This window comes from Bidens hawaiensis, unplaced genomic scaffold (assembly GCF_021521415.1).
Source record: "Bidens hawaiensis isolate Kalapana, Puna unplaced genomic scaffold, B.hawaiensis_p1.1 tig00028297_1, whole genome shotgun sequence".
Taxonomy (NCBI): domain Eukaryota; kingdom Viridiplantae; phylum Streptophyta; class Magnoliopsida; order Asterales; family Asteraceae; genus Bidens; species Bidens hawaiensis.
The window spans coordinates 37,970-110,058 of NW_027494618.1; the positions used below are offsets into that span (position 1 = coordinate 37,970).

The 72,089-nt window shown below is 37.2% G+C and overlaps 1 pseudogene; it reads right to left on the reverse strand.

Annotated features, from left to right (window-relative positions):
* Nucleotides 1–30,404: 30,404 nt before the first annotated feature.
* On the reverse strand, nt 30,405–32,931 carry LOC143576783 (organic cation/carnitine transporter 4 pseudogene; annotated as a pseudogene).
* Between the last annotated feature and the right edge of the window lie 39,158 nt (nt 32,932–72,089).

Sequence of the window (72,089 nt, forward strand, 5' to 3'; positions counted from 1 at the left end):
TTAACATCGAGTTACAGACCAATCAATAAACGAAAACGAATCTGTCAACCAACTGATCTCAACAAAACTCAAACCCTAACATTTTTGACATCTCTAGGTTTCTAATTAATCATGTTGAAAACCCCTGTTAGATTTGATCGCAGGATGGTTGATGAAGTTTGGAGAAAGAATCAAAGTGATGAAGAAGAGTAATGAGCTTCAATCGATATTTATGGATTAGGTTTGTAATTGGGAGGAGGTGAAGGTGATGGTACTTAGGAAAAATAAAGCGTTGTAGCCATATAAAACTAAACTACTCTTTGGTCACACAACCTCGTATAAGTGGCCATATATTTTAAGTCTTTTAACCACATTACTAATAAATACAATGGTTGTTCGTCATATTTCGCCACATTATTAAAAATGTGGCTAACAAATGTGACATTAGGCCACACAACGTAATATCAGTGGCTATATCTTTTACCTTTTAGACACATCTCTTATCAATACTGTAGCCGTTCGTCACATTTGGCCACACTATTAAAACATGTGGCTAGTTAAATGTCACAGTTTGTGGCTAATGCATGTGTTTTGGGTCACATGTATCAAGGATCAAACAAACTATGACTGTAGGTCACATTTCGCCACACATTTTTATAATGTGGCTAGATTTTGTCACCGTTTTTTTCAAAGTGTGGCGAAAAGTACCTGAGTAGGTATAGAATGGTCACATAAAGAATAACATGTGTTGCCAAAACATTCTGGAAGGTTTTCAAACATGGTCAAAGACCTTTTAGCCACACATTTAAGCCGAAGTGTGGCAAATCGCCCAGACCACATGTGTGGTAAAAATTCGATATTCACGTAGTGGCAATCGCTGATTATTCCGAGTGATTGCGATATACAATGACCCCTTATTATAGGTCATCGCAATACGCGGTGAAACCCGAACTTTTGGCTATAAAAGGGGTTATCGGCCTCTGCATTACAAACATCCTAAACATACCACAAAAACACACATTTAACCTCGGGTTTTATCACAGCCCCCGACCCTATACCCCATGCGTTATCTATGAATTCCAACAATGGTATCAATGTTTACTAAAATATTCGCAACGGAAATTTCATTAGGATCGTAATTAGGAAATTTATTCAGAGTTTAAAAGCCGTACTTTACATTTCATAAACTAGTATACATAAACCCACAATTATATGTATGAAAGTTTTATAGGGATAAACCTTATTTTATAAAACATGTTACTTTATTATGATGATAAGTGATATAATGCTAAATATTTATGTTTCCCGTGTATATTTTAATTAGTATTTTAATTGTTTTTGTTTGTTTTTAGCCAAGATTTGTATACTACTAACGTTTTTGTGTGTTGTAGGTTTCGGGAGTTGATCGTGATTAAAAAGGGCAAAAAACGAGCTAAAACGAGCAGAAACAGAGATCCGGAACGCGCGGAGGGGGAGGCCAGACCCGGCTGCGCGGAGCCTACACAACACTGGGCTAGAGTTATTTCGTTTTTGCTTCTTTTCGGGCCTTGTTTTCGCTATTTAAACACCTTTAACTTAAACCTGATATGAGCTGAAAACCCATGGCCGATTTTGGAGAGTTCTTGAAGCATCTTTCGCGTTGGTTTGTGATTTTTGAGGCGAGAGAAAATTCGATGAAGAGCCACACGTTCACGTTCGAGTTCACGGGTTTTATTAATCTTCGTTTCACCGTTTCTTTATTATTTCACCATGTTTTCATTATTATTCGTTTTGTTTGATTTAGACTTAAAGATGCTAGGCTAAATTCTATAAACTACCTAGGTCGTGATGAACTTTAGTTCGGTTTGATTTTATTTGGATTTCGTTTCGTTATGGATTTTATGTTCTAAGTAAACGGTTGAGTTTGATTTAATTGATGTGTTTGATTGCTTGGTTTTGTTTACTTGAATTTATTGTTTCACACTGCCCTTGTTGATTGTTTCATAGGATAGGGTTTTGTTAGGTCATGTACTGTGTGTTCTTGACTAGTTTGTGATTGAATTCGAATAAGATCATAGAAACAATAAAATCAATTATACAGATAAAAGTGAGCTGCTAGTTTAAAAAGCTGTAAGGTGATAGGCTATTAATAGATCTTTGCTTGTCGGGATTGCTAGATTTAGTTCGTCGTAAGGAGTCCGTCTAAGTTTTATTGTCAGCTTTGTCTATTAAGTTAATTGAGTTTGCTTTGCTATCTTTGAATTCCACGTTGTAAGGTAGGTTTACGTCATAAAAGATACTTAGACATAAGCGATTAAATAACCGTAAGGAAGTTTAATATAAAACTGGTGAGTCTTAAAACTTGTTAGAAATCCATAGGCGTCTTCTTGAAGTTCAAGGGTCCTGTTCGGGTTTTTTGTCAAGGGTCTATTTTACGATCATAGTTCCATAACTTGAGTTTTCCATTTAATTAATAACCGTAACTTTGGGGATTCTGGCCTGGGTAGTTATATTCATCATCTGAATTAATCAAAGTTTTCTAAATTGTTTATTAGTTTAAAGTAATTAGGGTTAAGGTTTATTAATTAATTAATTAGTTTAAGGTTATAATTATGTTTTATTATTATTATATTAATTAGGTTTAGGGTTAAGTATTTTATTATTAGTTTAATAGTTAAGTAATCATTAGTTAATTATTAGTAAGTTAATTAATTTTAGTTAATTATTATTTAGAGTTTTAATTATTAGTATTAAATTCCCCCACAAATATATTTAATAAATAATCGTGTCTTGTAGTTGAGTCTTATTTGCTAGTTTCGTAATTTAAAGAGTCTCCTGGGTTCGATATCCAGAATTACTTAGTTGTACTAGAGTCGACCGGTTCACTTGCCGGTTAGTAGTTTAAGTTAAGTTTAAGGGTCTAGAGTATTACTTAGCGTCTAGATTAGTATAATTTTAGTTAATAATTATTTGACTACTTCGAGCACATCAAGTTTTTGGCGCCGTTGCCGGGGATTCTTAGCGATTGCGTTATTTGCTTTATTTGGACTTAATGCTACATACGTGCTATTTGTTTTATTTTCGTTTGAGTCGTAGGAGTCTAAGTTAATTTTAGTTTATTCTCGTTTTTAGCTTTAAATTTTATTTATTTATTTTTATTTAGTCTACTTACTTGGTCTGTTGCTATTTCAGGTTTATGCCACATCTTCGTTCGCAATGACCACCGCTGGTAAATCTGGATGTTTCTCTGTTCAAGACCGAGACCAGCTCGTCAACAGAAAAACCACCATCAGAAGCTACTTCTTCACCAAAATCGTCACCGCACAGTTCACCACCAGAAAGTCCGAGAATTCAACCAGAAGTTCAATGGCTGACGATAGGACAATTGCTGCTCAAGCCTTCGATGGCTTATCCGGAAACCAGTCATGCATCGTCGTTCCCGCGATCGACAACCCCAATTGGTGGCAAATTCCATCATACGTCATGAACAACATCGTTCAAACTAATCAGTTTCATGGGAACGATGACGAGGATGCGCCGGCCCATATAAACCTACTTTACTGCGTTTTGAAAACTTTTAATTTGCAAGGTGCCACTGAAGATGCAATTTTTTTACATCTTTTCCCTTTTTCACTTACAGGTAAAGAAGCTACTTGGCTCGATACTCAGCCGCCTGGCACGTTCACCACTTGGGAAGCACTATGTTCAGCTTTTATCAAAAGATACTTCCCACCAGCTAAAGAGGCTATTCTTCATGATTAGATGCACTCGTTTCATATGGAGCCAGATGAACAATATTGCCATGCTTGGGAGCGTTTTCTGAATTTGCTTGCCCGTTGTTCACAGAATGGTCTCACACCATGGGCTCTCGTGGAAAAATTTTACAACGGGCTGACTTATGAAACCCAAGTTCGTTTTGACGCTCCTGCTGGAGGTAACTTAATGGCAAGGAAAAATTTCACCGAATGCAACGAGATGTTTGAAAGTTTTGCTCAATTGGACCTCGCCAAAGGGCCACGACACGGGAATTCCATCCCCGTTAACAGTACATCCTCATCTTCTCGAGGTGTACACCAGGTTAATCTGGATACTACTGTGGCCACCGCTTTGGAATCATTTACCCGAGAGGTGAAGGAACTTAAGACGAAGGTGGACAAGTGTGAGTTCTGTAGAGGTGGACATGGCACTTTGGAGTGCCCGGTAATGAATCAGCAAGTCGATTATGTTGGTGGTCAGAATAGGTTTCCTAACAACAACTTCAACAACAATAAGAATTGGAACACCTACAAGAACCCAAATCAGAATAACTCCACTGGCGTCCGACAGGTGCACCACCCGGCTAACAAAATTCTTACAATCAAGGACAAGGTCAGTACAATAATAATAATAACAATGGTACTAATGTTCAAAATAATGTGCAGGATTCTAATGGGAGCATGGGTCTAGAGGAGATGATGAAGCAAATCTTGGAGAGAGATCAAGTCACACGGAAAAAGTTGACCGAACACGATATGCTCTTCAAGAATCAACAATCTTCTATTCTCGATATTCAAAGTACCGTTGGTGATATTGCTCATCATCTCGATGAAAGGCCTCAAGGATAGTTTTCGGGTTCTATTCAGACGAATCCGGCCGCTCAACTGAAAGCAATTACTACTCGTAGCGGAAGGGTTTTAGGTCCCGAGGTTGAAAAAGAAAGGGTTGGAGTTGAAGAAGAGGAAGTAGTTGATGAAGAGATTGAGATGGAGGCTCCAGGTAAGTCAAAAGGTAAAACACCAATTATTGAGCCACAAGTTGAAAAAGAGTCGGTCGTATTTCGGCCACCACCAGAAATTAATATTGCCCATGTTCCTTATCCCGCTCGTCTCAAGAATTAAAAGTACACGAGGGAATACGGGCACTTTCTAGATATGTTCCGACAATTAAAGATTAATCTTCCATTTGTTGAAGCTCTCCAACACATGCCAAAGTATGCGAAATTTTTGAAAGATTTACTCAAGAGAAAAGATCGGTTGGGAGAGATTTCATCTATTCCACTTAGCGGGGATTGTTCAGCGATTGTGTTGAATTGGGTCCTGGAAAAGTTGTCGGATCCGGGTGTGTTTACAATCCCGTGCACGTTCGGAAGTGATATGATGAGTCAAGCGTTGGCGGATTTAGGTGCGAGTATTAATCTTATGCCATATTCGTTGTTTGAGAAATTGGAGTTGGGTGAGCATACACCGACTCGTATGTCGTTGTCGTTGGCAGACCATTCGATTAAGTATCCGCGAGGTATTATTGAGAATTTATTAGTAAAAGTTGACAAGTTTGTATTTCTGGTTGATTTTGTGGTACTTGACATGGAAGCCGACGAGAAGGTTCCCATTATTCTAGGTCAGCCATTTTTGAGAACGGCTAAGGCTTTTATTGATGTGTATGAGGGGCAGATCACACTTCGGGTTGGTGATGAGAATGTTACTTATGATATTGCAAAGTCGATGAAACACCCGGGTGATAGTGATGATGTTAGTGGTCCATGCCATTCGGTATATTTTCTTAATTCGTTTATTCTGGGTTTTGATAAGTGTCTTGATTATATTTGTGGAACCGATTTGGTTGGGATGGAGTTGGATGACGAGTTGACGGAAATTTTGGAGGACGGTGAGGAAGACGTGGTAGATAATATTTCTTGTTCGTTGGAGATTTTGGAGGTTAGTGAGATTATTTGTGGAAAAGAGGCGGAAAAACCCGCTCCGTTGGAATTAAAAGTTCTTCCATCACATTTAGAGTATGCGTATCTTGAAGAGGGCTCGCGGGTCAACAGTTTTATTGTTTTCTTGACGGGTTTTCAGGTTATTTTCAGATTCCTATCGCACCGGAAGAGCAAGAGAAGACGACTTTTACGTTGCCATATGGTACATATGCGTATCGTCGCATGCCGTTTGGGTTGTGTAATGCTCCGGCTACCTTTCAGCGTTGTATGATGGCAATTTTTCAGGATATGATAGAGACGTCCATGGAGGTTTTTATGGATGATTTTTCGGTTTACGGTAATTCTTTCGATCATTGTTTAGTTAATCTTGAGAAAATGTTGAAGAGGTGTATTGAGACGAAGTTGATGTTGAATTGGGAAAAGTTTCACTTTATGGTGACGGAAGGGATAGTCTTGGGTCATAAAATTTCAAGAGATGGTATAGAGGTGGATCGGGCGAAGATTGATACTATTAGTAGGCTTCCTCCACCGACAAATGTTAAGGCTATAAGAAGTTTTCTTGGTCATGCGGGTTTTTACCGGCGATTTATTAAAGACTTTTCAAAGATTACCTGCCCGATGACCCGGTTATTAGAGAAAGATTTCCCGTTTGTGTTCGATGAAGATTGTTTGAAGGCGTTCAAGTTTATGAAAAATCAACTTGTAAGTGCTCCTATTCTCGTGTCACCGGATTGGAATTTACCATTTGAGCTCATGTGTGATGCGAGTGATTATGCGGTTGGAGCGGTTTTGGGGAAAAGGCGTGGTAAACATTTTCACCCTATTTATTATGCTAGCAAGACTTTGAATGATGCCCAAGAGAACTACACCACCATCGATAAGGAACTTTTAGCCGTTGTGTTTGCATTTGACAAGTTCCAGTCTTATCTCGTACTTTCTAAGACCACCGTTTTTACCGATCATGCGGCGTTACGTTTTCTCTTTCACAAGAAAGACGCGAAGCCCCGTCTCATACGGTGGATTCTTTTACTTTCCGAGTTTGATATAGAGATTAAAGACAAGAAGGGGGCGGAAAATGTTGCGGCAGATCATCTTTCTCGTTTAGAAGATCCGAAGAGAGAATAGATTCGCGAAGAAGAAATTGGTGATAGATTTCTGCATGAGTCGATTGATTTTGTTACGACCGAAAAGCAAGGTTTGCCATGGTTCACCGATTTTGCTAATTTCTTATCTACGGGCCTTGTGTTGAAAGGGATGACTACTCAACAAAAGAAGAAATTTTTCCGGGATGTTAATCGGTATGTTTGGGATGATCCTTTTCTTTTCAAGATTGGTGGTGACCGAATTCTTAGAAGATGCGGTCGAAAGAAGAAGGGTTGAATATTCTAAAGCATGTTCATGAAGGTCTAACGGGAGGTCATCATGGAGCGCATGCCACGGCTCAAAAGGTATTTGATTGTGGTTTTTATTGGCCGTCGGTTGTAAAAGACGCGGTGGAATTTGTTAAGACTTGTGATGCTTGTCAACGCACCGGAAATATTTCATCGAAAAATGAGATGCCTCAAAACCCATACAAACTCTTGAAATATTTGATGTTTGGGGCATCGATTTTATGGGACCGTTTCCCGTTTCCGGTGGTAACAAGTACATTTTAGTGGCAATAGATTATGTTTCCAAGTGGGTTGAAGCCCAAGCATTGGACACAAATGATGCTAGAGTTGTTGTGAAGTTTTTAAAGAAGTTATTTACTCGGTTCGGAACTCCACGAGCGATTATTAGTGATCGTGGAACCCATTTTTGTAATTCCGTCATGGAGAAAGCATTAGCTCGTTATGGAGTCACACATCGCACTTCTACCGCTTACCATCCTCAAGCGAATTGTCAAGTCAAGAATGCTAATAGAGGGGTGGAGAGAAATTTAAAGAAGACGGTTGGGATAAGTCCGAAAGATTGGTCGGATAAGTTGGATGACGCGTTGTGGGCATTTAGAACCGCGTACAAGACACCGTTGGGTACTACATCGTTTATGTTAGTTTACGGTAAAGCATGTCATCTTCCCGTTGAGTTGGGGCATCGAGCGTTTTGGGTGTTGAAGACGGTAAATGTTGATCTTACTGAGGCCGCAAGGAAAAGGTATTTTCAAATTCATGGGTTAGAGGAGCTTCGTGATTCGGCGTATTCTCGATCGTTGGATATTAAGGAAAAGACGAAAGTGTTGCACGATCGACGTTTAAAGGATGGTAAAGACTTTAAGAAAGGTGATAAAGTTTTATTATATAATTATCGTTTGAAGTTATTTGCAGGTAAGCTGAGATCCAAGTGGACGCGACCATATTTGGTGAAAGAAGTATTCCCGTATGGAGCGGTGGAGTTAGGGAATCCGGACAATGGAACTTCGTGGAAAGTGAACGGTCATCGTCTAATGCATTATCTTGGAGGACCGGAGGAGTCAATAGAGGTGGAGGAAACTCCTCTCGATCCATCGAATTAAATCATCATACCAGGTTCTTGAGTACAAACTCAAGTGTAGTGTTTGTATAATTTCTTTTATTTTATTTTCGTTTCGTTGGGTCACTAACTTTCGTTTTTTGTAGTTTATTGCGTCGTCGAGTCATTGTAAGAGATCATCACCAATTAAACGAGAGGTTTTAAGAGGTTTCGAAAGATGCCAGATAAGTTTTGCACATAAACTTAACATACAATAGGCATAAGAATGAGTGAGTAATTTTCTAAAAATTTTTCCAAGGCAAAATGAGGTCCCAAAACTTAAAAACTTTCTGTTAAAACACCCCATCGTGCGCGCGACGGGGGTCTTTTTCTGGCTTGGCGCGCGCGGAGACAAAACAAACAAAAAAAATGTTCCAGCTCCGCCTAGGCGGCCCACGACCGCAAGAGGGCTTGCCCTCCGCGCGGCGCGGCGCCTCAAATCCCCTATTTCCGAAAAAAAAAATTTAAACCATATTATATCAATTTCTCATCTCTTTCAACTAACTTCCCCTTTCACCTCAAGAACCCTAGCCGATTTTTACCTCTTTCCCCACCATAATCCACCAATTTTTCACCATTATTAACCAAATTAAACCTCCAAATCACTTCCCTATCACCATAACCCACCATTAATTTCACCTAAAAACTCACTAAATCTCTCACTTGCGCACACTTTAGTTCTTTATTTTTTGCAAGTTTATCCGGGTTTCACACTTAAAAAGGTATGATTTCTTGTTTTTTTGTAATATTTGTATAATTTAATGTTAGTTTGAGCTTAGATTTTACAAACTTTGTTGTTAGGTTTTGTTTAAGTAACTTCTTTAGGTTAGATTATTGGGTGCGGGTTGAAGGGCTGACATTTTCGTTGAGATTTTGGGTGCGGATGGTTGGGTTGGATTTTGTTGAAACTTTATTTTTGGTTGCGGTCGGGTTGTCGGTTTGGGTTTAAACGAGTGTATCTAGCGTTGGATTTTGGTTTGAGATGTTGAACTTTGTTGTTTTAGTGGTTAAAAACGAGCCGGAAAACATTTTTTTTATGCAATATATATTTTACCAAAGTGTGGTTTTTCGCTCGTTTTCGACTAAATTTTTCAGGTTTTCGGCACTTGGGTTTAATTGGGACAACTAAAGTGCTGGGAGGAGGTGATGTTTGTTGAGTCGGTGTGATTATTTTCGGATTTATAAGCTAGTAAAAGTTTATAACAAGTTGGTTTTCCGTTAGCTTTAAGTAAATAATTAAACCACTCGCACTTACTTGTTTTTCATCTAAATGAGTCGGTTTAAAATATTTTGCAACCCGAACTTCCAAAGTTTATTTTATTTCCGGTTTTTATAAAAAAAAAAATTTTAAAAATCCAAAAATTAAAAAAATATTTTGCCTTTTTCCTTTTAGTTTTTATTTACCTACTCCCATGTTTGTTTGTTTGTTTAAATGTGTTTAGATGTCTAAAGAGACGGGAAAGAGGAAACGAGGTCCGACCGCGCGAAGACTAGGTCATCCGGAACCGGTTATTCCATTGGGCCCGAGGACTCGGGTGATTGAATATCAACCCGGACAGATTGTATTTAGAAGAGCTCCGACCGTAAAGAAAAGTGTGTTACTTAAGTTTGACGTTAATTCGCAAGAATATGATCAGTTATGCACGTTAGCTAATTCGGATCTTCTCACATTCAAAACGATAAATTGGGAATTAGTGGGTTCGATTGGTCCAAAAGAGCGCACTGAAGAGTTATTGGGCCCGAAGTTTAGGGAGATGTTAGATTTAAATGAACCACAGTACCTAGAGCTGAAACTTGAGTTTTTGAGCACGTTTAAATACAAAGACGGTAATTTTGCTCAGTCAGATGCGGTGTCATTTTCTTTGGGTCGACAATTGTACAATATGACTATCGAACAGTTTTTTGGTAGCAACCGGTTTTTACACGGTGGAGGAGGTGAGGGAGCCGGGGTTTGTGACGGGTATACGGGGTGCGTTTTTGAATAAGCACGATGTGAGTATCGGTTAGGATGAGTTGGCCACTTTTTGGAACAAAATTTCCATTTTCTCGTTTTCGCGAGCGAATGTGGCGTCGGATATTCGAGATCCCATGCTTTGTTTTTTCCACCGGGTTTTGGTTAATACTTTGATTGGTCGCGGTTCGGGAGACAATAAAGTCAATTGGTTGGATATTTTCTGTTTGATGGCGATGGTTGAGAAGGTTCCGATAAATTACGCGAGTCTTTTGGCGTGGTCGTTTCATCGAAAGAGACGTGGGGGAACAAAAAATAGGTCAAAGTTGGATATGGACCCGTACATTACACGGATTGCTAAATATTTGGGTGTGTTTGATAGGTTTAAACCGGCAATTTTGACAGAGCAACCCGTTAGAGAGTTTTTCAAGGTTAAGGATTTGAGGAATGCTGGAATTTTGAAGGTGTCTGACCCGTTAGAGTGGGAAGATGTCAAGATGGGCCCACAGATTCATCCACCGACGAAGACCGCGACAGCTGCGGCTATGAGAGACGGCTTATTGACACGTCACCAGAGGCCACTTCACAGGTCAGAGAGACCGGGTGTTCAGTTCCCGGTCAGAGAGCCTCGACCCGAGGATATTACTTTAGATTCGTTATATGACTGGATGGAGTCCGGTTTTGATCAGATTAGGGGTTATGTGACCGAGAGCCAGGACGAGTTGAGACAGATGATAGAGGCGAACCAGAGGAGGCAGGATAAGCACATGAGGCATATGATGATTGCACTGAGGATTGGGTTGCCTGCTTCTCTTTGACAGCCGGATGCTTCGGGTCCGAGCGGGTCGAGTGCCCCGGGTGGTTTGGGTTATGGTCATGGAGTACCTTTTAATAGGACGGGTCATCCAGAAATTGATAATGCTGAGCCATACCGTATTCTTGAGCAGGAGTCGGAGTCGTAGGAGGAAGAAGACGAGGATTGAGTTGACGAGCTGACATGGGAGTTTATGTTTTGTGATGTTTTTATTTTTTTTTTATTTTTTTATGATGTTTTTGTTTTTATTTGGTCTGTACGGATATTATTTTAGACTTTTTGGTTGGGTTGGCGGGTTGAAATTTGGTGGATGCTTGAAATTATAAGTAACCTTTATTTTCTAGATTTTATGTTTGATGTTACTTAGGTTTGTCGAGAGGAGAGGCCGTGTCCGTTCAGAAAGAGGGAATGAGTTACCAATTCATGTTGAGCGCTCGGTGAGGAGAGCACCCATGGAAATAGACTGGCACATTGACAGTCTCGTTACTCAGCTGCCTGCCACGTTCACCACTTGGGAAGCACTACGTTCAGCTTTTATCAAAAGATACTTCCCACCAGCTAAAGCGGCTATTCTTCGTGATTTGATTCACTCGTTTCATATGGAGCCAGATGAACAATATTGCCATGCTTGGGAGCGTTTTCAGAAAATGCTTGCCCGTTGTTCACATAATGGTCTTACACCATGGGCTCTCGTGGAAAAATTTTACAACGGGCTGACTTATGAAACCCAAGTTCGTTTTGACAATGCTGCTGGAGGTAACTTAATGGCAAGGAAAAATGTCGCCGAATGCAATGAGATGTTTGAAAGTTTCACTCAATCGGACCTCGCCAAAGGGCCATGACGCGGGAATTCCATCCCCGTTAACATTACATACTCATCTTCTCGATGTGTACACCAGGTTAATCTGGAAACTACTCTGGCCGCCGCTTTGGAATCATTAACCCGAGAGGTGAAGGAACTTAAGACGAAGGTGGACAAGTGTGAGTTCTGTAGAGGTGGACATGGCACTTTGGAGTGCCCGGTAATGAATCAGCAAGTCGATTATGTTGGTGGTCAGAATAGGTTTCCTAGCAACAACTTCAACAACAATCAGAATTGGAACACCTACAAGAACCCAAATCAGAATAACTCCAACTGGCGTCCGACAAGCGCACCACCCGGCTATCAAAATTCTTACAATCAAGGACAAGGTCAGTTAATAATAATAATAACAATGGTACAAATGTTCAAAATAATATGCAGGATTCTAATGGGAGCATGGGACGTCTAGATGAGATGATGAAGCATAACTTGGAGAGAGATCAAGTCACACATGGAAATAGACTGGCACATTGACAGTCTCGTATATTAACAGCTAAGTCTTTTCCATTTACTTTGTTTTTATGTTTATATTTTTATTTTTATGTCTTTGTTTTTATCTTTTTAGGTTTTTGCTTTTTATTTTTATATTTTTAGCTTTTGTTTTTAAATTTTTTTGAGTCGTGTTTCCCGTGCCCGCATTGAGGACAATGCAAAATTTAAGTATGGGGATGGGACACAATTGTTTTAACTAATTTTAGTTTTGTTTTCGTTTTCGTTTTCGTATTTGGTTATAAAAAAAATAAAAATAAAAAATTATAAAATTATAAAAAATAATAAAAAGTTAAAAAAAATGTTTTAAAAATGTCCATTGAGTCTAGTTTTTTTGCGTTAAAGTGGGAGATGATGAATTTATCGGAAATTGTTTTTCAAACTACTAATAATATGAGATAAATAATAGAAAGCGCACTTAACTTGGGATGTGTCGGTAGGCTCAGCCTTGAAAATGAAAGGGCAAATTTGATAAAATGGTTAAAACGGAAATCTTTTATGGGTAAAGCGTTTTGTCCGTGGAAAATAAGTAATGAAGGTCGGGCATACTCAAGCCTCAATTATTGTTATGAAAAGTGGAAATATTATGAATTTTAAAAATTTGAATACGTTATCATATGATGCTTGGGTAGGTTTAACGTTAGAGTATGCCGTGTAGCCTGTGATATAAATCTTAAACTGCTAGTTTAGTGTTTTACACCTCATCGGCGTATGGTTTTATAACCTTAAATCTTGTATTGATGGGATGCTTCGGGTCCGGAGACCATGGGTCTTTATGCAATTTATTCATCTGGGTATTCACAATTCATAAGTGGGGTTGTGAATATTTAAAATTAAGCCAAAAAGAGCAAACCCTTATAAGTCTATAAACATGATCACAAGAGTACAAAAGTACAAATTCACTACATACTTGATCATCCACGCTGTTAGCCATGTGGGGTCCCCTTGCTCGCGTCTCATTACCATTGAGAAACGGACCACAAGGGACACGCTACATGTAAGCCCTACAGATGAAATTTTGCATACTCACCTATGGTGAAGGGTTCGGGGTGTTGCTTGATAACGGGGTATGTCATGTTGTGGGGAACACTAGGTATCAAATAATTGAACCTTAATCGTATCTAATGGCTTCTTGGTAGACTTTGATGCTTAAGCTTAGGTAGATAAACAATACCCTTGATCGTCTTAACTATTCATGAAAAAATAGAGCAACAAAAGTTTTAAATCTGCAAATTTTGAGGCTTAAGTCAAGTTGGGGTGGTCTGTTCCGGTAAAAACTGAAAATAAGCGGGTCTTAATTGTGTAAACCACTGAGAACTATTAATGTCGGATCTTATTTGTCCAGATAAAGATTAAGGCATGGGTTTAAGTGGACAGCAATATCGGTGATCGCGGTTTTTGCATTTTGCTGAGCTTTAAAAATTAACCTATATGTTTGTTAAACTGTAATTTTCCGATTCTGATCCAACTGAATCAAACTTTTTCAGGGACGAAAAAAAGAATAAGTGTGGGGATATTTGATATAATGCTAAATATTTATGTTTCCCGTGTATATTTTAATTAGTATTTTAATTTTTTTTGTTGGTTTTTAGCCAAGATATGTGTACTACTAACGTTTTTGTGTGTCGTAGGTTCCGGGAGTTGATCGTGATTAAAAAGGGAGAAAAACGAGCTAAAACGAGCCGAAACGGAGATCTGGAACGCGCGGAGGGGGAGGCCAGACCCGGCCGCGCGGCGCCTAGGCAACACTGGGCTAGAGTTATTTCGTTTTTGCTTCTTGTCGGGCCTTGTTTTCGCTATTTAAACACCTTTTACTTAAACCTGACATGAGCTGAAAACCCTTGGCCGATTTTGGAGAGTTCTTGGAGCATCTTTCGCGTTGGTTGGTGATTTTTGAAGGCGAGAGAACATTCGGTGAAGAGCTACACGTTCACGTTCGAGTTCACGGGTTTTATCATCTTCGATTCCCCGTTTCATTATTATTTCACCTTGTTTTCATTATTATTCATTTTGTTTGATTTAGACTTAAAGATGCTTGGCTAAATTCCATAAACTACCTAGGTCGTGATGAATTTTAGTTCGGTTTGATTTTATTTGGATTTCGTTTTGTTATGGATTTTATGTTCCTAGTAAACGGTTGAGTTTGATTTAATTGACGCGTTTGATTGCTTGGTTTTGTTTACTTGAATTTATTGTTTCACACCGCCCTTGTTGATTGTTTCATAGGATAGGGTTTTGTTAGGTTATTTAGTGTGTGTTCTTGACTAGTTTGTGATTGAATTCGAATAAGATCAGAGAAACAAAAAAATCAATTAAACAGATAAAAGTGAGCTGCTAGTCTAAAACACTGTAAGGTGATAGGCTATTAATAGATCTTTGCTTGTAGGGATTGCTAGATTTAGTTTTTCGTAAGGAGTCTGTCTAGGTTTGATTGTCGGCTTAGTCTATTAAGTTAATTGAGTCTGCTTTGCTATATTTGAATTCCGCGCTGTAAGGTAGGTTTTTGTCATAAAATATACTTAGACATAAGCGATTAAATAACCGCAAGGAAGTTTAATATAAAACTGGTGAGTCTTAAAACTTGTTAGAAATCCATAGGCGTCTTCTTGAAGTTCAAGGGTCCTGTTCGGGTTTTCTGTCAAGGGTCTATTTTATGATCCCAGTTTCATAACTTGAGTTTTCCATTTAATTAATAACCGTAACTTTGGAGATTCTGGTCTGGGTAGTTATCTTCATCATCTGAATTAATCAAAGTTTTCTAAATTGTTTATTTGTTTAAAGTAGTTAGGGTTAAGGTTTATTAATTAATTAATTAGTTTAAGGTTATAATTATGTTTTATTATTATATTAATTAGGTTTAGGGTTAAGTATTTTATTATTAGTTTAATAGTAAAGTAATCATTAGTTAATTATTAGTAAGTTAATTAATTTTAGTTAATTATTATTTAGAGTTTTAATTATTAGTATTAAATTCCCCCTTAAATATATTTAATAAATAGTCGGGTCTTGTAGTTGAGTCTTATTTGCTATTTTCGTAATTTAAAGAGTCTCGTGGGTCCGATATCCGGACTTACTTAGCTGTACTAGAGTCGACCGGTTCACTTGCCGGTTATAGTTTAAGTTAAGTTTAAGAGTCTAGAGTATTACTTAGTATCTAGATTAGTATAATCTTAGTTGATAATTATTTGACTACTTCAAGCACATCAATAAGCCACTTAATTAAGCTGGAAGTCCCGCAAGCATCAATATTGTGTCTGTAACATGTTACCTGAAACATGTTTAAAAATATTTAAGAAAGAAATACTAGTGAATACATTTATTTGTAAATGACACACTTGTACAATTACACTATTAAGATGTTTTTATATTTGTCTGCTTGCAAATTACCGAAAGGTATTTGTCACTCGACCGTATCTGTGATTGTGGTCATATTACTTTTTGGATAAGTAACGTGTGATAAGGTAAGCCTTGTATACAAAGCCCCACATACCAGTAGTAATCATCCGGTATGTCTAAAAAGATTTAATCGCTGTAATGTTATGAAAATCATTTGAAAATATTTTAATTATCTCTGTCATGAGTTATATAGGTTTAAAATCTCAAGGACATGTAAGGCCCAGGACCGGGCACCCTACGTTAGTGTTGGATTTACTCTTGAACACAGTTATAAAATCAGAGTGAATTAAAACTTTTCGCATAATACTTAAACTTCAAACATATATTACATAATCTCAAATTTGAACGAACATTCTAACATGTCTTTGAAGTTCAATCGTCACAAAACATCATAACATTTTCCATCATAGATGACAGCCTCTTCAACCCATGTCATGTGTCTTTCTCAAGCCAGCTGCATTATCATATTTGCCTGCGTACGCTGAGTGAGTTCTAATTTAACAGGCTACATACCATAAATTTGCATACCTACACATACATATCCAGAGATACATTACTTACTTAACCTGTTTACTTTCCTTTCACACACACACGCATGCACGTACGCACGCATACTTTTTTACTTTCATACTTCCGTACTTTTTTATCTTTACTTACCTTAATACACATAAGCATTCTATGATTATAAAGGGCCTTTCGCCCTATAACATCACACATAAATTAGGGTATGTCACCCTACTTTCACATATATTATTAGGAATTGGCATCCTACTTTCAAACATATTATTAGGGCCTGCCACCCTAATTTTCAAGATATTATTAGGTCTCACACCCTACTTTCACAAATATTATTAGGGTCTGCTACCCAATTTTCACATATATTATTAAGGTCTGCCACCCTATTTTCACGGATATTGTTAGGGTCTACCACACTACTTTCACAAACATTATTTGGGCCTGACACCCTTCGTAACCATACAACCACACATTCATTCCTATACATACACACACACACACACATATATATATATGTATACAAATATAAACATATATTCTTAACCTTTCTGTACACATACGACATTCATATACCATACGCTTACTAGTTACAGTGAGTGTATCATATTATCAAATAGGAGTATGCACACAACCACAAAAACATAATCAGAGAAAATGAACTACAAACTCACCTAGATCCTATTTCTCTTTGAGCTAACAGTAACACCTCTCTCAGCTGGGCACAACTAATTGTTTAACAAGTATAAGTATTAATTAATTTCCTTTCAAATTAAACCACACTACCCAAGTTAGTGAACTAAATAGACTTAGTCAATGGGGGTTATTGTTTTCTTAGTTGCATTTGCAAATCCGACCCAATCGCAATCACATGGAAATCCAGAATCACAACCGCATGGAATCGCAATCGCATGGAAGTACCGAATCTCACACGCATGGAATCGCAATCCCAATTTTCGACTGAATCACAATCGCATATCAGAGGAGTCGCACTCGCAACTCATACCTGAATCGCAATCGCGACTCATGAATTGCAATCGCATTCAAGCCTGTGCGATTTGAACTCGGCTCATTTCCTCATTTTAGGCTTTTCTTTCAACCTTTTTTTATTATCCTTCGGTTCCTTGTAACTCGATTCGTTATTCTATCAAGTTTCGTATCAAACGATTTCATTTATACATCTTTCTCGAGTCCAAACGTTACCCTGTTAATCTCGTTTACACCTTAACACTCATTTATAGATAAGTTTGCGTTTTTACTACTTTTTGGAGTTCGATTTATCTTCCTACCAATTTCTATGGAGAACCGAAATCAACTACATAACCTTTTATTTAGAAACATACCTTAAATGAACTAATTCTGATTTGGCTTTGAATCAGTGCTTTATATTGCAATGTTTCTCGCTTGTTTAAGGTAATCGAATCCCAAATGAGCTTGGTCTCATTTCAGATCAATTCGAAATAGATGAGGAGTATTTGTGTGTGTGGAGGCAAAGAGGGAATGCATGGTTTAGGGTTTTAGGGAGGTTTAAGGAGTTTAAATACTCCAAGCCCATGGACCTTGGGCCTATGCATGCACCCCAAGTCCATAATAAACTCCAAGTACATCTTTACACCAAGCGCGACACTCATTTGTTATTATTTTATTTAATCATGAATAAATAATAACATAAAATTAAGTAATAAAAGTTTTCTTTATTTATTATTATTGAAAGTCGGATGTTACATGACAATGTTGAAAAACTTATTGTCTCACACAAATGTGAGTTGTACGAAAACTCGAATGTCTCACCTTGCAAGTTTACAATTTACAAGCCTCCTGGTATTAAGAACGTATTTTAATACAATGCAGTACGTATTAGTATAAACTGAAAAGCTTTAACGATAATCACGAGATTAAAACCTTTACACGATGACAAAAAATCTAACCTTCTTTAGACCGAGTTTTGGATTCGTGTACAAAAGTCTCCATAAATTAGACAGGGTACCATTGCGGCTACACGAGTCATAATCGCCAATACTTTAATATGAAAGAAAGTGTGAGAGAATGAAATATTTTGGAGAGAAATGTATGCCTTGATCACTCCCATTTTATAACTAATTGTGAAATTTGTCGCCTATCATGGCGGCCTAAAGAAGGGTCGCCACTTAGCACTATTGCCACGTAGGTTTGCAGAGTCAGCACTAGCTATGCCATGTGTCTTAACACGTGGCATGCAACGTGTCATGGTTGCGCAACCTACACGTCTCGTATCGCGATGGTTCAACAGAGAACTCGTCGCGTAGCACGATGACCACAAAAACTAGTACACAATTTCGCGTATCACGGCGAGCATTGTATATATCCATCACGTAGCACGACCACCAAAAATACTAAGGTGGCTCTCAAGCGACTCGCGATGATGCGATTGTGCAAAGTGCAAAATGCACCATCAATGCACCACATTGCGCCCATCGCATTTAACCCCAAGCCCGTGCAACAACCTCTATACGAACACTAAATGTGTCTTCTCATCGGACAGTTATTTAAGTTTAAAAAAAACCTCAATATTGTTGAGTTTTATCCGAATTTCAAGCTGAAGTTTGAATATTTTGATCAGAAGAAGCATACGAATTCTATAATATAAAACTTATCTCGAAACACTACTACAAATGATTTGATTTATGTTAATTGAAAGTTCAAACAATAGAATTGAAGCATCGTTTCGGAGCACCGTTTCATGATAAGTTTTACATCAATTGACTCGCATTTTTCTTTTAATCAAAATCTCTAAAACTTGAGTTTGTAATTCGGATAAAACGCAATGTCGTTAGGTTTTTTTTTTAACAGAGATCCAATGAAACAAAAATGTTTAAAAGATGGGACTTTCGATGGGAATATCGAGGTATGTCTATTACTAGCCAACCACACAAAGGTGTGATCATTAAAATCCAACTTCCTTTTTTATATAGTTTTTGGAAACACCCTCATACCCGGGTGTGTCTTCTTGAACCCGGATGTGCAATGTTCATACTATTTTTAACGCTCCATATCTGACTTACCCAAAACACCATCAATGAGAAATCCCACCACTGTGGTAAAATCCCCTTGAGTCATGTTTCGAACTTAAGACCTTAAGATTCCAAGTCTTAACCTCACCCCATGTTATTGGACTAGAAGGCCAACTGAATCAAGGTGAGGTAAGTTTAAGTTTTGAGAAGTTGGAGGATTTGTTTGGGGTTCGTGGGAAAAGGGCAATCTGGCGGGGATAAAATTTGTCTGTGTTGTGAAATCTGAATTTTAGGAGGAAAAGTGAAAACTAGGGGGGGTTGGGATTCTTATTTCCCTCATTTTATGACTTATGAATGATGAATTAGTTCTTTTTTATGTTTATTTAGTGTTTGGGAACCAGTAAGTCCTTATAACTTTCTCCTTATTGATAAGGCTAAAAATTGGGTTTTGAATAAGTTGGAATATGGTAACTTATCTCCTTATAGGTTTAAAATACTCTTTCCACCCTTTCTTTCCACCAGCTCCCTTTAACACATCAGCCTACTCCCAGCCATGGATCATTATTCCACCTAGATAGCTCTCTTTAACACCCAGCTCTCTTCAACCCTAATCCCTACTTTGATCATTGAATTCGCTCCACTAAAACACACCCAACTCATCGACTAATTGAATTCAAGTATGTGCCACTCTTAACTACCCCTGGTAACATTGAATTCACTCCTATAATCTTTTTAATAATATGAACCCTCCCCATCTCATTTATTCAAAAAATCACACGTTGGTGTCCAATTTGAAACACATGTCACTTGGTTTGTACAATTCGATTTTAAGTCCGTTTGATTCTCATGTAATCGGTGTTTAAATCCGTTTGCATGCTATTTAGTTGAAACATGTTTGGTGTTTTGGTGATTTTAGTAGTCCTGGATTTAAGTTAAGTAGCATTGGGGTTTATGTTTATATTTATGGAGTTTGACGAAGTTTGATGTTTTAATTACTACTCTTATTAAATTTTATGTTTATGGTGTGTTATTTTATTGCAAATAATATTATATGTGTTACACATGTTCATATGTAAAAAAGCTTAATTGTTCATGATCTATTTGCTATACTTAAGTTAAAACTTGATATTTTAATGAACCGGATGACACATGTTTAGTTGTTTGCTCATTCTTTGTTTCATCTCTAGTTTTTTCTCATATTCACTAATGTGTGTTCACCTTGTTATAATGTATGTGTTTGTTTATGAATCATGGATATAGTATGCTTAAGACTACGAAAAACAAAAAGTCTTGTGGGGTAATGATACGTTCAAGGAGTTTAACGACGCGTGCTTTTTGCTTGAACTAAGAAAATGGAATAGACCCGGTACTCACTTTAGTAAGATTGGGTGGAAGAATATAGTTCAAACTATTCACAAAAAAAACGGGCATAACCTTTGATGACAAACAAATTAAAAACAAATGGGACGTCATGAAAAAAGAATGGAAGGTTTATGTCCTCTTGATGAGGCATGAAACGCGGATTGGTGGGACGAGAAGCTTAATTGATGCATCGCTTGAGTGGTGAGATGAGAAAATAAAGGTAAGTCCTACACTCCTACTATTTTTTTAATCATTTGTAGTTAGGGGTGTTAATCGGGTCAACCCGATCGGGTTTCGGGTTAATCAGTTTGGGTTATTTGGTTTTTTAAAAACAAAAAACTAACCCGCAACCTGGCACTAACTTAACATCTTTATAACTCCTACTATCCTGCAAATTTCATCAACAGTAAGTTACTCGTGAGGTTCAAGATTACAGTTAAAAAAATTAGTTTTCTAATTTTTACATGATAACAAAAATAATGATTTTTTGTATAAACTTTGTCCAAAAGCACAGATCCACAGTTATATATACCAAACTGAAACAATACATGTTCACTAGACCTGCAATGCTTCTCTTTTTAACTTTATTTAAATGCCCATCTTTGTTTGAAAAAAAAAAACAGAAAAGAAAGTTAAATCACTAGCCCAAAGTTTGATCCAATTTTAATGGTATGGTTTTGTACATAACTAATATTACATGGTATAGTAATCAGTAAGAATATTCTCAAATGTATGGTTTTGCTAAAGACTTTTTCACTGTATTATACAGTTGGGCATAGTTTATGTTTGTTCATGTTTTCTAATTTATCTTGTAGGTAGATAAAGACTTTGCTAAATTTACAGATGCAAATTTAGAAATATTTGAAACGCATTAGGCTCCTTTGTTTCGGGATTCGGTTGTCGTACGAGATCAAGCTATGACTCTTTTACAATTTCAAAAGGATAGAAATATGACTGGTGTTTAATGTGAAGAAAATATAGAGGGCAAGGGAGGCAGTGATGAAATAAGTTTAGGTGTTGATGTGCCTTTGTTTCCTAGTTTTCCTGGAAGTAGTTCTGGTAAAAGGAAAATTCTAAGGATGTTGGCAACAAGCGTTCAACCAAGAGAAAAGCTTCATCTTTGGAGGAAAATATAGATGGCATAATTGAAGTCTTACCAACAAAATGCACACAAACTTTTCCACCAAATAACTCCTACCCAAAAATTGAAGATTGCATGAGCATTGTCATCACTTTTCCCGGTTTCGAAGAAGGTTTCGATGAGTATTTAAGTGCATTACATGTTTTAATCAAAAAGAAAAACCGTGATAATTTTATGTATTCAAAGACTCATGAATCCAAGATGGGGCTCCTTCAGTTACTTTTGAAGACTAATTAGTCGTTTTACGTTCTATCTTATGATTTGACGTTGTGTTGTTCTACGTTTTATGTTTGTATTATCGTTTGACATTATGTGTTATTTCTACTTCTTATATGTATGTTATCGTTTGACCTTTTGTGTTATTCTACTTATATTGTTTTATCGTTTGACATTATGTGTTACCTCTACTTCTTATACATGTGTTATCGTTTGACATTATGTGTTATTGTTTTACATATTATATTTGTGTTATGGTTTGACATTAATGTATTATTGTTTTGCATCTTTTATATTTATATAGGATGGATAGTGACAACTTTCATTTGCATGATGATGGTGAAGAATATTTGGTGGACGAGGATATAGAAATCACAAGGTTATGTGCATTAGTTGTCAAAGGGGTAATATTAGCTCGTCACTTGCGTAATGAACGAATGCTATGCCGTACGTCGGACCTCACATGGCACATGTTTATTAATGAAATATTAAATAGTCATCCTGGAAGGTGTTATGAAATATTTAGACTAGATGTACCAGTTTTTAGACAGTTATGCGTAGATCTTGATACTAGATACGCACTGACACAAACCCGTAATATTCTATTGAGGAGTCGGTCGAAATCTTCTTGATGACTTTGACTCATGGGTGTATGAATAGGTTTTGTTCAAGAATCTTTAATAATTCCAGGGAAACCATTCGTAGGCATTTCTATAAGGTTTTAGCGTATGTTCTTAAGATGAGTGCTGAAATAATCAAGTCAGCCGCAAACTATAATGATGATGTACCCGCACATATATTAAATAACCCTCGATATTATCCAATGTTCAAGGATAATCTAATGTTCATGGTTTTCAATGTTCCGGTTACTTTAACAAATGCTTTAATTATGTTATGTTTGTATTTGTAGGATTGTATTGGCACTATTGACGGGACACATGTGAGGGCATTGGTTTGATTAAACGACCAACCGAAGTACATTGGTCGAAAGGGATATGCCACACAAAATATAATGACGGCTTGTGATTTAATATGTGTTTTACATTTGTATGGGCCGGATGGGAGAGGACTGCACATGACACGAGAATCTTCAACAAAGACTCACAGAGGTCGGACCTTAAGTTTCCTCATCCAATGAGTGGTTAGTAATTTTAATAATGCTATATTTAGGGGTGTTCATTTCACACCCTGCCAATAGGGGCTGGGAGTTTCAAGACAAATTGATACCAAGTGTAAACATCGGAATATTATTGATAAAAATAAGTTACAATGTTTGCACTATGTATATATGACAATATCTCTTCTCTTCTTAAACACTACTAGAATCCCGTGGTTGGTTATACTAATCTTCTTAGCATCTAATCTTCATTGTTCATGTTCGGCATACGCCTCTATCCTTAAGCATTCTCATTACAAAGCTAATCCAAATTGCTATCCCCATAGTACCTGAATACATTCTAAAAAGTGTGAACTAAAAGGTTGGTGAGTTCGTGAGTTTAGCTCACAAACACATAAAACAATTTATTTATAAAAGCGCTCAAGTTTGCGTGTATGTGAGTATAAAGCATGGTGCACATCAATCAAGTCCACAATCAATCCTGAATTCGATCATAAGCCTCCCCTTGACTTACAACCGAATAGCACTCGTCCCCAATTATTGCTCTTCCAAGAAATAATCCAAACGTTTGGCCATATGCCCCAATGTCCGCAGACCTCAGTGTGGTTTAACCGACATAGGGTCACTGTGCGTGGGGTTCTCCCAAATAGTATTACCCATACGAGCCATAGGCTCACTCCCTGAGTTAATGATTGCGTAATTTAAAGCAGGACAAATATATGGCAGAAACAAGTCTTGATAAACATCACACCATAAGTAAAACCGGCATGTATCCAACCCAAAACATTTAAGTAAAAAGGGAAGCATGAAACTCACCTCAGTCCGTATGCAATATGTGTAAATGAAAGACAATCTATGAGCTTGCACTATGCTAGAAATCACCAAGTACGCCTAGTATATATATTAATCAACAACAAGTTATCGAAGAACAATGTAAAATTCACTATTGGTATTGTGTACTAGTTAATTCTAAGTATTTTCCAACGCATTTGGTTCTTGATGAATAAAGTTTCCTTTTATGAGAAGTTTGTACTTAAATAAATTAATAAGATTGATGTTTTGTGTTTAGGTATATAAATCAACTTCCAGGAGTTTTAGTTATCTTGGTTCATTTGTTGGGTTTAGATAAAGTTTCCATTTTTGGAACGTTCGGGTTTTCGGTTTGGTTTCGGGTTACCATCTGACCCTAGAAGCTATATAATTTATTCATATAAAAGGTTTAATGATTATTGGTTGAAACAACATGTCATGAGATTACGAAAGATAACAATGTTGGCTATCACCAGTGTTGTTCGTTTTCAACAATATGTCTTTAAATAAAATTGTACATAAATGAAGAGTAAAGTTAAAATATAAAGGGAGACAAAAATGAGAGGTGTGAGAGGAATTTTTGACCACACAAAAAACCCCTTAAAAATAAATTCAAAAAAAAATAATAAAAAAATGATAACACAAATTATAAATAAAAACGGAAAATTTTAAAAAACAAAAATGTTTCCGCCATCATTCCCGTTCAAAAAAAATACAAAAAATTGACGAAAATACATAATTCCGAGATCAAAGACACAATGACGAAAATAAACAGAAGACACAACTACAACTAAAAAAAGACACAATAGATCGTAAAATATAACACAATGCTGAACAAAATATGACACAATGTTGAGTAATATAACATATATAAAGAAAAAAATTATATTTTACTTTTTTCATTTTTTATTAAATTTTGAGTTATGATTTTTTATTTTTTATAAAAAAATTTTGGGGTTTTTTTGTGTGGCTACAAATCCTTCTCATTCTTCTCATATTTGTACCCCTTTGTAAAATAACTTGACCCTGTCAATGAATACTTGTTAATTGAAATATCTCATTTTCCATAAACATATATGTTATAAAAATGAGTTATGTGTAGGTCATTTCAGAAAGTTTGGGGATGTACGGTTTTTGTCCATGTACCTTCGTTAACCTTTATTTTGGCAAAAACGAGTTAAAGACTTAGATTTATAAAAAAAGTAAAACTAAAATTATGATTTTATTGACTCATACTTCCTGCTAAAAATCAAAAACTTCAAATCATAATTATATATTTTTCACAGCGCTTGTTCGGTTTAAGTCGGTTTTACCGTAACTAATGAAAACAATTTATAAAGTTATAATAGTATTTTAGATATCACTTATGGAAAAATATCCATTTTTTATTTTTGAAGCATTTTAGTCTTTTAAGGTCGGCTCGTTGTCGGTTTTAAACGAAACAATGAGTTTAAACTTGCAAACGGGCCTTTTTTCTAAGCCCACTTATCCTTTAATATTTTATAATAACTTATATTTGTCAATTAGCTCATAGGTTTCTTCTTTAAAAAACATACTTTTGCATTTTCAGTTTTTGAGAAATAACTGGCTTTTCTTTTGTTCTAAAAATACCCTTAGCCACGTTTATTGATTCAAAATCCAATTTTTCACCACAAGGCAGCTTTGGACCTGTTGTAATACCTATTAATGACTAATTCAAAGTATTATATTAATGTTAGGGTGCTGGAAACCCAAATAGTGGCTTCGGTTTCGACCCGTTAGCACAAGTATGTCATATTTTTAGTAAAACTCATTTTTCGTTAGCATATCTGTTAGGATTTGTTATAGTTCATAAATATAAGCTGTTTAAACAATTCATCGGGTTCTAAAAAGATGATTTAAGGAAACTGTTACAAGTACGAGCCCGGTTCGGCCCTTTCGGGTTCTAGTTCGTTTTAAAACGATGATTCGCATAAAATGGTTCTGGGTCAGATTATAGATCATAAAAATATTATCTTTAGGTCTACAAAAATATATCATAATATTACATTGGTTGCAGGGCTTTTTTTCTCACTTAATCAGGTTACAAAAATGATGGTTTGTAAGGTTTTTAACACACGGTTTTAATATTGTCTTTTCGGGAAGGTTTAAACCATATTTAATGACTTAAACAAGTATGTTCAACTTCTGAAAATTATGCTAAAAGTCCGGAAGTTAATAAGGCCTTGTGCTTGGTTTGTAATCATGTTAATATTTGTTCTTCTTTATATAATGATTAATTATAAGTTGACCTCATGGTTTTTATTAATTTTACATGTGAATATGGTGACTTTAGTGGTTCTGGGTTAGTTATAGTTACCACCAGTTCTGCTCATTTTCGGGTATAACAAACTGATCAGACCCTTAGAGTGTGTTCGTTTCACAGAATTCGTTGGAATTCAAAGGAATTGGAATTAAAATCCCATGACATGGCACGTTCGTTTCATTGGAATTGGAATCTTGATTCCATTTTGGTGTGTTCGGTTCTATCTCGAATGTTTAGTTTTCTAACTACGTTTATGAGTTAATTAAAGTCGGTTTCAAGGGGTTAAACATACGGTCACAGATTAGGATTTATGATTGATGTTACCGCCTGCACATGACTGTGTTTCTTCATGTGTAGGTCTAGTCGTTTATAGGATAAATGCAATGGTTCACAATACGAAGTGAAAACAAACATATGATAAATATATAAATGAAATACCTTATATGATTGTAGGGGTTTACACAGGTTAATCCTCCGCTTTACTAGAAGAAATCCGTGAGCAGCAGTTGTAGGTTTAGGCAGGATATCCGTACAAACAAATGGGATTATAATTGAATTGAGTAGAGACAAATTATAACAGATTGTTTTACCCGATTTACTTGTTCATGGCGCAGTTCACGTTCTTCAAAGGAGCAGCCAGGAAGAGTAATATGCAGGTGATTGTTTCAAGTGTTTAATACAGATATTTCAAAGGAATGAGTAGAGATTTGATTGCAAAAGATTTCTTGATTGAAGATGAATGCATGGAGCTTGATTGGGTGAATTGGCTGGAGAGAGCGTACGAACGCAGGAAGGGAGTGTACTGGCTTAAGTGCGAACAAAGGTGCGAACACTCGTTATCATATACCGGATTTTCGATGTAGACAGACTAGCGCTAAATGGTATCTTGCTCCATACAAAGGTGCGAACATTCTTTATCATATACCGGATTTTCGACTTGGACAGACTAGTGCTATGCGTGCTCCTCGCGGACCAAAAGAAACATGTAACTATTAACACCCATCATTGCAAAATATCATTGAACGAACTTTTGGAGTGTAGAAAGCTAGGTAGCCGTTATTCAGAGATATGCATGTTAATTACACATACGATCACCAAGTGAAAATTGTGTTAGCATCGATGGTTATTCATAAGTTTATTAGAAAGGCCGATCGGTTTGATGAAGCATTTGAAACGGCCCAACAAGAATCTTACAATCACACAGAAGATGGTCCTAGCGATGAATATCATGAAGAAGTTCTGGCTACAAATCAAATGGATAACGATGTTATGTTTATGGCAGCGATAAGAGATGCTATTGCGCAAGAAATAATGAAATCGCAGAGAGGAATGTAGTATGAGAATATTTTGTTATTATTGTGCATTTTTGGTGTTTTTGTAACATTATGTAGTAGTATTATTATGGTCTAATAAAGAAATTATAATTAATGTAAACAAATTTTATGATGTATATTTTGTAATTTCTTTTTCAGTAGAGATGAAGGAAAGTATAAAATGGTATAAATAAGTAGAAACAGGATCAAATACATTTTATTCTTAACATGAAAACAGTGAGAACCAATTTGATGTTATTATTAGGTTTATTTTGATAGGTGTTTGCTATTATTTTTTATTCGTTTTTGCTAATTTCGATTATGAGACGTTAAAAGTATTTGTTGATTTATATTTTGTTGTTATTATTAGATTTTTTTTTCTTTTGCTATTATAAGTATTTGCTGGTCTTTGTTGTTATTATTTTGTTCTTGATTTTGATTCTTTTATTGTAATTTTTAGGTGTTTTTATTATAAATAATTGTTTGTGTAGATTGTTGTTGTAGTTGGTATTGGTTCTTACGTTCTCATTTTTTTTAAATTGGTATTGGTTCCTACGTTCTCAAGTTAATATTAAAATGTCTCATATTAAATTGGTATTGGTTCCCAAACACTTTTTAAAAATAACTTACTCACTTATACAAAATGTCTTTTTTGATCATTTTAAATCAATAAGTTAAACCAAACACTTTTCAAAAAATAACTTATTGACTTATGTTAATCCAAACACTTTTTTTGAAAACTTCTTATTAAAAAGTCATAAGACTTTTTTAACCTATCACAAAAAGGCATGTTCACCTTAAATAAGGAATCCCAAACACACCCTAAGAAGAGTATTATTAATTTTTCTATGAAAAAACTATTATTATTATTATTAAAATAATTATATACACATAATTATAATAGTAGTTTTCACTTTTAAGGAAGGACTTAGACCCGTACAAGAAAATGCTTAAATATTTATTCGACTAAAAGAAGAAAGAAAACAAAGAAGGAAGTTGTGTGAAGTCAATGGTGATAGGTTGTTAAAGTGCAAACATTTTGAAGACATTGGGGTTAACATATAAAAGATTGAAGAGCTAAAGTTGGTACATCTTGATCTCAGTTGTACTAGTGTTGCGTTTCGTAATAGTGACAATGACGATAAGTGTTGCGTTTCAACAAGTTATAATATGAAAAGATTTATACACGAAAAATCAACCAACTCAGCAACCCACTAGCTATTTAGTCTAGTACAACATAAAATAAAGCTTGTAATAATCAAGATCACAATATATATAACTTTCACTTCTTTTGTCATGAAATAGAACACTTAATTTTCATTCTACAACTTTCTATATATCAATGATCAATAGTTTTACTTCATTCCAAGTTGTTTATGCAAGCATTGTCAACTTATTTGTTTCATCCTCCACTCCATACATTGTGTCATATAATGGCCGGTTTAATGTTTCTGGCAAGAAAAAGATAAGAATACCGCCCACAATTCCACATGCCCCAAAAACCATAAACGAAAGACTAGCATCCATAACTACCACGAAAGGTACTAGTATGGCTCCTATTTGTCCAACGTGCCTTGCAGATCCAAGCGCCACGGTTCTGACTACTGTCGGAAACAACTCCATCGTGTATACAAATATTAGCAAATATTGTCTACATGCACCAACCTATGGGCTTTAGAGATCAACGTTTCCCTAACTTTGTATGCAGGCTCAACAAATCGCTTTACGGTTTAAAACAGGCTCCACGAGCCTGGTATCAAAGGTTTACTGATTTTGTATTACTGCAGGGTTTCACACAGAGCAAGTCTGATACTTCTCTGTTTATCTATCACCATGGACAGGACACCGCCTACTTACTTCTATATGTAGATGACATCATCCTCACTACATCTTCTGAGGCCTTACGTACCCGCCTCTTGCGTTCTTTATCTGGAGAGTTTGCCATGAAGGATTTAGGACCATTGACTTACTTTCTCGGTGTTTCTGTTACTCGCAACGGGGATCACATGTTCTTGTCTCAGCAGTCTTACGCCCGGGACATTATCCATCGGGCTGCTATGGATTCTTGTAAACCTGTTGCAACCCCAGTTGACACCGGCTCCAAACTTGGGAACGCATCATCTTCTCCATTTCATGACCCCACTCTGTACCGCAGTCTGGCAGGTGCTCTGCAGTATCTTACCTTCATTCGTCCTGACATCTCTTATGCCGTCCAGCAGATTTGCATGCACATGCATTCACCATCTGATCATCATTGGGACGCACTTAAGCGTATAATCAGGTATTTACAGGGTACTACGGAGTACGGTCTCTCGCTGGCTCCTGCTCCCAATATATCTCTTCGGGCATACACTGATGCTGACTGGGCAGGTTGCCCCGACACTCGGCGGTCTACGTCCGGTTACTGTGTCTACCTTGGTGATAGTCTGCTCTCTTGGTCCTCCAAACGACAACCAACCGTCTCGCGTTCCAGTGCCGAAGCCGAGTATCGAGGCGTTGCCAATGTGGTTGCTGAAATTTGTTGGATCCGAAACTTGATGCTGGAATTAAATCAACCGCTAACAAAGGCCACCCTGGTTTACTGCGACAACGTCAGTGCTATTTACTTATCTGGTAACCCGGTTCAACACCAGCGCACCAAACACATTGAGTTGGACATCCACTTTGTTCGGGAGCAGGTACAACGGGGGTGCGTTCGCGTGTTGCATGTCCCCTCCCGGTACCAAATAGCAGACATCTTTACCAAGGGTTTGCCTCGTGTTTTGTTCGATGATTTTCGATCCAGTCTCAACGTCCGACAACCTCCCGATTCGACTGCGGGGGTGTATTAGCAAATATTGTGTGAATATTTGTAATTATAGTATTCAGCATATTCTTAGGCATAATATTGTAATTATAGTATTCAGCATATTCTTAGGCATAATAGTTACCATAGATTGGTTCCCTTCCAAAGTTATCGGATATCATTGTATTATAAATTGCAATCTCAATTAATAGAATATTCATTCAGTAAATTATTATCATTCTTATAACAAATAACAAGTTAAAACTCCCGGACATTCCAAATATTCCCAAAACTCCACACATTGTTCTCATTATCTTCCAATTCCCTCGCCTTCCCATGAAGGTACCTATAAGGCAAAATATCCCACTAAACCACTGTGTTCCAACTCCTAATGGTCTCCTTCCAAACCTATCTATTAATATTCCGGTCAAAAGATATGCTGGCATCTCTGCGGCGGAGTTGAGAAGCACACTAATGTAGATTTGGTTCCAAGGTTTGTGGCATTTAAATTTAGTCCGTAGTACACACTGGCGCTTACAAAGTAGATTCCCATAAGAAGAAGCAAACGGGTTCTTGTTAATGGTGACTTGATCACGTCTATTACTGAACTAGTGACAACTTCTTTGGTTTCTTCACTTTCTGTACTCTTGTGATCACAACTTTTGGCTTCCTTGTCTAGAACCAGGTATACATTTTCAGGAAGGTTTTTTCTATTGGTTTTAGCAATCTTGTGCATGATCTTCATGGCTTCATCGGGTTTTCCTCGAACGAGGTACCAACGAGGGGATTCGGAGATGAAAGGGAGCATGAAAACAAGAAAGATGATGGAGGGTATGGAAGAAGCAATATACAAAAAACGCCATGATTGAAACATGTAAGCTATTCCAGAGAGAAGAGCTATCCCAGTTGAATAAAAATAGAAGGTGGACATGCCGGCCATGCCACGCTTGGCGGGACCTATGGGTTCAACGGCAAGGACGAATGCGCACACACCAATCCCACCGGAGCAGAAGCCAGTGAGTAGACGAAGGATAGCATATATCCAATAGTTAGGAGAGATGGATGTCAATAAAGAAAAACTGATGCTCATGATGCATACAAGTGTGAGTGTCTTTTTCTTCCCAATTTCGTATCAGAGAGGTAACCAAATATGCCGCTACCTACAAAATAAATCACACATTTGAATCAATAAGCGTATGTTTATGAAAGTTTTGAATAAGATATTAGATGAATATAATAGTTTATGGTAATAAAAATTCAACCCTGGTTAAGGATGACAATAGGACAATATTAGTAACCTTGCTCTCATACAAAGTAGTAAAACCGTGTCCCATCAAAGCATAGAACCCTTGGGGACCAAATATACCCCTAGGGACAAACTAATGATGTTGTTCCTATTATTTGAGTACTTAAAACGCAAGTAAAGCTATAGACCAAACGCTATAACAAGTAACTTAAATACATACAAAATGATTTGTTGATCCCCAAACTATTAAGCTCAAATTACAAGTTTTGAATTAAAAAAACTCAACTTAAATATCAAAGTTGAAACTCAATATATAAAATTCTGAAGTAAGTTATAATCATGAAACAATAACTCTTAATTATTGAGTTGAAATATCAAAATAATATATTAAATCATAAATCGAAGATAAGTTACGAAGCTTTCCATTTTTACCAATCAACCCTTTTTATCTTTTACCATTTTCTTTTCAATAAACCCCTTTTTCTTATTTTTTGATCAACTCAGTTTCAGATATTGTCTTTTTATTATATTTTACTTCTTGTTAACCAATGTCCATATAAACCAAAAGAATCATCAATCACTGTCAATATTAAACATAAGAATTCACTTATCTTCGATTTATGATTTAATATATTATTTTGATATTTACCAAACCATGTGAAATGCGCTATATATCTATAAATAGAATAATTTAGTCTACTTGCCAAACCATGTGTAAAGCACTATACATTTTAAGTAATTAAACCATTTTCTTATGATGTATAATTTGCCAACAGATTGAGTAATATTTTATGCTTTAAAAAAAACTAAAACCTCAACTCGATCGATCGTCGATCGATCCTCAACTCGAGTAAAAGACGAGTCCAATATGAACTCAACTTCTCCTAGATTGGATATATAAAATCAAGCTGGCTTGACTCGACTCAACTTGTATTGTTAAGATTGAGCCAGAGTAAGTGTTGGCCAGTCTCCAGCTCTCTAAGTTTGAACTTTTAACGTTACCATAAGTCTATAACTATTGCATGCAACCACAAAATAACATAATTTAAAGATATAGAGGGTTGTTATATACCTATCATGGCACCAAAAAAGAACAAAGCCTGAACCAATCCAACCTTGTATTTTTGTCCACACACCAATCCCCACTCAGCCACGGTTGACCACCCTTCGCTATCGTCCCATCGCCATGAACCTGGCTCAAGCCCACAAACGCCCTTGTTGGAATCCCATACACATCCAGAACCAGGTTCACATGTCCAACTAGGTTCACGGTCAGCAAAGATCGTAACCATTGTGTTTATGGAATCAAGTGCCCATGCCATACACATGAGAACAAAATGCTTGAATTGCCAAAACCCAAACTCACCGCAATATTTGGTTAGCATTTGGTCGACAGAGAGCAGCTCAAGTGGTGTCTTCCCATGAACCGTAGTGGTGTGTGTTTCCACACGAGCGAGGAGAGGTGACCGGAGATCATCAGAATTCTTTTTATCGGATGACATTGTGAAGTTGGTGTTGAATGAGTTGGTGCAAAATACTCAATGTTATGTTAGTTATATAGGCGAAAGGACAGGTATAAGGGGCCTATTTGAAAACAAAGAATATGGAAAATTGGTTCACATTTAATTATGTAAATGTGAAAAAGTCTGGTGTCCAACCCAATACCCTACTTAGAGCATTCTAACTCATTCTATATAATTTTCCCTATAATTTAGCTAAAAAATATTATTCTATAAATTTATTATTTTTTTTAAAAAATCTTTTACACTCTATTCCCTATTTATGTCCATCATTTTTTTTATTATTTTTTACTCTTTTGTCTTATTTTATAATATATGGTGATTGGAAGATAATTGATATATTATATGGTATGGATTTTTTTAGAGCAACTGATAATTTTCAGATAATTATTAAAAAAATAAAAAGATCCAATTACAATAAAGAGGCAGGTAAGCGGGCTACAAGCTGCGCCGCCACCCCCCTTTTGAATGGCAAAACCGATCCTACTAAAAAACAAAGTTATCGTTCTTCGGCGTCGATGGGTTACTGTGCACGACCCGCTGAACTCTTTTTAGAAATGCAGCAGCATCGGGGGAAAGAGACTCAAATGTGTCAAAAGCAAAAGGAATGAAGGCGTGTTGATTCTCTACACACACCTTCTCGTGGTTAGCAATTTTTCCTGCTTCTGCCTTTAGCACGGCATGCCTAGCAACAAACCCGGTGTCCCTAAGCCCGACAAGAGGGGACACCCCCAGTAAGGTCCACACAAGCATGCTCCCCCCCCCCCCCCCGTCCAAACACAAGAATGTCCGCTGGTTGGAGAGTAGACCTTCCTTCACGTGGATCCGACAAGAAATTCACAGGAGCCTCTTTTCTTGCCGAGATTCCCACCCGTTTTAACACATCACAAAGGACATCCTGACCAAATCATATCTATATTTAAACCCGGGGAGTTCTTTGCAATGAACCGCGTGTTCACCAAAATTATCTAAACAAACCTTACGACAGACCAGGCATGGCTCATCAACTGGGAACATGGGGATCATTAAACGATATTTAGGTTTTTACTTTAGTTGGCATATAACTCACCCATATAATAAGGAATAGATTGTAGAGGTGATTTTGATGGTTTTTTCTCAAAATTTACCATAAATTTTATGGGTTTGACAACTTTAGAAAATGTGTTGGGAATGCTCCTATGTAAATTAAAATTTGTTCACATTTAACTTTGGTCCCAAATTTATCTTGGGATGGATTCCAACATTTGTTTATAAATATTACCATAGGTAATTTTCTTAAAAGTAAAGTATTCACGTTTTAATCCATAAATGTTTTACTGAATTTCTATGTATTCTATGTATTTATTTATTTTTTCTAAAATATTCAGTATAATGTTAACTTTTATAAGAATATGTTTTTCTTTTTATGTTATGTGAATAATGATAACTTTTTAAAATTTAGATTTAATATTTAATAATAGTAAACAGATTCACTGCAGCTACGAATAGTTAATATACATGCCCTCCATACTCCATGTTCCATTTGTAATGAAGTTGTATAATTGAGTCATGAAATAAATGCATATAATTGAGTCAATTGCCATTTTTGTTATGATTCTTCTGAAAACGCGTTTCATTTGTTTATCTTGTGTCCGATTGCAACTCATATTTGGCATTCAGTAAGTTTTTGGTGTAAAGCTCCTCTCAATTTTGCATTTTCGGTTCGTGATATTCTCACACTATATTTACAATATTTATAGGAGTGAAGTCATCTATGACAATATGGTGGTTTTTTAAGGTATTAGAAATTAAATAAACAAACAAAACAAATGATTGAACAAGGCTATTTGATTATCAGTGAATTCAAGCAAGATTGCATACATACTAATGAATAAGAAACTCTCTTAAATAGAGAGATACATAACAGATCTACCCTTAGGACTCGGACTCAATTAGAAGACTGAGTTTACAGTAGAATTATTCATTCAAATGAAAAACAAACTTAACGTTACAAAGCCTTGTAAAATAAAACGTGCATGGATCATTTTTCGTGTACCCTCCCTTGATCCATGATCCATTTTTCAAGCCAATGCCTAAAGTAGACAAATTTTTCTCGAGTCACGACCTTGGTTAGAACATCTGCTAACTTATCATTCATGTTACAATGTCTAGTCTCACTTGCCCTTGTTTGAAATTTCTCTTATAAAATGATTTTTAACTCAATATGCTTATAACGATTGTGCATGATAGGATTTTTACTTAGATTTATTGTAGACCTATTGTCACATAGCATCACAATTGCTTGTTCTTGAGGAAACCCTAGATCAGTTAGGACTCTTTTCAACCATATAGCCTGGAAAGTAGCAGTGGTAAAAGCAATGCACTCAACCTCTGTGCTTGATAAGGCTACAATTCATTGCTTCTTTGAACTCCACGATATTGTACCACTAACAAGTGTAAATACATTAGCAGATACAATTTTCCTATCATTTGCACATGCTGCCCAATCACTATCTGTATACCCAATCAACTCTATCTTGACTCCCTTCTCATACCACAGACCATAAGATAGAGTTCCTGCTACTTACCTTAGTATTCTCCGGGCAAAACAAGGTGAATTTTTTTGGGTGACTGCATGAATCTGGCTACCACACTTAGAGGGTGTTTGGGTGAGCTTCTAAAGCTTGCTTATTTGCTATTTGTTTGTTGAAAAGAAAAAGGTGTTGGTAAAGCAATTCCAAAAGCTTCAAAATGGAGCTTTTCAGAAGCTACTTTTGCTTTTCAAAAAGCAAATAAGCAAAAAAGCAAATCTAAAAGCTCACCCAAACACCCCCTTACAGCATAAGCAAGATCTGGTCTAGCTACCGCACTTACAGCATAATCAAAATCTGGTATGATGTGTGTTAGGTAGATTAGACCTCCCACAAGACTTCTATAGGTTACTTCATTCACTTTATATTCATTGGAGTTTCTTCAGTATTGCATGTGGTCATCTCAAACTTGTCAAGAAGACTTCTTACATATTTCTGTTGTCTTAGAAACACACCATTTTTGGATTGTTAAACCTCTAGACTCATGAAGAACTTTAACAGACCCAAATTAGTCATTTCAAACACACTTTTCATTCCATCTTTGAAATCTGCAATAAGTTTTGGGCATGGACTTGTGCAAATTATATCATCCACATGTAAGCAAACATAAATGACCTTGTGATTATCATTATTCTTAGACATATAATGTAGGCTCATTATCACTTCTATGATACCCATTTTTCTCAAAATAACCATCTATTTTGCCATTCCAAACCCTTGGGGCATGCTTGAGACCACATAGGGCCTTTTTTAGTCGGTATACATGATCCTCTTTTTCTGCTACTACAAACCTTGAGGTTGTTCAACATATATCTCCTTAGTCAAGTCACCATTTAAGAATGGTGACTTGACATCTAGTTGGTGTATGAACTAACCCATTTGAGCTGCAACACTTAATACAACTCTAATGGTTTCAAACCGAGAAATATGTGCAAATGTTTCCTGATAGTCTATTCCCTATTGTTAAGAGTACCCCTTTGCAACTAACCTTGCCTTATGGTGTAGTACAAACCCATCAACACCCTGTTTAATCTTGTATAGCCACTTCAGGCCTACTAGGTTCTTTCCAGGTGGAATTTTCACCAACTCCCAGGTCATATTCCATTTGATGGCTTCTAATTCTTCTATCATGGCATGTTGCTATTCTTCTTTACTGGCTGCTTCTTCAAAGTGTATGGGATCAGTGGCATTCAAAGCAAACTGAAAATTGTAGAAATCTTGATCAACATTAACTTCCATGGCATTGCCATATATTTCATTTAACCTTTTTGTTTTAGGAGGATAGAACGAGGTATAGGTGTTGTCTTGCTATGATTCTGGGACAGCAGGCTGATATGGTTTAAAAGATACATGTTATTATATAAATATTTCTTACATTTTCTAGTATTTTGAGCCCGGTTTATATTAAATATATTTCTATTTAGCTCATAATTAGATTTTAAAGGTTAAGTTTTTAAACGAGCTAAATTAAAGTATTTATGCTAAACTTGATACCACAATAGCATCAAAGTAATAATTGGTGGAATAAATGGCCACATATTTTGTTGAGTTTCATGTTCACATGCCTATTAAAAGATAAAATTCCACATTAACCATGCTTCAATTACTTATGAGTTTTATTTCTTTACAAAGTGTAGGAGAGCTCGTTGAAATATTTCTAATGGGCTGATGATAGAGTGGCTCACAAAATCAAGGAAGGTTGGGCTTATGTTTGGTCACATGGACTTTCAAAGTAAAAAGGAATACCGATTCAGGCCAAGAGATTAATGGTGAAAGCCCGTTGCTGTAAAGCTATTACTTGGATACAAAGATAAACAAAAAAAAACCTACAAATACACTAAGATAGATATAAAGAGACTGCAACATAGAATATATAATAACATTATTGTGGGATTCTTGAATTTGGTGGAGGAACTCACATGAGGGAAAGACAGAAAGCATAAAGAATAATATATTACATATTCTAGTGGTTGTGGAACAATTCGCAAAGGGAGCCAACTACTGTTCTACGACACAAGTCACAGGAAGAAAGCACAATCTATATTAATTTCTGTGAAAGGGGGGTTTTGGTGGTGGACGTACAAAAAGAAATAAGAAGAGGAATTATAAGTTTGGTGTGCTGCTACTGTTTGGAGCTCACGAGAAAAATAAAAAAAAACAAAAATAAAAAGAAAACACAAGCCGCTACTGTGCACCTCATAGTTTGCAAAGCCAAAAAGTCAAAAGGAAGAATCTCATATACAAAGAAAAGGTTAATATAATATAGATCAATTTTTCTTTGAACTTCTTTTTAATTACTAGTTTTCATGAACTCATTTATTTTATTTTGTACTTTGTTATGAGTAGCTAAATATTTTATACAACCTAGGTTTTGGTTGAGTACTAATTTAAATTAATGGTTTGATGAATCATTATTTGACGTTGGTTGATTTAGTATTTTGGTAAAAGTTTGGTCATAATATTATTGAGTAATTGAATCTAGTTTATTACTTAAATATTTATTCCACTTATGTTTAATAGTTTTTTTGGTGATTGTTAGACACATGATTAGGTTGTTTACTTTGTGTTTTCAACTTGTTTGCGGTTTATGGTCGAAACAACCGTAGGAGTAATTATTAAAAGGTTATTAGATTTTATTGTTCTTTCATTAGAGAGGCCGGGAGGCAATTTAGTGTTGTGTCATCTTTGTCTTTTGCAGGTTTGGGTAATAATTGCACGGGAGTGAGCTATCCTAGGTCCGTTAGATTAGTGTGTTACATGTTGTGTTCAAGTTAATTAAAAATACCCCCCTTTATATTAATATATATTGTATTCGAAGAGACCTGGAGGTGATTTGGATTTTGGGGTACCATAATATTATTAGGCAAGGTGAGACCGGGAGGTGATCCAAACCTTTAACAATTAAGCTTCATATGTCATTAGAGTTCTAGGGTGTCGTCGGTGAGGCCGGGAGGCGATCTAGCGTACTTTAGTGGTCTTTAGTATCATATTTATAAGATGGTGTTTTTCAACCAAGTCAAGTTCGTTAGCTATTAATTTAACTAGTAGGATTCCATTACCTAGGTAGTCGTTTCTCATATTTGTTTTAAACCCAATTTTTATAAAGAATTATTTTTAGTTTATTATAATTAGTTAAGTATTATTAGTTTAAGTAATATAAAAATAATTCTGAAAATCAAAAGAAAAGTCTAGGTTAGTAATCTTTTAGGTTTAATAATAAGAGTTTACCTATAGTGTCCTAGGTTCGATATCCGTTCTGACTTGCTAACTACATTGCGACCGGTACACTTGCGGATTGTGTGTTTTTTTAGGTGAATTTGGTAGAACTTGGTTTTTAATAAGATATACATTTTTCACACATCAAATTTTTGGCGCCGTTGTCGGGGACACAGGCAAATTCTTTGTTTAATCCGAGTTGATTATCTGATTTGTTTATTTGTTTATTTGTTTTTTAGTTAGTTGTTATGTTTCCTTTAGGTGCCTTTACTTGCTATCCGTGCCTTTAGGTTTAGTTTTTCCTAAAAAAATAATAATAAAAAATAAAAATAAAAAATAATAAAATAATTTTTATTTCAGTTTATGCATGATACCCGTTCTCAAGGCCCATCTTTATTCACTGCATCAAAAGAGCCTAAGAGAGAGTTTCAGGAGCGACTTAAGGAGACTACAGATAGCGAGAGCGATTAACCCGACATCCAGGTTAGCGTCTCTACTCCTAGAATAGATATGGATGACGCCATTCCACCGCCGAGACAGACCGTTCATGCTAGAGCCAGCGATGGCATCATGGGAGCCCGATCTGCAATTGTCCGACTTGCTGCGACTAATAACCAAAACTGGAAAATTCCTTCTCACATCATGAATTCTATCACTAATTCTGCTCAGTTCCACGGCTTGGATGACGAAGATGCCCCGGGACACCTGTCCCGATTTGTGCGGATCTGCGAAACTTTTAATATTAATAATATCTCATCCGACGTCATTCATCTTAAGTTATTCCCGTTCTCACTTTCCGGTCGTGCTGCTACATGGTTTGACTCTCTTCCAAATGCTTCAATCGCCACATGGGCTGACTTGCAATCCAAGTTCCTTAGGAAGTATTTCCCTCCATCAAAGGCCGGGCATCTACGCGAGCAAATCAGTTCTTTACATATGGACCCCGATGAGTCCTATTATTTCGTGTGGGAGCGTTTACAAACTCTTATAAGCTGTTGTACTCAACATGGCCTAAACGATTGGGCTGTGGTTGAAAAATTCTATAATGGTCTTACTCCCGAAACCCAACAGCGGTTCGATACCGCTGCTGGAGGAAACATGCTCGATAAACTCACCATAGAGGAGACTGAAGAGATGTTCGAGAGCATTGCATTAGGAGATCAGCATACACCGAGTAGAAGGTCCGTCTTGGCTGCCAAAGCCGCAACCATCTTAGCATCACGTGGAGTGCATCATGTTGATCAGAATACGAGTGTGTAGGCAGATATGGAGGCACTAAAGAGGGAGGTCAAAGAGCTTAAGTCGCAAGCTCGTAGGTGCGAGATATGTCGTGGAAATCACGAGACAGCCGATTGTCCCGTTGATTCTCAGGAGGAGGTATATTTTCTTGCTAATCAAAACCGTACCTTCAATTCAGGGTGGCGAAAAAATAATTCTAACTCTAATTGGCGAGCAGGTAACTCCGGTTATCAGCAACGCCAGAATCTGTTCCAAGAACCCGCCCCCGAACCTGCTCCTGTACCAAATAGTACTTTTAAGATCGAGGAGATGTTGGCTAACCAATCACAATTGTTAAATCAGCTCTTACAAAATGATGCCAACAACAAATCCACTCTTTTGCAGCATGAACGTTCATGAAGGGACAACAGGTCGCATTTCAGAATCTTGAGGCCAAGTTTGGTGAGTTGTCTGCAAAGATTTATCAACGACCCTCGGGGAGTCTTCCAAGTAACACCATCCCTAATCCCGACCCCACATATTCTAAACCATTTGAAAATGCTCAGGCCAAGGCAGTGACCACCCGAAGTGGGAGAGGTGGAGTTAAAGGTACACCAAGTGAGGAGGAAGTTGACGAGGAGTTGGAGATGGAGACACCACCTGACAATGTGAACCGGAGGCGAGGCCCAGCAAGTACCTCTCAGTCAGGCGGTGCGTTTGTTGAGAAGGAGAAGCAGGTTGCACAGGAACCGGTGTGCGTCTATAAGCCAAAATCGTCATATCCCGGCCGTCTGGTGAAGAAGAATGATCCAGAGCAGTACTCTAGATTTCTCGACATGCTTAAGAAGCTCCATGTTAACATTCTGTTTATTGAAGCTCTTGCGAACATGCCAAAACACGCCAAGTTTCTGAAAGATTTGCTCACTAATAAAAAGAAACTTGAGGAGCTTTCGACTGTTACTCTTAGTGAGGAGTGTTCTGCCGCCGTACAGAACAAGTTTCCTAGGAAGATGACAGATCCGGGCAGCTTTACCATTCCTTTCTTGCTTGGTAATCTTCATGTTAGCAATGCTTTGGCCGAACTCGGTGCAAGCATTAACCTCATGCCCTATTCTGTGTTTGCCAAACTTAACGTGGGAGAGCTGCTTCCCACCCGAATAAGTATCCAGTTGGCAGACTGATCTGTGAAGTTCCAAAGGGGCATTGTGGAGAACATGTTGGTGCAGGTGGACAAATTCATCTTTCCGGTCGACTTTGTTATTCTTGATATGGATGAGGACTCGAATGTTCCGCTCATCCTCGGTCGTCCTTTCTTAGCCACTGCATGCGCTCTCATCGATGTTGACAATGGCAAATTGACTCTTCGAGTTCATGATGACACGATCCCATTTGACATGCAGAAACATGAGGCATACTCAGCAGCAGGATGACACTCTCTATTTCATCGACAGTTTCATGATGCACATAGGCGACTATCTTACGAAGGTCTGCCAGAGAGACACGTCCGACACCCAGATCATCGATGTGGAAGATCAGTCATTCGAGATGACAGAATTTGATTTTGATTTGCAGGAGAAGGAGGAGGAGCAGCTACTTGAGACAAGAGGACACGAACCGATCATGAGTTCCCAAATATTTTCTAATGTCCTTGCGGTTGAAGAGCGAGAGTTTCCGATTGAAAAACCATCTGTTGAGAACCCCCATCTTTAGAGCTAAAAGATTTACCATCTCACCTCGAGTATGCGTTTGGAGACGGAGGAGACAGAGAAGTTGATGGTTGTTCTGAAATCTCATAGGCATGCCATCGCATGGAAGCTTATGGATATCAAAGGTATAAACCCGTCATTTTGCACGCATAAAATCTTTATGGAGGACGAGTTTAAACCTGTGGTACTGCCGCAGAGGAGGCTTAACCCAAACATGCAGGAGGTTTTCAAGAAGGAGGTTATTAAGTTTCTCGATCCTGGTTTGATTTTTCCGATCTCCGACTCCGCATGGGTTAGCCTAGTCTAGGTGGTCCCTAAAAAGGGCGGTATGACAGTTATCACGAATGAAAAAGAATGAGCTCATACCGACACGGACTGTAACAGGGTGGCGAGTTTGCATCGACTACCGTAGACTTAGCGAGGGCACACGAAAGGACCACTTCCCGCTTCCATTCATCGATCAGATGCTTAAGCGTTTTTCAGGAAAGCAGTTCTACTGTTTTCTTGATGGCTTTTCCGATTATTTCCAGATCCCCATGCCCCGGGTGATCAAGAGAAGACCAGATTTACATGTTCCTTTGGCACATTCGCGTACCGACGCATGCCATTCGGATTATGTAATGCTCCAGCTACATTTCAGCGGTGCATGGTGGCCATTTTCCATGAGTTAATCGAGGATTCCATGGAAGTCTTTATGGATGATTTTTCCGTCTTTGGGAATACCTTCAATGACTATCTGCGTAACTTAGATCAAGTGCTCGCTAGATGTGAAGAGACGAACCTTATGCTTAATTGGGAGAAATGTCACTTTATGGTTCGTGAGGGTATTATTTTAGGTCATAAGATTTCTAGTGCGGGGATTGAGGTAGATTGAGCTAAGGTAGACACCATTTCCAAACTTTCACCGCCCACTTCCCTGAAGTCTATACGTAGTTTCTTAGGTCATGCGAGATTCTACCATCGATTTATAAAGGATTTCTCAAAAATCTCTCGTCCGATGACCCAGCTTCTAGAAAAGATAGGCCGTTCGATTTTAGTAAGGAGTGTTTGAGGGCCTTTGAATTGATTAAGGAGAGATTAGTGAGTGCTCTTATTCTTGTTGCTCCCGATTGGACTCTTCCATTTGAGATCATGTGTGATGCGAGCGATTTTGCTGTTGGAGCCATGTTAGGGCAGCGCCGAGAGAAACATTTTCATCCCATCTATTATGCTAGCTAGACCCTTAACGATGCTCAGGAGAATTAAACTACAACAGAGAGGGAACTTCTTGCAGTTGTCTTCGCGTGCGATAAATTCTGTTCATATCTCGTGTTTTCTAAGACTATCATTTTTTTTATCATGCGACTCTGCGGTACTTGTTCTCTAAGAAAGATGCGAAGCCTCGACTCCTTCGTTGGATCCTTTTGCTTCAGGAGTTCAATATAGAAATTAAAGATAAAAGAGGAGCTGAAAATGTCGCCGCCGACCACTTGTCACGGCTAGAAAACTCCGACATGGACAAGACCCGGGAACTGGGAATTGGTGATGATTTCCTGGGTGAGACACTACTGTATGTAAAGGCGAGTGATGAGGGGTTTCCATGGTTTGCTGATCTTGCTAATTATCTATCCTCTGGTGAGTTAGTGTCCGGACTGACATATCAGCAAAAGAAGAAGTTCTTTACAGATATCAAGTTCTACATTTGGGAGGATCCGTACATATTCCGTATTGGCTCGGATCAGGTGATTCGCCAATGCGTTTTTCGTGATGAAGCTCGCAGTATTCTTCGACATTGTCATGAGGGCCCGACTGGTGGCCATTTCGGTGCATCTTATACCGCCAAACGTGTGTTTGATGCGGGATTCTGTTGGCCGACTATTTTTCGTGATGCACATGAGTTTGTTTGTTTGTGTGACGCCTGTCAGAGAGCCGGTAACATCTAATCCCGAAATGAGATGCCCCAAAACCCCATCCAGGTGGTTGAGATCTTCGATATATGGGGCATCGATTTTATGGGTCCGTTTCCCATGTCTAAAGGAAACAGATACATACTCGTTGCTGTCGACTACGTGTCCAAATGGGTGGAGGCTCAAGCCTTACCTAGAAATGACGCGCGAGTTGTAGTGGGATTCCTTTGAAAACTCTTTGCTCGATTCAGTACTCCTAGGGTCCTGATCAGTGATCGGGGTACCCACTTTTGTAATCCTCAGATGGATAAGGTTCTGAAACGTTATGGGGTCACCCATCGACTTTCTACGTCCTACTATCCTCAGACTAGCGGTCAAGTGGAAAACACCAGTCGTGGAATTAAGAGGATCTTAGAGAAAACAGTTGGGAACAGTCAAGGGGACTAGGCTGAAAAGCTAGATGATGCACCCTGGGCCTTTCGTACTGCATTTAAAACGTCTATTGGGACCACTCCCTTTCGGCTAGTTTATGGAAATGTGTGTCATCTCCCCGTTGAGTTAAAACATCGTGCGTATTGGGCTTTAAGAGCCGTAAATCTTGATTTATCTGCGGCAGGAAAGAGTCGTTTTCTTCAAATTCATGAGGTTGAGGAGTTGCGGAATGAGGCGTATGAAAGAAGTTGGGGGTATAAGGAGCGGACAAAGGAACGTCATGATAAACATATTAAGGGTCCCAAAGAGTTTAAGTATGGGGATAAGGTGCTTCTATATAATTCCCGGTTGAAGTTGTTTCCGGGTAAATTGAAATCCCGATGGGCTGGTCCGTTTGTAGTGAAAGAGGCATTTCCTTATGGAGCAGTTGAGATAGAGGTTGAAGATGGACATTCTTGGAAAGTGAATGGGCATAGACTGAAGCATTATGTTGGAGGTCCACTTGGTGATCGCGAGGAGGAGGCGGTCTACCGTGATCCGCCTGGAGAGTAGAGGAGGAGAGCATACTCGGGACCTTGCTCGAGTTGTAGAGTGTGTATAAAACTTTAGTTGCATTATTTTATTTTTATTCTTTTTTTTAGTCTTTTTAGTCCATAGAGTCTATTTGATGTCTGCTTTGGGTTGTTTTGAGTTTTATTTTGCAGGATTGGATTTCCTCGTTCGTACTCAATCTCCATTCGGATGGGGATTTTCTGAGCCTATCATATTGTAGAGGACACCCAGAAGCTGCGGCCACGAATGAAATGCTATACGGTCGCCTTTGAACGAGACTTTTGAAGATAACTGCATTATTACCATAGGAGTCTGTTCCACTTTATTGTTTTATTTGCCTTAAATATTTTTTTATTCTGCTTTATTTTCTGTCTTTTTCTATTCCTACATTGGGGACAATGTAGATTTTAATTGTGGTGATGGGAACTGACGTTTTCTTTTTATTAAAAAAACAATTTCAAATTTTATAAAAAAAGAAAAAAATATATAAAACATAAAATCCAAAAATAATAATAAATAAATAAATAAAATGTCTCGAAATTTTAACGAAATTTTTTGTAAATAGTGGAAAATGATAGAAACTTTTTGTGCAAATAGTGGAAATTTTAACGAAATTTTTCTCGAAATAACCATCTATATTGCCATGCCAAACCCTTAAGGCATGCTTGAGAACACATAGGGCCTTTTTTAGTCTGTATACATGATCCTCTTTTTCTGCTACTACAAAACCTTGAGATTGTTCAACATATATCTACTTAGTCAAGTCACCATTTAAGAAGGCTGACTTGACATCTAGTTGGTGTATGAACCAACCCATTTGAGCTGCAACACTTAATACAACTCTAATGGTTTCAAACCGAGCAATATGTGCAAATGTTTCCTGATAGTCTATTCCCTATTGTTGAGAGTACCCCTTTGCAACTAACCTTGCCTTATAGTGTAGTACAAACCCATCAACACCCTGTTTAATCTTGTATAGCCACTTCAGGCCTACTAGGTTCTTTCCAGGTGGAATTTTCACCAACTCCCAGGTCATATTCCTTTTGATGGCTTCTAATTCTTCTATCATGGCATGTTGCTATTCTTCTTTACTGGCGGCTTCTTCAAAGTGTATGGGATCAGTGGCATTCAAAGCAAACAGAAAATTGTAGAAATCTTGATCAACATTAACTTCCATGGCATTGCCATATATTTCATTTAACCTTTTTGTTTTAGGAGGATAGGACGAGGTATATGTGTTGTCTTGCTATGATTCTGGGACAGCAAGCTGATATTGTTTAAAAGATACATGTTATTATATAAATATTTCCTACATTTTCTAGTATTTTGAGCCCGGTTTATATTATATATATTTCTATTTAGATCATAATTAGATTTTAAAGTTTAAGTTTTTAAACGAGCTAAACTTAAAGTATTTATGCTAAACTTGAGACCACAATGACATCAAAGTAATAATTGGTGGAATAAATGGCCACATATTTTGTTGAGTTTCATGTTCACATGCCTATTAAAAGATAAAATTCCACGTTAACCATGCTTCAATTACTTATGAGTTTTATTTCTTTTACAAAGTTTAGGAGAGCTCGTTGAAATATTTTTAATGGGCTGATAAACAAAACAAAAAAAAACATAAAAAAACCCTACAAATACACTAAGATAGATATAAAGAGACTGCAGCATAGAATATATAATAACATTATTGTGGGATTCTTGAATTTGGTGGAGGAACTCACATGAGGGAAAGACAGAAAGCATAAAGAATAATATATTATATATTCTAGTGGTTGTGGAACAATTCGCAAAGGGGGGCCAACTACTGTTCTACGACACAAGTCACAGGAAGAAAGCACAATCTATATTAATTTTTATGAAAGGGGGGTTTTGGTGTTGGACGTACAAAAAGAAATAAGAAGAGGAATTATAAGTTTGGTGTGCTACAACTGTTTGGAGCTCACGAGAAAAATCAAAAAAAAAAAAAAAAAACAAGCCGACTAATGTGCACCTCATAGTTTGCAAGCCAAAAAGTCAAAAGGAAGAATCCCATATAGAAAGAAAAGGTTAATATAATATTGGTCAATTTTTCGTTGAACTTCTTTTTATATACTACATTTCATGAACTCATTTATTTTTATTTTGTATTTTGTTATGAGTAGCTAAATATTTTATACTATCTAGGTTTTGGTTGAGTACTAGTTTAGATTAATGGTTTGACGAATCATTATTTGACGTTGGTTGATTTAGTATTTCGGTAAAAGTTTTTAATTGGTTTGGTCATAATATTATTGAGTAATTAAATCTTGTTTATTACATTAATATTTATTCCACTTGTGTTTAATAGTTTTTTTGGTGATTGTTAGACACATGATTAGGTTGTTTACTTTGTGTTTTCAACTTGTTTGCGGTTTATGGTCGAAACAACCGTAGGAGTAATTATTAAAAGTTTATTAGATTTTATTGTTCTCTCATTAGAGTGGCCGGGAGGCAATTTAGTGTTGTGTCATCTTTGTCTTTTGCGGGTTTGGGTAATAATTGCACGGGAGTGAGTTATCCTAGGTCCGTTAGATTATTGTGTTACATGTTGTGTTCAAGTTAATTAAAAATACCCCCTTTATATTAATATATATTGTATTCGAAGAGACCGGGAGGTGATTTGGATTTTGTGGTACCATAATATTATTAGGCAAGGTGTGACCGGGAGGTGATCCAAACCTTTAACAATTAAGCTTCATATGTCATTAGAGTTCTAGGGTGTCGTCGGTGAGGCCGGGAGGCGATCTAGCGTACTTTAGTGGTCTTTTGTGTCATATTTATAAGATGTTGTTTTTCAACAAAGTCAAGTTCGTTAACTATTAATTTAACTAGTAGGATTCCATTACCTAGGTAGTCGTTTCTCATATTTGTTTTAAACCCAATTTTTATAAAGATTTATTTTTAGTTTATTATAATTAGTTAAGTATTATTAGTTTAAGTAATATAAAAAAATTCTAAAAATCAAAAGAAAAGTCTAGGTTAGTAATCTTTTAGGTTTAATAATAAGATTTTACCTATAGTGTCCTAGGTTCGATATCCGTTCTTACTTGCTAACTACATTGCGACCGGTACACTTGCGGATTGTGTGTTTTTTTAGGTGAATTCTGTAAAACTTGGTTTTTAATATTATATACATTTTTCACACATCAAGTTTTGGCCTCGTTGCCGGGAACACTGGCAAATTCTTTGTTTAAACCGAATTGATTATCTGATCTGTTTATTTGTTTATTTGTTTTTTAGTTAGTTGTTATTTTTTCCTTCAGGTGCCTTTACTTGCTATTTGTGCCTTTAGGTTTAGTTTTTCCTAAAAAATAATAATAATAAATAAAAATAAAAAAATAATTTTTATTTCAGTTTATGCATAATACCCGTTCTCAAGGCCCACCTTTATTCACTGCATCAAAACAGCCTAAGAGAGAGTTTCAGGAGCGACTTAAGGAAACTACAGATAGCGAGAGCGATTCACCTGACATCCAGGTTAGCGACTCTACTCCTAGAATAGATATGGACGACGTCGTTCCACCGCCGAGACAGACCGTTCATGCTAGAGCCAGCGATGGCATCATGGGAGCCCGATCTGCAATTGTCCGACCTGCTGCGACTAATAACCAAAACTGGCAAATTCCCTGTCATGTCATGAATTCTATCACTAATTCTGCTCAGTTCCACGGCTTGGATGATGAAGATGGCCCGGGACACCTGTCCCGATTCGTGCGGATCTGCGAAACTTTTAATATTAATAATATCTCATCCGACGTCATTCATCTTAAGTTATTCCAGTTCTCACTTTCCGGTCGTGCTGCTACATGGTTTGACTCTCTTCCAAATGCTTCAATCGACATTTTTCTCAAAATAATTATCTATTTTTCCATGCCAAACCCTTGGGGCATGCTTGAGACCACAGAGGGCCTTTTTTAGTTGGTATACATGATCCTCTTTTTCTGCTACTACAAAACCTTGAGGTTGTTCAACATATATATCCTTAGTCAAGTCACCATTTAAGAAGGCTGACTTGACATCTAGTTGGTGTATGAACCAACCCATTTGAGCTGCAACACTTAATACAACTCTAATGGTTTCAAACCGAGCAATATGTGCAAATGTTTCCTGATAGTCTATTCCCTGTTGTTGAGAGTACCCCTTTGCAACTAACCTTGCCTTATGGTGTAGTACAAACCCATCAACACCCTGTTTAATCTTGTATAGCCACTTCAGGCCTACTAGGTTCTTTCCAGGTGGAATTTTCACCAACTCCCAGGTCATATTCCTTTTTATGGCTTCTAATTCTTCTATCATGGCATGTTGCTATTCTTCTTTACTGGCTCCTTCTTCTAAGTGTATGGGATCAGTGGCATTCAAAGCAAACTGAAAATTGTAGAAATCTTGATCAACATTAACTTCCATGGCATTGCCATATATTTCATTTAACCTTTTGGTTTTAGGAGGATAGGACGAGGTATAGGTGTTGTCTTGCTATGATTCTGGGACAGCAGGCTGATATGGTTTAAAAGATACATGTTATTATATAAATATTTCCTACATTTTCTAGTATTTTGAGCCCGATTTATATTAAATATATTTCTATTTGGCTCATAATTGGATTTTAAATGTTAAGTTTTTGTTTCGTACTTTGTTATGAGTAGCTAAATATTTTATACTACCTAAGTTTTGGTTGAGTACTAGTTTAGATTAATGGTTTGACGAATCATTATTTGACGTTGGTTGATTTAGTATTTTTGTAAAAGTTTTTAATTAGTTTGGTCATAATATTATTGAGTAATTGAATCTAGTTTATTACTTTAATATTTATTCCAATTGTGTTTAATAGTGTTTTGGTGATTGTTAGACAAATGATTAGGCAGTTTACTTTGTGTTTTCAACTTGTTTGCGGTTTATGGTCGAAACAACCGTAGGAGTAATTATTAAAAGTTTATTAGATTTTATTGTTCTTTTACTAGAGAGGCCGGGAGGCAATTTAGTGTTGTGTCATCTTTGTCTTTTGCGGGTTTGGGTAATAATTGCACGGGAGTGAGTTATCCTAGGTCCGTTAGATTATTGTGTTACATGTTGTGTTCAAGTTAATTAAAAATACCCCCCTTAATATTAATATATATTGTATTCGAAGAGACCGGGAGGTGATTTGGATTTTGGGGTACCATAATATTATTAGGCAAGGTGTGACCGGGAGGTGATCCAAACCTTTAACAATTAAGCTTCACATGTCATTAGAGTTCTAGGATGTCGTCGGTGAGGCCGGGAGGCGATCTAGCGTACTTTAGTGGTCTTTGGTGTCATATTTTTAAGTTGTTATTTTTCAACCAAGTCAAGTTCGTTAGCTATTAATTTAACTAGTAGGATTCCATTACCTAGGTAGTCGTTTCTCATATTTGTTTTCAACCCAATTTTTATATAGATTTATTTTTAGTTAATTATAATTAGTTAAGTATTATTAGTTTAAGTAATATACAAAAAATTCTAAAAATCAAAAGAAAAGTCTAGGTTAGTAATCTTTTAGGTTTAATAATAAGTGGTTACCCATAGTGTCCTAGGTTCGATATCCGTTCTTACTTGCTAACTACATTGCGACCGGTACACTTGCCGATTATGTGTTTTTTTAGGTGAATTCGGTAAAACTTGGTTTTTAATATTATATATATTTTTCACACATCACAGGCAAAGTTGATGAAGCATTAGTGTTTGTTGGTGAGTTTATTGAGTTGTGAGTAATTGTAGGTGAAGAGTTATTGTTTGGTCTGACTGGATTTGGGTTATTGTGAGGCATAAGTGAATTTGGTGTAGGGTTGTCATGTTTGTTGAGTTTGAGCAAGATCATCAACGAGTATTGGAAATGGATCAATGAAGTTAGCTACCAAGGTTTTGGATTCAGGTTGATCGTTCCATTGCCACTTTTATTTTTCAAAAAACTTCACGTCTCTCATGGTTATAAACTTTTGAGTAGCAGGATTATACAATCTATAACCTTTACTTTGGGTTGAATAGCCTATGAAGATACACTTCTCTGATTTATCATCAAGTTTTCTTCTTAACTGAGAGGTTATTAGGGCGTAGGTCACACTAAAAACACCTTGAGGTGGTTAATCGAAGGTTTTCTATTATTCCATGCCTTATGTGGTGTTTTGTTCCTCACTTCTTTTGTAGTAGCTTGATTGGTGAGGTACACGGAAGTGGCAACACTTTCGGCCCAAAAGTAATTAGGAACACTCATACTCTCGAGCATGCTTCTTGACATTTCCATAATTGTGCAATTTTTTCTTTCAAAAACACCATTGTGCTCAGGCGTGTAAGACACAGTGAGCTCCCTCTTTATACCATGTCCTTCAATAAACTTATTGAACTCATTAGAGGTGTATTCCCCACCCCTATCATACCGTAAAACCTTTATAGGACAATCACTTTCCTTTTCAACCATAAGTTTGAAGAGTTTGAATTTTGAAAATGCTTCTGATTTGTTGGAGATAACGTACACCCAACACATCCTTGTGTAGTCATCAATAAAAAGAACATAGAAATGACTACAACCTAGATTTGGGACTTGCATTGGTGCACATGCATCTGAGTGAACCAATTCAAGTCTTTTAGTAGCTCTCCATGATTTGAGTGGAAAGGATTCCTTATATTGTTTGCCTATCACACACCCTTCACACTTTTCTGCTAATTGAATATTTGGCAGCCCAAACACCATTTGTTTATCATGTAAAAGATTTAGGCTTTGAAAGTGATAATGCTCATATCTCATGTGCCATAACTTTGAGATTTCATCAATGGGAGTGTCGGTGTTATTATAGTGGTTAGTTCCTTCCTTGGACGTGTCCAAAAGAAACATATTGTTGTTCAACACCGGTACTCTCATTAATATACATCTCGTGGTTTTGTTAGTAATAAAACACTGATCATCATCAAACAATAATAATATCCCATTCTCATTTATTGTCCTACACTTAACAGATTATAACCCACTTGAGGTGCAAAATAGACATCATCAAGGAATTTAGTGTTACCATTTGGAGTTGTGATCTTGGTTGTTCCTTTTCCTTGAATGACTAATTCCTTTTTGTCACCCAGCTTCACGCTGACTTTGAAGTTTTCATCAAGTTGAGAGAAGCAATATTTGGCTCTTGTCATGTGATTAGATGGCCCCGAGTCCAAGAACCAAAGGTGAACATCATCACCACGTGATTCAGCATCTGTTGTGGCCATAAAAAGTTTTTCATCATCTTCTTGGTTACCCTCACAAACTGCAGCAATCGTGGCAGCTGGCTCATCATTGTACCCGCAGTCCCTTTTATTGTGGCTATACTTGTTGCAGTGAGTGCACTATGGGATCTTAGAGTAATCTTGGTTTCTTCCACGACCCCTTCCTCTCATGGACATACGACCCCTGCCTCTATAGGAATTGTTTCTTGATTTGTTTGAATAATGCATAGTTTGTAGAGCATGTTCATCATTCTCCTTTGGATTTCTCTGGATTCTGTTGTTTATCCTTTCTTCTTGAGACTGTAAACATCCCATAAGATTGACAGTAGTGAGGGTGGCAAGATCATTGTTGATTTCAATGGAAGGTACTACATAATCATACTTGGGAGTAAGACTACATAGTATCTTTTCGACAACAACTTGATCAGGGATGATCTCTCCATAGACCCTCTTTTGGCTCACAAGTGCCATAACCCATCCAAAGTGGTCTCCAATGACCTCTACTTCTTTCATAGAGAGGTTTTCAAAATCACATCTAAGGCCTTGAAGTTTAACAGCCTTGACTTGTGAATCTCCTTGAAATTCCATTTTTAAAATCTCCCATGTTTCTTTAGCCGTTGAGGCAGCAACAATACGTGAGAATAGAGAGTCATGCACAGCTTGATGTATTATCGAAATAGCATGTGCATCTTTCTTTTGAGCATTCTTCAATTTTCCTTGATCTTTCTCTGATACATCACAGCCTTTTTGTACCAGGTCCCATAGTGTAAGGCCCCGATCCCGGTTCCCTACTTGGACGTTAGATTTACTCATAAACACAGTTCTATATATTGGAGTGAATTAAAACTTTTCGCGGAATAGATAATTGTCAACCATTCATTACATAAGTCTTAAAATTTAAACAATATAAAACATGTCTTTAAGTTCAAACATAGTTAACTAAGTCTTCAGATGTCAACTTATTTATTCTTCTGCCATGTACCCTTCTTCAAGTCAGCTGTCTCTTCTTACTCACCTGCGTGTATACTAAAAGTCAGCTACGCTGAGTGAGTTCTAGTTAATCAGGAAATATATATTACATTCACATACTTACTTATACGTTTCCAAAGATGCATATTACTTACTTAACATGTTTATATTTCTTTCATACATACATAAGTATATACCTTCATTCTTACTTTCATTATTTCTTTCTTTCATACTTTCATATTTATCTTACTTTACATACATACTTATATGTTTTAAAGAGTCTTTCACCCTATAACCTCACAGATATTATTAGGGTGTGCCACCCTCCTTAACAGATATTAAAAAGGGCCTGTCACCCTCCTTCACATATATTTATTAGGGTCTTCCACCGTTTTACCATACAACCATACATACTTTTCTTTATATATATATATATACTTTTACACATACTCTTAATCTTTTCAATATCATTCATAAAACAATCAAATATCATACACTTACCATATAAGGTAATTGTATTAACTAATCACATCGAGTATGCACACAACCCTGAAAACATAACAAGGAAGTGGGGCTAGAAACTCACCTAAGCTCGGTTCCTTTCAGAGTTAATGGTAACCCATTTCCTTAACTGGGCGCGGCTAACTGTATAAAAATTACACGTATCAATTAACTATCCCTACCCATATCATATTTCTAGTTTAATATAACCCTCAATGAACGGGGGTCCAGGGGTAGCACCCTTGGCAGTGGGGTCTAGGGGCAGCAGCACCTAGCAGGGTCCAAGGGGCAGAGCCCTGGCTGGTTAAATTATAATTTACTCTTGGTAAAATTTCATCAAAAACCAAATTTTCATTAAATAATTAAATGATAATTTACTCTTGGTAAGCATCATTCGCTATCCCATTCGTTATGACGAATGATTCCATTCGTTATAACGAATGGCTTGATCTGAGTGTTATTGAGGCGAATGAGTGAATAACGAATGACTAAGGCCATCATGATTTCTTTCAGACGAATAAGAGAATTATTCGTTACAAGAGCACACGAATGTATCTTATAACGAATGGTTTGATTCGCTGTCTCATCATGACGAATGAATGAATAACGAATAAGTAAGATCATTCGTGACTTCTGTTAGACGAATGAGAAGTTTATTCATTAAGAGAGTGCACGTATGTATCTTATTCGTTATGGCGGATTCAACGAATAACCAACCATTCGCTTATCATTACAAATAAGCGTATGAAATTATACAACCTTGACTCCAGTTGTCAAAGTCAAAATTGTCAAGAACACAAACGGTCAACCATACACCAGATTTGCAATTAACCCAAGAATCATGCATGATGAAACACACAAAAATTGCATCAGTAGGCTCGCATAGACAGCGCTTATGAACCCCAATCAACCAAACATCTAAACAACATGTATTAAGGGTGCATTTGATCGATATGTATATACGGTTCATTATTCATTTAATTATCAAATGTTAATGAATTTCAACGATAATCATTGCGGTTGATTCGCCTTTACCATTTATATAGATCTAGGAATACTAAACGAGCCGAGCATAAACGAACAAGTTTTTTGTTATAAAATGTACCTCAGACGAATCGGTTTTACGAACACAATCTAGTCTTGGTGTATGTCTTTCTTTTCAAGATGCTCTAACACCCACGAGCTCGGGTCTTTTCCTTTGAATCTTGGTTCGAGATAAAGAAGGGTGTTTGTGTGTGTTTTTGGGAGTGTATGGCGGCTAGAGGATAAGAATGAGAGTTTTAGGAGACTCCCTTGAAGTGGCTAAAGCCTTGGAAATTATTATATCCAAGGGGCCAAGTTTGGGGCTTCATCTTAATATAACAAAGACCGAAGTATTTTGGCCGTCGTGCAATGGGGTAAAGGCAAAGTAGGATTATTTCTTATCCGGATTGGGAGTCCGGAATTAGGGGTAAAACTCCTTGGAGGTGCGGTTAGCCGGGATGCTGGGTTTATCACTAGTTTGACCATTACTAGAGCTTCAAGAGATGTGGAACTATTGAGATGTCTTACTCGCCTGCGTGACCCTCAATGTGAGCTTCAAGAGATGTGGAACACAATCTAGTCTTGGTGTATGTCTTGCTTGTCAAGATGCTCTAACACCCACGATATTGGGTCTTTTCCTTTGGATCTTGGTTCGAGGTAAATGAGGGTGTTTGTGTGTGTTTTTGAGAGTGTATGGAGGCTAGAGGATAAGAATGAGGGTTTTAGGAGACGCCATTGAAGTAGCTAAAGCCTTGGAAATTATTAGATCCAAGGGGCCAAGTTTGGGGCTTGAGCTTAATATTACAAAGACCGAAGTATTTTTGCCGTCGTTCAATGGGGTAAAGGCAAAATAGGTTTATTTCTTATCCGGATTGGGAGTCCGGAATTAGGGGTAAACTCCTTGGAGGTGCGGTTAGCCGGGATGCTGGGTTTATCAGTAGTTTGACCATTACCAGAGCTTCAAGAGATGTGGAACTATTGAGATGTCTTACTCGCCTGCGTGACCCTCAATGTGAGCTTCAAGAGATGTGGAACACAATCTAGTCTTGGTGTATGTCTTGCTTGTCAAGATGCTCTAACACCCACGAGCTCGGGTCTTTTTTTTTGGATCTTGGTTCGAGATAAAGGAGGGTGTCTGTGTGTGTTTTTGAGAGTGTATGGCGGCTAGAGGATAAGAATGAGGGTTTTAGGAGACGCCATTGAAGTGGCTAAAGGCTTGGAAATTATTAGATCCAAGGGGCCAAGTATGGGGCTTGAGCTTAATATTACAAAGACCGAAGTATTTTGGCCGTCGTGCAATGGGGTAAAGGCAAAATAGGTTTATTTCTTATCGGGATTGGGAGTCCGGAATTAGGGGTAAAACTCCTTGGAGGTGCGGTTAGCCGAGATGCTGGGTTTATCTGTAGTTTGACCATTACCAGAGCTTCAAGAGATATGGAACTATTGAGATGTCTTACTCGCCTGCGTGACCCTCAATGTAAGCTTCTCTTGCTTCGTTCATGTATGGGGGTGGCTAAGTTGTTCTTCGGACTCCGAACATGTCAGCCTATGTTTGTTAAGGAAGTTGTCTCTGTTTTTTGACAAAGGGCTTCGAGCGACGATTGAGGATATTGTGGTATGCGGGGGTCCGGTTTTTGGGGCTTTTCAATGGAGACTAGCCTCCCTCCCTATCCATTTCGGTGGTTTAGGGTTATATTCAGCTGAGGATGTTTCCACCTATGCTTTCGTAACCTCGAGAGCACAATCTTGGAAATTACAGGACCACATTTTGCGTGATTGTGGTGTTGATGGGTTAGATTCCGATTTTGGGTGTGTGATGGATTATTGCACAACTCTATTCCCGATCTCTATCTTGGCGGGTTCGCTAATAAGGACACCGCCCCCTCTAAAGCCCAAAATTCTTTGACGAGTGCCCTTTATAGTAATATCGTCCAAATTTTGGGGGAAAAGTTTGGCATGTCCTCTCGTCAGAAAGCGGTATTAGAATGTCTTTAGGCTCCTCATGCTCAAGAATTTTTTACTGTCACCCCATCGAAGGGTTAGGCCAGCACATGTCAGCAGTGGAGTACCAAGCAATTCTTAGATATCGTTTAATGATCCTCTTGTTTCCAGTTGATGAGCCTTGCCTAGTCTGCGGTAAGGTTTGTTTAGATAATTTTCGTGAACACATGTTTCATTGCAAAGAACTCTCGGGGTTTAAATATAAACATGATTTGGCCAAGTATGTTCTTTGTGATGTGTTAAAATGGGCGGGGATCTCGGAAAGAAAAGAGGCTTTGTGAATTTCTTTTCGGATCCGCATGAAGGAAGGTCTACTCTCCGACCAGCGGACATTCTTGTGTTTCGATGGGCGGGGGAAGCATGCTTGTGCAGACCTTACTGGGGTGTCCCCTCTTGTTAGGCTTAGGGACACCCGGTTTGTTCCTGGGCAGGCGGTGCTAAAGGCACAAGTAGGAAAAATTTCTAAGCATGAGAAGGCGTGTGTGGAGAATCAGCACGCCTTCATTCCTTTTGCTTTTGATACATTTGGGTCTCTTGCCCCCGATGCTGCTACGTTTTTAAAAAGAGTTCAGCGGGTCGTGCACAGTAACTCAACGACACCGAAGAACGTTAATGTGTTTTCAGTATGATCGGTTTTGCCATTTAAAAGCGGGTGGCGGCGCAGCTTGTTGCCCGCTTACCTGCCTCTTTATTATAATTGGATCCTTTTATTTGAAATGAAATATCTGGAAAATTTATCCTATTTTAGGTTTTTAGGGAGGTTTAAGGGATTTATATACCATTAAGCCCATGGACCTAAGGCCCATTACCATCTATTATTCCATCTTTTAAATGTCCAAGAACACACTCTAATTGTTTATTTATCTAAACTTAATAACGACACATTATTAAATAACGAAATTTCTTTTATTATCATGATTCTCAAAAGTAGGATGTTACACATAGATCCAATGATCATAGTACCGTCTTCATACGGATGATCCAGTACTCATATCCCTCTCCTTTGAACACAGGGATTGGAGTTGGAGCTGTGGTCTGGATATTGGTTTCAAAGTAGGATGTTACACATAGATCCCGTGATCGTAGTACCGTTTTCATACAGATGCTCCAGTACTCATATCCCTCTCCTTTGAACACAAGGATTGGCGTTGAAGCTGTGGACTGGATATTGGTTTGTTCGGCCATGAAGAGAATTAGGGTTTATGCGAATTATGGTTTGAAGAAAAAAGGATTAGGGTTACAGATGATGACGATTGATAGAGCTCTGGTGGTTCACCGATACCAATCTGAAGGTATTAGAAATTGAATAAACAAACAAACCAAGCGATTGAACAAGGCTATTTGATTATCAGTGAACTGAAGCAAGATTGCATACATACTAATGAATAGGAAACTCTCTTAAATGGAAAGATACATAACAGATCTACCCTTACGACTCATACTCAACTAGAAGACGGATCATTTTTCATCAGTTTTGAAAAAAACAAGAACATAATAAAACGCCTTGTAAAATAAAGCGTGCATGGATCATTTTTCATCAGTTTTGACGTTTCTTTAGAAAATAATAAAAAATAAAAAAACAAGAACATGTTTTGTGTCCGGAGCGAGAACCGCTGAAAAAGAAAAAAAAATAAACCCGTTTATTTATTACTAGCTTATATCCCGTGTGACACACGGGTTGAAAAAAAAAGATTTTTAAAAATAATAAATATGATTTATGAAATTTCAAAAATTAAAACATGTAACCAAGTAAATTAAATCAAAATGTTTTCACATGTGTCGGTTCCATTTTCCATCATAAATTTTGTAAACACTAGCTTCAATTTACTATAATGTTAACCAAATAGAAGTCCATGTCTCCATTTTTACGAATGTCCTTATGATATGTTTAAAATTGTCATAAATATTTCTTTGGAAGCTTTATTACAAAACCCATATACCGAATTTTGAAATCATATGTAATATTAAAAACACTAAATACGTATAAAACATACCCTGCCTTCAATTAGGTGAGATTAAACTTTCAAATAAATTCTCGTTAACCAAACTAACTAATGATTATGTTTAACAAATATTTAAAAGAGAAATATTAAGGCGCTAAAGAAAAAATATTTTTAAACATATGAAGCTGGTTTTTAAATATAATTTCCTTTTTATTGAGCAAGTTTGAACCATAGCTACGTTCGAATTCCTCAACACTCTTCATTTATTTTCCCAAAATTTAAACCCTATTGTTTTGTTGACAATCTGCACAAATTTTTAAATCACGTTATCAATCAGAATTGTAATAATCAAAAGTTTATTTGATTAATTTATGACACAGAGTTAGATAAAGAGGATAAATTTTGATGAATTGAAACTATTGGATCATTGTATCGACTGAGTCAAACTTAGGCCATGTTGTACAAAGTTATATAGAAATCTGAATAGAACTCTTTAATTTCAAACCAAGATTATAAAATTTGAGAAGTCCCATTTCATAAATTGGATTTAATCAAAGAACAAAGGATATAATTAATTTATCGAAACCCATGTTTTTACCAACGAAACTCATATGAATGTTTTAATTTTGTGTTGCATTCAATAAATCAATACCCATGTTGATGAATATCGATTGATACACATGTTGTAAGTCCCCCCGGGGCGTCGCTGATCGATACGAGATCCGCACGAGGTCTAGGAGTGCGGAATCCTCCTAGACTCGTTTATGGTGTAGAAGACGAAGAACACGATTACACATAAACAAACACACGAACAAACACACGAACGAGATAAACAAATCTGCAGATCTTTTATATAAAACCTAACCACGTTACAAACCGAACACCAAAAAAGACACGGCCGACCCGAGGTGAGCTCTACCTCGGGTCGTCCCACACTACTCTCCCTCTTGGTTTCTCTCTAGACAATTAAACTGAACACCAAATACTCTAACTTTCTGGATTCTTAACCCTAAACAAGACACACATATATATAGAAAACCAATTTCGCGGGCTTGGGCTTGGGCCAGTAGGCGAAGTTGTTCCAACTTCGCCTATGGCGAAGTTGTTCTAACTTCGCCACTTGGCGAAGTTGTTCTAACTTCGCCTATGGCGAAGTTGTTCTAACTTCGCCTATGGCGTCTCCGCTGGTCAGAATTGCATAGCGACGGTCACAAAATGCACCAACAGACTCCCCTTTGACCGTTGCTCTCAATTCTAACAAACACAAAAGATCATCTGTTACAAAACATGCACCAACAGACTCCCTCTTAACTGATGATCTTCTGTTTGCTTCTTCTTATAGGACTCGATTGCACTGTGATCTTCAAACTTGAACTTCACACATACATGCAACACCCATCCTGTCTTCAACCAGCGGTGTCTGAAACTGTCTTGTAGCTTCACAAATCTACCAATCACCCGGCGTCTTCCATATCAGATCTCCCCTTCAGTGTAAGCTTCTCCGACTATAATGATTGAGGTCTTTGACATGCATGCATCCCCGTGCCTAATTGATCATCTCAACCAATCACGTGAAGTACTTCTAACTTCACCAACACGTGAAGTTCTTCTAATTTCACCAACACGTGAAGTTGTGCTCCCTCCAGAACTTCACCAACACGTCGGAATTGTATAGTAAGATAAGGTTCAATCTTCAACTACTCAAAATCAAGTGATCAATTTCATCACAAAACCACCTTGACAGAATCTAACACACATGACCATTAATTAATCCGAAGCATCTTCGATCACCAGGGATAACGATCAAGAACATTAACACTTTAATTCCTGATTAAATCCAACTTGTTCCAAAATCATAACAGGATCCAATTCTCGAACGCCTTGAAAATAACATAATTAATATGCTCTGACCGCAATCCAGTAATGACGAAAACCTTCAGTTCAATTTGACTTTCTTCAGTTGGTCAACCTCGAACAACAACAATTTCTTTGCCCAAAAACACCCAAATATGTGTCAACATCCAGTTTCAATCAATATCCCATTCACAACCTCAACTCGATATCCAGAGTTGACCCGTATTTGTTCTCACGTAAGACCAAGAGATACCAAGTTTCACTCGTTGTCGAAACAACACTTTCGGTCTCACAATAATCGTGTACACCTGGCCATACAGACGAAAACTCCAAACAATTTTTTTTTTTTAACTTTGCTTGAAAGTCAAATTCGCCTAAAGTCAACTTCGCCTAAAAGTCAACTTCGCCCCTCATTAACTTCGTCTGGCCATAACTTCGCCTGGTCATAACTTCGCCTGGCCATAACTTCGCCTGGTCATAACTTCGTCTGGCTTCTAACTTCGCCTAAACCCTAAAATTTAAGCGACAACTTCGCCTGAACCCCAATAACTTCGCCTACGGCGGCTGTTCGGCCAAAAACGCATCAGAAACGTGCCAGAAACACCAAAACGCAGATCTCGAACCATAGCATAAGAGCCTAAGGCTCTGATACCACTTGTAAGTCCCCTCGGGTCGTCGCTGATTGATACAAGATCCGCACGAGGTCTAGGAGTGCGGAATCCTCCTAGACTCGTTTATGGTGTAGAAGACGAAGAACACGATTACACATAAACAAACACACGAACAAACACACGAACGGGATAAACAAATCTGCAGATCTTTTATATAAAACCAAACCACGTTACAAACCGAACACAAACAAAGATACGGCCGACCCGAGGTGAGCTCTACCTCGGGTCGTCCCACACTACTCTCCCTCTCGGTTTCTCTCTAGACAATTAAACTGAACACCAAATACTCTAACTTTCTGGATTCTTAACCCTAAACAAGACACACATATATATAGAAAACCAACTTCGCGGGCTTGGGCTTGGGCTTGGGCCAGTAGGCGAAGTTGTTCCAACTTCGCCTATGGCGAAGTTGTTCTAACTTCGCCACTTGGTGAAGTTGTTCTAACTTCGCCTATGGCGAAGTTGTTCTAACTTCGCCTATGGCGTCTCCGCTGGTCAGAATTGCATAGCGACGGTCACAAAATGCACCAACAGACTCCCCTTTGACCGTTGCTCTCAATTCTAACAAACACAAAAGATCATCTGTTACATAGCATAACCAACAGACTCCCTCTTAACTGATGATCTTCTGTTGGCTTCTTCTTGTAGGACTCGATTGCACTGTGATCTTCAAACTTGAACTTCACATATACATGCAACATCCATCCTGTCTTCAACCAGCCGTGTCTGAAACTGTCTTGTAACTCCTCAAATCTACCAATCACCCAACGTCTTCCATATCAGATCTCCCCTTCAGTGTAAGCTTCTTCGACTATATCGATTGAGGTCTTTGACATGCATGCATCCCCGTGCCTAATTGATCATCTCAACCAATCACGTGAAGTTCTTCTAACTTCACCAACACGTGAAGTTGGGCTCCCTCCACAACTTCACCAACACGTCGGAATTGTATAGTAAGATAAGGTTCAATCTTCAACTACTCAACATCAAGTGATCAATTTCATCCTAAAACCACCTTGACAGAATCTAACACGCATGACCATTAATTAATCCGAAGCATCTTCAATCACCATGGATAACGATCAAGAACATAAACAAATTAATTCCCGATTAAATCCAACTTGTTTCAAAATCGTAACAGGGTCCAATTCTCGAACGCCTTGAAAATAACATAAATAATATGCTCTGACCGCAATCCAGTAATGACGAAAACCTTCAGTTCGATTTGACTTTCTTCAGTTGGTCAACCTCGAACAACAACAATTTCTTTGCCCACAAACACCCAAATATATGTCAATATCCAGTTTCAATCAATATCCCATTCACAACTTCAACTCCATATCCACAGTTGACCCGTATTTGTTCTCACGTAAGACCAAGAGATACCAAGTTTCACTCGTTGTCGGAACAACACTTTCGGTCTCACAATAATCGTGTACACCTGGCCATACAGACGAAAACTCCAAACAATTTTTTTTTTAATTTTTTTTTAACTTCGCCTGAAAGTCAACTTCGCCTAAAGTCAACTTCGCCTAAAAGTCAACTTCGCCTAAAAGTCAACTTCGCCCCTCATTAACTTCGCCTGGCTGCTAACTTCGCCTGAACCCTAAAATTTAAGCGACAACTTCGCCTGAACCCCAATATCTTCGCCTACGGCGGCTGTTCGGCCAAAAACGCATCAGTAACGTGCCAGAAACACCAAAACGCAGATCTCGAACCATAGCATAAGAGCCTAAGGCTCTGATACCACTTGTTTAATTATAAGTTGTCATTAAGCGAAGTTGTCATCAAGCGAAGTTGTTATCAAGCGAAGTTAAGAGTTTCAGCGAAGTTAAGCTTAAGCGAAGTTAAGCATAACTTCGCCTACTGATCAAAGAAAAGAAATTAAACAAACCTTATAATTCTAATGTAGAAGACGAATGCAAAAGCAGACGACGATCATTAATTGAATATGTGCATTTATACTTTGAATTAGGGTATAATCATTATAGAATGAGAGTTGAGGATTACATATGAATATGTATATTCCAATAGAATCTGTAAATAGAACCTCTATGTGAATTCAATTTTAATTTTAATGAAAATGAAAAAATAAAAAAAATGCCAAAATGCCATGTGACAATTTAAAAAGACTTAATTAATGAAAATAGAAAAAATAAAACAAATGTCAAAATGTCATGTGACATTTTAAAGAAATCTGATAAAAAAATTTTAATAAAGATGAAAAAATAAAAAATGACGTCAAAATGTCATGTAACAATTTAAAGAGATTTGATGAAAAGTATTTTAATAAAGAGGAAAACAAATAAAAAAAATATCAAATGCCATGTGACAATTTATATAGATTTGATGAAAAATATTTTAATGAAATAAATAAAAATAAAAAAATACCAAAATGTCATGTGTCAATTTAAAGAGATTTGATGAAAAATAGGAAAATATGATTACATGAAAATCTACTCTTTTATTATATAGGTAGATTTTATTCACACCATTAAAAAGCATTTTGTGCAAAATGCCGATATTAAATTAATTTTGTTTAATAGAAACTTTGCTGGATAGATTTTAAGGATCTTTACCTGCCGATATTATTTTGATGGAAGTCATGACTCACGTGGAAAGTTGATGGATGAGAGTCATTGACTTCTTTGATCGCATCGTTCAGGATTAATTTAATAATAATTTCAGGTGGTCAAATTCCGTCCATTGTTTCAAATTCGAATTACCGTCTTCAATTATGTCCAGTTTAAAACAATAGATTTTCCCTTTAAATGTTGATATAAATATTAGTTTGTTATTTCATTTTTTTTTCTCACCTTTTAATAGTAAACATATAAGTCCAAGGTTCAATCCGTCTAACCAAATAACTTAATACGGTCCTATGGGAGTCAAATGCGCCGAATGACAAGTGTTGACTACATAACCCAAATCAACAAATTTTACGCCCATGGTTTAAACCTAAGATTATACACACCCAGTTAAAACTACACGAGCCGTGTGATGGCATACGGGTCATATTACCACCCATAATCTATATTTATTCAGCCATTCAAACCTTGACTAGACCTTCATATACAACCAACCAGGCCAATATTTGTCCATTAACCCCTTATAAACCACAACCATCAGTTAAAGCCTCACTTTTGGTCATTTTGTTAGGAATCAAGTGGCGAAGCAACACACAATCGCACAAACAAATTAACACGTAGAAATAAAACCGAAAATAATTAAGCAATAAACAAGACACGATATTTACGTGGTTCGGTCAATGGGGCCTACATTCACGGGTTGTAACTAGTGTATTATTTATTAATTGGCACAGTACCAAAGATTACAATGCATGACTATGATAATTAGGTTAAACACTTTAGGGCCCAGGAAAACTTCAAAGATGTTTAGCACTATAAATTTTACCATACATAATTTTTAATAATAAATATTCTACATTTTAATACTTACTGCTTTAGTGATTCTTTTATTTTTACTTTCTTTGCATGATATATATGTTTTTTACACAACGTTAACTTTTATATCAGCTTAACATTAAGGGTCTGTTTGGTATGGAGTAATGAAATGAGCGATTGAATGAAATTAACGAGGTAATGGAATGGATCATTATCATCCCATTGACATGTTTGGTTACCATGTGCGAATGCCATGAATTATTAGTTTTTATTTTTGGTAAGCTAGAAAAAGTCAGAACAAAATAAAATTGGTAGTGAGTGACTATGGTATGGTGGATGGTGGGTGGCGGGAGCGATTGTTGGTCGTGGCACGTGGTGGTGATAGTGGGTGATGGTGGCAGTGGCGGGTGATGGTGGTGATGGCTGGGAGCGATGGTTGGTGGTGGGCGGCGATGGTAGGTGGTGGTGGGTGGTTGGTGGCGGCGGTGGAGGCGGGCGGTGGTGGTGGTGATGGCAGGGAGCGATGGTTTGTGGTGGCGGTGATGGGCGGCGATGGTTGGTGGTGATGGGTGGTTGGTGGCGACGACGAAGGCGGAGGCAGGTGGTGGTGGCGGCGGGTGACGGAGGCGGTTGGTGGTGGCGGCAGGCGACGAAGATGGATGGTAGCGGCGTGCGGCGGAGGCTGGTAGTGGTGGCAGCGGGCGGTGGATGCGGGTGTTGGTGTCGGCGGTTGGCGGAGGGCAATGGGTAGTAGTGATGGTGGTGGTGGTTAGAGGGCAATGGGTAGTAGTGGTGGGAGGGTGGTGGAGGTGATATAGTGTGAAAGGGAGATGGAATGGGAAAAAAAACAAGGGGTGGATGGAATAAATTCGAGATGTTTTAGAGGGAATGAAATGGACATGGTAATGGGTGATTCCATTCCATTGACTAGTCACACACATTTTTTCATTCTATCATAATGGTCCATTCCTTTCCGCATCTCATTCATGCATATAAACGCTACCTAATAGGAGAGATATTGACCCGAATTCCCTCCAGAGCAATCCGGGTGTTCTCTCACTTGTTTGTTCGTAGATTTATTATTAGGTGTATAAGATTTGAATATGACTTGATCATTAAAATATTGTTTTAGATGAGCAATTAAAATATACTATTTAATTACCGTTATTTTGAACAGCGAGAGTCCCGAAGTACATATCCCTTGGTTCCTAACAAGTCCTCCTAGCTTCCCTGAAGGAACCTTCTCCCCTAATGCAGCTAGACACTAGTTGCGCCACCAAAAGACTCGAAACCCTATTGCGTAAATGAAGAATAAACCCCTGATTTAGCTCAGATTCGGACCACCGACATTCTTGAAAGAAGCCTAGTTATTATATTCATTACAATAACCAACTGCTCTGAAGGTTATTTAATTACATATAAAGTTACAGGGTTTGGATCTAATACAAATGAAATTAACGTGCTAAACTTGAGAATCAAATAGAGTAATTATATATACAAGTAGGATAATTATGTAATTACATCATAGAGTAATTATGTAATTACTTTATGATGTAATTACATAATTACTCTACTTGTATATATAATTACTCTACTTAATTCTCACGTTTAGCATGTTCATTTCATTGTATGTTAACCTTCCCCTAAGGTTACATATAATGAAGTTACATAATAAATTTAATAGAAAAAACCATTAATAAAAGAGAAAACTTTAATTTGCCTCCTCGTGTAAATTCGCCGGGAGCACCATAAAGCCCTAAAAAATTAAGTTGCGCTTGTTGTGACACTGTCTAATGTTGGCGGGCTCACTCTTTGCCATTCCGTCAGATTTAACTATTAACTTCCGTTAAGTTGGAGGGTGTTTTTGACTATTTACGAAATAAAATTAGGTGATATATTTGTGTCATTATGTTATTTTTCTTTTTCATTAGCTCTGGAAAAACGGCTGGCCGTGAAAAATGGCAGTCCGATCACCACTGGGTATTCTCCCGACTCTTCCTCCACACTCTTCCTTTACACCTCTACTTCCTTTCATCTTCCCTTTACATACTCTTATCAACAACTATTCTTATATATATATATATATATATATATATATATTACACACACACTCATCTTCACCATCTACCCGCCGGCCACCCATCTTCACCGCCGCCACTCATCGTCGCACCTCCCCCATTGCCATCTCGTCCCCGTCGCACACCACTAGCCACGTCGCACCACACTCCTAGCCCCGGCCACCATGTTATTAAATTTGAACTTGAATTACAATCGAATTGAATTCGGAATTCCGATTGTAATTAATATTCAGGTGCGGATCAGGATCCGAGGACGAATTTCACTTCGTTTTAGGCTTCTTGCAGGCCAAGAACACATCGTCTACCGGAGAAGGTGGAGGCTAAACTAGTATGTATTATCCCGATATTAATAAATCGGGTGTTTTGTTGAATGTTATATCATCGTTAGGTGATGTATGTTATTGTTATGTATTATTCCGAAATTAGTAATTCGGGTGTTTTGTTGTATGTAATTGTGTTTGTGTTCGTTGTTTTCGTGTAGATCCGGGTGATATATATATATATATATATATATATATATATATATATATATATATATAAAGTGATATATATAGGTTTGTTTCATTGTTTTCGTGTCGGTCCAGGTGGTATATATATAAAAAGGTGAAATATATAGGGTCGTTTCGCTGTTTTCGTGTCGGTCCGGGTGGTATATATATTAAAAAGTGAAATATATAGGTTCGTTTCATTGTTTTCGTGTCAGTCCGGGTGGTATACATATAAAAACAACAGGTATTTTAATTTTTGGAGGGAATTATGGATGAGGGGTACATTTGTAAATTATTCGAAAGACAGATGTTATAATTTGCGTAGTTGGAAAGGGCATAAGTCATTACATAAGTTAACTAGATGGTCAATTAACAGAATGGCATAGAGTGATCAGCCCGCCAACATTAGACATTGGCACAACAAACACAACTTAGTTTTCAGGGTTTTATGGTGCCCCCATCGAATCTACACAATGAGGCAAATCATAGTGTTCTCTTAATAAAAAGACTTCATAAACTTTCGAATATTTTTATTGTCTTGTTTGTAAGTTAACATGGTTTTATGAAATAAAAACCGCATGATACACATATTATTATTATTATTATTATTATTATTATTATTATTATTATTATTATTATTATTATTATTATTATTATTATTATTATTATATAATGCATTTTGGTTTAACAATGTTGTCACTTTAACCCAATACATAAGGGGGTGGGGCTGGTCCGTGATGGGGGCCCACCACGCTTATGTTGGCGTGGAACACCGCTGTCGGTCCCCCCTCACGCGTGATGTGGGAGAAACCGTGGTGGTGACCATGCTTAAAAATATGACCATTGGGGTGGGGAGGGGGGGGGGGGAGGTTGGGTTGTGACCGTTAGAAATCTTTTTTAAAAAAGTAATTTTTTAAACAATATAAATAACCTACCATTTCAATCCAACTCAAAGTCAAGTCCAACTCAAATCCAACTTCAAACACTCTCAGTCCTCTACTATAAACAAAATTCTAACATCACACAAATGAAGAGTTCAAGGAAACGTGGTTCGGGTCCAAAGAAAACCCAATCCTGACCAAATGTTCGAGCAAATCTTGGAGAGCCGGCGAGATTCCAGTTACAAGATGTACCCGACACAATCCAACCATTCCAACAACAACCTTTTCAACCACAACCGTTCCAAAACCAACATTTTCAATCACAACCATTTAATCCACCGTTTCCATCGACACCGTATCATAACCAACTATTTATTCCACCTTTTTCTAGCCAAATTTTTCAAAACAATCCATTTCAAACATTTCAAACTCAACCTCCACAATCGTCCGTCGAAACCTTAGAGGATGACAATGTTATACATCAATTTGCACGCACATTTCTTGATGAAGATGACGATGTGGATGAAGATGAACCGGTCAAGAAGGTGATGACGATGACGAGTCGGTTTGGGTCGTAGAATTTGGCCGCCTGAGGAGGAGGTCGCATTGACCAAGGCTTTTATACACGCCTCCGAAACAAAAAAAAAACACGCAAACCAACAACGATCAGACTTGTTTTGGAAACGTGTTATTGCACATTTCGGCAAACTTCCCGGTTCAACCGTACGAGACATGGATCAAATGACTTCCAAGTGGGAGACTTGAATCGAAAAATGTCGAAATTTAATTCTTGCTACATCCAATTGGTAATTATTTTTTTAAATTTATAAGTTTAATTTTTTTTACAATTTATTACTTTATTTTTACAATTTTGATATGTATATTTTTTCTAAATGTTTTGTAGACCCAAACTCTACAAAGCAGAGCGAGCAAAGCGGCTATCATAAAGAACGCCTTGAGCAATTATCAAGATTTTCCGACATAAATCTTTTCCCCACATGGACGCGTGGGAGATTGCGAGACATCACCCGAAGTGGGAACCGATTCCCGTGGTCAAAATGTACGGACCAGCGGCTCCAAGGAAGAAAGGATCTTCAAAAAGATCAAAAACTTCCGAGTCCGGGAACTACACAACGTCTACCGACGGCTTATCAAGCAACATGCCGAACATGAACTTGAACGAGCAACCCGGAGACGATCCCGACGAAGACATACACACACCCACACGGCCGAATTGCAAGAAAAGTGGGAAATCGTTAAGATTAGGAAAAGAAGTGGTGGCCGATGACTTCAACGAATACAAGTCGGCTAAGTTGGCGGATATGGTCAAGGCGAAGGAGCGAGAGAAAGAAACTCATGCTTTAAAAATGAAACGTGAGGAGACGTATATCAAACAATTGAACGAAAACAAAAAAAACGCTGATTTTACCTTCCTCCTTCAACCGCACGAAAATCTTGACAAACCCTTTAGATCAATCCTACTTCAACACAAACGAGAGATATGCGAAAAGTGGGGTTGGACAGCGCCGTAGTTTTTTATTGTTTTTTGTCGGTTTTTTCTAATTTATTTATCTTTGTAATATATATTTTATTTAAGTGCAATATTTATTTAACCTTGTTTTATTTTTTATATAATTTAAAAAAAAACATCACACTACATCATCACCCCCACTAAATTCCATCACTAGTGATGGATTTGGTTGGGGTGAGGTGGCACCATGCCATTGGCTGGTCAAAGTGATGGAAATACCATCACAGTGAACCAACCCACCCCCCCTCCCAAGACGCCGTAAAATTGATTACACCTTCATCGCCACGACCCTTTGATCCTTCTTTATCCTCCTACAAACGTTTCGACTAACACGAAACCGTGCCATTAACACGCCATTCAATTGCGCCACTCATCCTTCACCTTCACTCTTAAACAATGAACCCTAAATCTATTTGTTGCTCTCAAACGTATAATTGGTGGGCGATCAAGGTATCGACATCTATTAAGGAATCGGTTTCTCAGTTAGAAAGAACAATTATAAAAACTGGTTGTGTGAAGAACAAGTCAATATCATCTTATTCAAGTTGCGAATCTAAGTCGTCGGTAACTTCCGGTCCCAATTGTAACAGCCTTGGTTCCACTGCTAGTCTTCACCAGGATACTCCCTGAGGTTACGTTTCTCTGTGTATGATTTGGTTTGTGATATCAATTCAACAATGATTATGGGGGTGTTTGGGATTGCTTATTTTACCTCCTTATACCTTATTTTAGGCATAAGGAGTAAGTTATAATGTTGTAACTTATACCTTATACACTCACAAAACCCAACTTTCCCAAACACCTTATAACTTATAACACATAAGTTATAAGCTATAAGGAGCAAAATTAACGAATCCAAAAAAGTATGTAGAATTTTGAGAATATGTTGATCTAATTAAGTAGCAAAGTTAAGGGCTATTTCTTTGCGATTTAGGCTGTTCATATCTTGATAATTCATCTGCTTTCATACATGTTTTAAGCTTGTATTATACTGTTATTCGGATAATTAAGAGCTTTATCAAATAAATTTTACATTCTTATTGTCACACCCCGAAAAACTTAATTTAAACAGTGGAAGACTTTTGACCGAGTCATTCGGGTTGTGACAGTCGTCGTTAGCCAATCATAATAAAGTATAATAAAATAATAATCAAAGTTTAACTTTTCAAAGAAACTTTATTACTATTAAAAACGTAAGTTCACACGTGTATGAAAACACGGTTGTTACACATCCCAGTTTATTCCCATATTCAAACACTGCCCGTCTCTTTTCCTCCATCGTCACGAAGCCATCACTTACCTGGAAAGCATATTAAAATCGTATGTCAACACAATGTGTTGGTGAGTTTACCTTTATAATAAATATAGTCCATCTATATATATATATATATATATATATATATATATATATACTCGAAAACAACACCCATATAATGATCTTTTATCATTATATACGAACTAGTTTTTATCCCCCGTATCGCGGGGGTTGTTTTATATTATTTGTTTCTGATATTTATTTATTTTTGAACTTTTATTTTTTTTAATTGTATGAAAGTTAATAATATACTTATGGTTTGATAATAAATTGTTTCACAAATAAATGACATGTTATAACTCGGTTTAAAAGTTATATGAGTTTGATGAGACCCAAGACCCGTTTATTTTTTTTACTATAAAATTGGGTTTTTAATTGTAAATAATATATATATATATATATATTTAAATAAATCATATATTAATTTTTAGCATATCTTTACTTCACATATTACGGTGGTTGTTTTACATTACTCGTTTTTAATATTTATATACATTTTTGGGTTTAATTTTATTTATTGTAATGAAATTTATAATATACTTAGAGTTTGATAATAAAAAGGTTTCACAAATAACTAAGATGTTATAACCCGGTTTAAAAGTTATCTTGTTTTGGTAAGACCCAAGACCCGCTTATTTTTTTTACTATAAAATTGTTTCTTAATTATAAATAATATTTAAAAAAATCATATAATAAGTTTTAGTATATCCTATTTTATAGGATTTTCACATCAATAATTATGTGAGAATAGTTTTTAATTTAATGAGATGTTATAACCCGTTTAAGAAATATATGAGTTTAATAAGACCCATACCCATGAACTAGAGTCAAATGCATGAGAAGTCTCCATTTAAAAATCAAGCAAATCTGATGACTCCAAAAAAGGAGGAAGCGACCACATCGCGACACGTAGGATTTTTATGTTTTCGTTTATATATAATATAGATATCACTTCGTATGTAATCGTTACCACACCCCGAATGATATGAAAAAATATCCCATGTACAATGGTTTACCGCCATACAATGGTTTACCGCCATTACAACACAAACCCGTGTGTAATGATCTACCATCAGTACATCACAAAAACAATAGGCATTTTACTTCTTAAACCAATCGTGCTGCTGTAGACGAGCAAAGAATACAACATTACGTATGACTATCATAGTCGATAACATGATACATACCAGACTCAAAATACGCCCACTTCTAACCCAACACAATGGAAGTAGGGGGCGTCACCCCGATAGATCTACCCATATTTCTGTGCCCTTTCTAGGGTTAACCGTTATTTAACCAACTAGACTCGTCCCACGTTTGACACGGTTTGTAAAATAAAATGTCTTCAAAAATATCGATGAAATCAATATGTAATAAAGAATATGTTTTCCCCCAAAACAATTATAAAAACATTTAAAAACAATTCCAGTTAAAAACGAGGGGGGTGAGGTTCTTAGAGAAACTCACGGTCTGAAGTCGTTTTCTCCAAAATATGCGTGTCCTATATTAGTACACGTTTTTTTAATAAAAACCTTGTTTGAGTCTTAGTTATAAAAGTATTTTATTATTCTTACTCTAATGTCCACACAAACACATAAGCAAAATAGAGTCCTAGCAGTTTTACACACGAATGGTTCGGTTTTTTGTTGACTATTG